Raw genomic sequence first — 65944 nt, forward strand, 5'->3', positions numbered from 1 at the left:
TGTAGGAGGGCAGCCAGCCGCACGCGGGCACTCGTTCTCTGAGCAGGTGAAGGAGCGCTCGTTGAGAGCACCTGCACGTCCCGGCCAGCTTGTCCAGGAGCCGCCCGCGCCCGCTGGGCTCTGAGCCGTAGGCCTGTTTGAAGCGGTCTTCCGTGTAGATGCTCCTGTACACGGCCACAGAAGCGCTCATGATGTCCCTGAACAGTCTCTGATAAGTGACAGTTCACCACACCAGCTGTAGGACAGATGCAGCACATTTTGTCCTGACCTCAAAATCCATTTTCCTGTCGCACGGCGCTCAGCCAATGACATGGCTCAAAGCTCTTCTTCAAGAAGTTTTTTTTTTTTTTTTTTTCAAAATCCTTTTCGGACCACGTAATGGTGTGCTGCTGTCCAGCGCGCTTTTTAGGGATGGATGACCGCAATAATCCTCTGGGTCCTAAAGCTAAAAGAAATTTGGCAGGATATTAACAAAAAAATATACATTTGTGCCAGTTCACTTTTTCTTCATTAATAACTAGGGTTTGCTCACAGTTATGACACATTAAGTTATCATTATTATTATTATTATTATTATTATATCGTCCAAATTATGATCAATTAAATCATGATTGCAATATATAATCCATATTTCACCCATATTGGCTTCTCTTCATTGGCTCCCTGTTAATTCCAGAATAGAATTTAAAATTCTTCTTCTTACTTATAAGGTTTTGAATAATCAGATCCCATCTTATCTTAGGGACCTCGTAGTACCATATCACCCCAATAGAGCGCTTCGCTCTCAGACTGCAGGCTTACTTGTAGTTCCTAGGGTTTGTAAGAGTAGAATGGGAGGCAGAGCCTTCAGCTTTCAGGCTCCTCTCCTGTGGAACCAGCTCCCAATTCAGATCAGGGATACAGACACCCTCTCTACTTTTAAGATTAAGCTTAAAACTTTCCTTTTTAGTTAGGGTTGGCTCAGATGACCCTGAACCATCCCTTAGTTATGCTGGTACAGACTTAGACTGCTGGGGGGTTCCCATGATGCACTGAGTGTTTCTTTTTATTCACCTCTTTTTGCTCTGCATGCACCACTCTGCATTTAATCATTAGTGATTGATCTCTGCTCTCTTCCACAGCATGTCTTTTTCCTGGTTCTCTCCCTCAGCCCCAACCAGTCCCAGCAGAAGACTGCCCCTCCCTGAGCCTGGTTCTGCTGGAGGTTTCTTCCTGTTAAAAGGGAGTTTTCCTTCCCACTGTCACCAAGTGCTTGCTCATAGGGGGTCGTTTTGACTGTTGGGGTTTTTCTGTAATTATTGTATGGCTTTTGCCTTACAATATAAAGCGCCTTGGGGTGATTGTTTGTTGTGATTTGGCGCTATATAAATAAAATTGATTTGATTTGATCTTAAAACAATAAGCGTATCATCTTGTAATGCATCAAATTGAAACGATTATATGAGGATGAACACAATAAAATTGGATCAAGTTTGATACACCATATTAATCAATCATCTATGTTGTTTTGCCAATATAATATTGGTCCATAGACATGTCTTCCACCTGCTGGATAGTTGGTGGATGCTGGATTGATGATGGATTAGGAGCAGGTGTGGCTGTCAGTGAGAGAAGTGGGCTATTTTTGCACAGAATGTATGAAATCAGAGTAATAAACTGTTACTTTCTGACTGTTTCACAGCAGTTACTTTCTAAAACTCAGACACCACTGTGGTGCCTCCATGCAAACCCTGCACAAAGGATTTTGTATGAATTTACATAAACACTTCTTCATTTGTTGTCTATCCCAATATGGGTGTGGTTTCAAAATATCTTAAATTGAGCTTGTTTGTCAATTTATTTTATTTCCAAAGCCACTGTTTATTTTGAGGTAATTTTGGACAGTTATGAGATGCTAGGTTATAAGATACTAAATCATGATTACAGATATAAGCATCCGGTGCATCCAGAAAGTATTCACAGTGCTTCACTTTTTCCACATTTTATGTTACAGCCTTATTCCAAAATGGATTAAATTATTTTTTGCCCTCAAACGTCTATACACAATACCCCATAATGACAATGTGAAAAAGTTTTTTTTTTTTTTTGCAAATTTATTAAAAATAAAAAAAATCTAAGAAATCACATATACATAAGTATTCACAGCCTTTGCCATGAAGCTCAAAATTGAGCTCAGGTGCATCCTGCTTCCACTGATCAACCTTGAGATGTTTCTACAGCATCATTGGAGTCCACCTGGGGTAAATTCAGTTGATTGGACATGATTTGGAAAGGCACATACCAGTCTAAATATAAGTTCCCACAGTTGACATTGCATGTCAGAGCACAAACCAAACATGAAGTCAAAGGAATGGTCTGTAATAGGCCAATATCAAATCTATTATTTTGTTCTAAGATTCTTGACAAAGTAGCTCACAGCAGCTCATTGACCACCTTACTGAGAATAATCTCTTTGAGCCACTGCAGCCTGCATTTAGAATGCATCATTCCACAGAGAGCTCTCACTAAAGTGGTAAATGATCTGTTGCTTGCAGTGAATTCAGACACCACTACAGTTCTGTTACTGTTAGATTTTAGTGCTGCATTTTATATAATGGACCATTGTGTTCTACTTGATAGGCTGGAGAATCATTTTGGGATCACTGGGAATGTCTTTGCATGGTTGACATTTTATACCTAACCAGTCGCTCTCATTGTGTTCTATACATCAACACTACCTCTAACCTTGGTGACATGAAATGCAGGGTTCCACTTGGATCTGTCTTAGTCCCCCCGCTTTTCTCCTTTTATATAGTACCCCTTGGGCACATACTGCAGGATTATGGAATTACACTCAGTTCTACAATTTGATAACTGCTGGTAATCTCGTAGACATAAAGTCTTCAGAGGATTGCCTTGTGTCAGTGAAAAGTTGGATGCCCAGCAATTTCTTACTTTTAAACTCGGACAAGACCGAAATAATGGTCCTTGGTCCAGCAAGACATTGTCATCAGTTTGACCAGCTAATGCTTAATCTAGGCTCGTGTGTCATACATCACACTGACAAAGTGAGAAAAATTGGGGTGATTTTTGATCCCTTGCTGTCCTTTGACTGACACATTAGAGATATCACGAGGACTGGTTGCTTCCACCTGCGAAAAATAACGAAGATTTGTATCATCCTGTCTTTGGCTGATGCAGATTCTCTGATCCATGCATTTGTCTCTTCTAGACTAGATTACTACAATGTTCTATTCTCTGATCTACCATAGTCCTGCAGTAGGGGTCTCCAATTGGTTCAAAATCTTGTTGCCAGCAGAACCACCTCTACAGAAACATTTCTGCTGCTTTGAAGGTCCCATTGAGCACAGTGGCACTGGCTTCCATCATCCATAAATGGAAGACGCTCTGATCCATCAGGACTCTTCCTAGAGCTGACTGCCTGTCTAAACTGAGTGATCAGGGGAGAAGGGCCTTAGTCAGGGAGGTGACCAAGAACCCGATGGTCACTCTGTCAGAGCTCCAGCATTCCTCTGTGGTGAGAGGAGAACCTTCCAGAAGGACAACCATCTCTGCAGCAATCCACCAATCAGACCTGTATGGTAGAGTGGCCAGATGGAAGCCACTCCTTAGTAAAAGGCACATGGCAGCCCCGTCTGGAGTTTGCAAAGAGGCACTCGAAGGACTGTCAGACCATGAGAAACAAAATTTTCTGTGACGTCCTTTCAGCTTTGGGGGGCGCCACCCCATGAACCACCCTAATTACAGGCCTCTTAACCCCCTGCCACTTTAAGCATTTTTTAAATGTAGATGTAAATTAACATTAAAAGTTTTCTGCTAGTTGACAGTAGGGCTCTACAATATGGCCAAATTATTGTATCTCAATATTGTCATATAAATATGATATACGATATGACTATGATTTGACGCAAAGTGCAGCAACAGAGAAAATTAAACATTCTTAAACAAAACAGTAATAATACACACCGATTTTGCACTCATCATACTGTGCCCTCCAAAAGTATTGGAACACTTGGAATTTCACACATTTTAATTTGTTTATGCCATTTAAAATACAAGAAAAACCAAAAAATAAAGAACAAAAATCTCTAAAATTATCTTCCTCAAACTCAAACTGAAAGCAAATCTCTAAAACTTGATAAAACCTGTAAATAATAATCAGTTTTATTGGCAGTTTTCTTTAGACAAGTCAGGGGATGTAAACATGATAAGTGATAAGAATGATACATGATTAGAATGGTGACAAAGGTCAGTTTCAGTTTGTACTGGGGTCAAAAGTTAAAGCTGCTCCATTAATTTTGCTCCAGTTGTATTTGTGCTGAATTTAATGCTTATATCACCATTTGAAGGATTGTTTCAGTTATCTGCTGCACTAATAAGCCAACATGAAGCAGCTGCTTTCTGTTAGGTTAAACGTGTATATAAGGCAACCTGAATTAAAGGAAAAATGCTGCTTTTAACAACCTGGACCTCATTTCTGGCATAAAATACGGTCGTTTACTCACCAATATAAGTTTGGCGTCATTAGAAGTCCATAGTTCAAACGACGTGTTCAGTTCAAATCTGGAGCAAACATTTTTCTTTTTCTAAGGTGGATTAGAACTTTTTGTGGTACACAGCACAAACTACTAGACAGGAGGAACCTAGCAGTCAGTGTGACTCACTGATTTGAAAATGCAGCTCTTTCAACCAGACGTATGGTGCTGTGACATGTCAATCATCTGTGTCCAATCAGATTTTAGGAGAGTCCACTGAAACCCCGGCCTCCACTCTAGCTCCACCCATGTCAGGAAGTGTTTGACATTTGAACATTTCCTGTTTTACTGTGGACTTGAATTTTGGTACTTCCTGTTTAGGATGCCCTGTACCATGAGTGAGTTTCGGGCCGCTGCGCGACGCTTCACTCATCTAAATTATAATAAGTATGTAGAACACAAATTCATAAATAATCAGGTGGCATCAGGGTCACTTTGAGTGACAGTAGAGCCCTGAGCCAGGTGAGCTGTGCACTGAATGCATCTTCTGTTCTTTCTCTGCATTTTATTCCAAATATCTGTAATAATATGACTTGTTTTGCGAATAAAGATCATTTATGTATTTTTTTAAAGAAATTCTTCAAATCAGTAGTTTCAAAAAACTCCTTTATTCATGTGGATGTACTGTTTTGGTATGAGAAACGGGTTTACCAAAGTCTTTGGGTCACAAAAGTAGTGTAAGAAAGTTCTTCCAGCTTCTCCCTTTGGGGTCACCACAACAGATCCAAGATGGATCTGCATGTTAATTTGGTAGACGTTTTAACCCAGATGCCTTTCCTGCCACAACTACACATAACAGAGATTTGGCAGGAGTGGCCTTGAACCAGGAACCTTCTGCTTTGGAAACAAGCACACTAATGGCTTGGTTACCACACTGCTGTTAAATGGAGTCTGTAGTTTTATAGAATAGATGGATGTGATACTGTTTCATAATTATTGGATCCTAATTCTTCAGTGCAAGGTACAAAGTCATAATTTTGAGATACTAAGTGATACTTTTGAGATGCTATATCAGTATGAAACAAATTCTGATAATTATGAGTATATTGAAGTCATGAGACCCTCAAAGATGATTACAAGATAAGCAAAATTACCACTCACAATTATGATATTCTAAATCCTAATTACGTATAAGATACAGTTATGATTATTTTTATATAACCTTTATATAACCAGATCAAGTCTCAGTGCAATTCAAAATCTGTTTTACAAGCGAGACCTGGCCAGGAAAGCAATATTTTGAGAATAGAATCATAGGATGATTTATGAAAATGGAGAGCATAGGCAAAAAGGAGCCCCCAGTACTAGGAGGATATACTCCATTCCAGACAGAAGCAGGAGAGCAGCTGTGAACATAGGTGCCTGTGGGGAGTCTGTGCCTGTTGATGGACTGATGGATCCATCCATCCGTCCATCTGTCTGTCCATCTTCTGTCCGTCCATCCACCCATCCACCATTAGAGATCCTTCCAGGATTGTGACATGCATGATCTATGTGGGATCTGCTGAGATCTGGAACATTCCTATGGGGTAAGGCATCGTCATGTGGACGAAAACCTGGGAATGTCCTATTTAATGACAGATCTGGCATCAGTGCACATATTGACTCACCAGTTATTTTACGGAACTCTACTCTTCACCTCTTGGTTGTTATTTGAGCCATGGGTTGTTGCAACCATAGGAAAATATGCATATGGTTGCTTAGCAGCAACAGTTCTATCTTTGCATGTTTGTCCATTCTTTGTTGCGCTTTTGTTTTACTGTTTGGTTTCATTAGTATTGAAAAAGCAGATGGTCACCCCACTGAGACTGGTCTGCTTGATTTTGTCAAAAAACAGCTGAGGGAGTTTTTCCTGGCCAATGTTGCCAACGTGCTTGCTCAGGGGATAACTTGTTGTGCCTTGGATCAGCTTTTGTTTTGATTTGGCACCATATTGATTACATTTGAATTGAAAGTTCAGCGTCAAGTCTCAAGAGACAGTCTCAAGAGACAATGGCACACAACCAATAATGCGTAATACAAAAACCAGAGTGCCAAAATCAGATGCAGAACACAGAACCAATGCAATAGGGAAGAGATTGGCGCAATCCAGTGATTGCTGAGTTTCTTAAAGAGAAGTACAGAGGCTCTTTGGCAAAGTTGCAAGGTGTAGTACAAACAACATTCACAGATGGATCACACAAGACAGAATAAAAGGTCAGTGTGTCAGAGACAGACCATGTCGACACTACCCAGCTGAGCTCAAGAAACAATCTGGTTTAAACAAGATGGTGGATACATGCAGGCTAGCAGATAATTGTGCAGATTGGAGACGACTTGTATCGCCCATAAGGCATTGTTCATAAGGTGTGCAACAACGATGAGACATTTTCTCATAATGAAGAGATGCTAAGCTATAATTATGAATTGTGCCATATCACACACTAATCTGTAAAAATGATGACTTATATTGTTACAGCCACTGTGTAAATCATATGTTTTACGAAAGTTCCACTTAATAATTAAGTTAAAACACTGGTGTAGAAATTGTATTTATGTCTACTGGAAGAATCGGACGTCTTTACCTTTATGTGCTACTTCCAGAGGGCTACACAGGAGGTAGGAACTTTGAGGAGCTACAGTTCACTCATGCAATATTTTTCACTGGGATCCACATAAAAAGATCAAAGTCAGATTGTCACTGCAGTGAAGTGTAACCTCAAACTCAGTCAGCAAGGAGTTCATTTCCGAAAAGGATGGATGTCTGTAATAGGCGGGTGTTTAAGTGGAGTAGCCAGAAGGAAAGAGTCTGGTACCTGTGAGACTCCTATGAAATTCAATCACACATGACAGTCTGGTTCATGGATCAAACCTTGACTCTGATCAGAGATTGTGTGTGCAGAGTGAGATCTTCTTTGTCAGACAGGAGTGGATACAAGGGAGCTTTGGATAAATACAAGATTAAACAGATAAAACTAACCCAGCATTGACTGGCTGATCTTCAAAGCTTCACACAAAAATTAACAGCAAAAAGAGAGTCGCCTTTGAAGTGCGTCCTCGGTATGACCCATGTAAGTACAAAGGTACTACAGAACTGTACTACAGTATGACTGAATCAGAAAGTCTGATGCTTTTGCTGAGTACAGAACAAAGAAAATGGGGACTCCATCTCTGGCATAATCCCAGTTCAAGACTCTGAAGGGAAGTCCCACAGCCAGCGGTGCTACGTGATAAAATGCATGCAGTACTCTCTTTTCTGTTGTTGCACAGACCAACACCCAGACCTAACATGAATGGACCTAGACCAATGAACTTATACCGGATGTGGTTCTTGAGACATGACTTATCTTCAATGAAATATGGCCCACCTTTTCCTTTCAGCACCCAAAACATCACGTCAGTGAGATCCCTGGCACCCATGTTTTATTCAGTCACATAATTCACCACAACCTGCCTCAAAATGTGTGTGTATTGTAAATCCACAAACATTCGGTCACATCGAACTGATATGTGTGACTGTGTGCTCGCTTGCACATTTCCAAAGCCAACACAACCATGCAGATTACAAAATGGACTTCATAACAGATTGGGCAAGGCCTGGGTTAACAAAGACCAATCTGGTGTTATGGCTCAAAAGGGTGCCAGGGGAAATCCGGCTACTGCTGGGCGAAGAACAAGAAGAAGAGACAGATGGAGAGAAGAAAATCTAGAAGAGTGGAAGTGAGAGTCTGGACTTTACATGTTAGTTGTATAAGTGGTAAAGGGAGAGAGCTGGGTGGTATGATGGAGGAGAGAAAGATAGATATACTGTGTGTGCAAGAGACCAAGTGGAAGGCAAGCAAGGCCAGGAACATCAGAGGTGGGTTCAAGTTGTATAGTGGTGAGGATAGGAAGAAAAACAGTGTTGGGGTCACCTTAAAGGAAGAGTATGTTAAGAGTGTGTTGGCGGATAAGCGAGTGTCTGACAGAATGATGAGTGTGAAGTTGAAAAATAACAGGGTGATGAGGAATATCATCAGTGCATGTGCCCCACAGGTAGGGTGTGAGACGAAGGATAAAGAAGATTTCTGTAGCGAGTTAGATGAGGTGGTGGAGAGTGTGCCTAATCATGAAAGAGTGGTGATTGAAGTGGACTTCAATGGGCATGTTGGAAAATGGAAAAGAGGTGATGAGGAAGTAATGGGTAGACATGGTATCAAGGAAAGGAATGTGGAAGGGCAAATGGTAGGAGATTTTGTAAAAAGCATGGAAATGGCTGTGGTGAACACCTACTTTAAGAAACGGGAGGAGCACAGAGTGATATATAAGAGTATGAGAAGGGGCATGCAGGTAGACTACGCTCTTTGTAGGAGATGCAACCTAATAGAAACTGGAGACTGTAAGGTGGTGGCAGGAGAGAGTGTAGCCAGACAGCATCGGATGGTGGTTTGTAGGATGACTTTAGAGGTGAAGAAGAGAAAGAGAGTAAGAGCTTCACCAAGGATCAGATGGTGGAAGCTCTTACTCTCTTTGGAAAAGTACTACAGATGTGGTAAGGGAGACAGCTCGGAAGGTACTGGGTGTCTGGGCATTGGAAGGAACACAAATAGAGTTGGTTGTGGAACAAAGATGTTCGGGAAAGCATAAGGAGAAAGAGTTTGGTGAAAAAAATTGGGATAGTCAGAGGGTTAAAGAAAGACAGGAGTACAGGGAGATGTGGTGTAAGGTAAAAACAGGAGTGGCAAAAACTAAGAAAAAAGCATATAGCGAGCTGTAAATGAAGTTAAACACTAAGGAAGCAGAAAAACAACTTGTACCAATTGGCCAGACAATGGGACTGACCTGGAAAGGATGTGCAGCAGGTTAAGCCTGGTTCACACGACAGGATTTTAAAATTATCTTTAGGTTTCCAAAACCTGAGAGACCACACATGTAAAGATAAAAAATCATAGCTCTAACAGGTTTGGTCGTACAGTGTGTGGTGTTCAGCCACACGGTAAGGACAACAACACCACACACGAACAGATTTCACACACGAACATTTACAGTTCAGACAGGAAATCTCGCAAAATCTCTCGAGATTAAACGTGACTTCGGAGGTACTTTGTGGACTATTTAAAACAGAGGGAAAAATGACACAAAAAGAAAAAGAAAAGGTGTTCTTTAAAGGGGTGGATACAGCGTGACAACCGGACTTTCTCCGTACGTCCATCACCTCGCTTTCTGATTGGCTGCACGTCACATTCAGCAGGCTGTGTGCTCGTTTGTGGTCGGAGGACACAACACACGCTGCGATATCGGGCCAAAAAAATCCAACGTTGAATATACCCGATTTGCGATTGGAGCGCTCCTGACGCCCTTCCGAGCAGATCAGAGCGCTCTGAACACACCACACATGGCAGGAATATCTGATAAGATTATCTTTGACGTCATCACGATTGTCGGGGCGTCCTTAAGATTGTCAGAAAGGGAAGATCGGGTCTGATACCGGCCTAATTATCCTGCCGTGTGAACCAGGCTTTAGGGTGGTAAAGGATGCAGATGATGATTTAAGCCTGGTTCACACGACAGGATTTTAAAATTATCTGTAGGTTTCCAAAACCTGAGAGACCACACACGTGAAGATAAAAAATCATGGATCTAACAGGTTTGGTCATAGAGTGTGTGGTGTGCAACCACACAGTAAGGACAACACCACCACACACGAACAGATTTCACGCACGAACATTTACAGTTCAGACAGGAAATCTCGCAAAATCTCTCGAGATTAAACGTGACTTCAGAGTAAACAAACGGAGGTACTTTGTGGACTATTTACAACAGAGGGAAAAAAAACGATACAAAAAGAAAAGGTGCTCTTTAAAGGAGTGGAGACAGCGCGACCACTGGACTTTCTGGTAAGTCAGAACAGCTGTTTTGATTTTATTTTCCGCTCTGTACGTCTGTCACCTCGCTTTCTGATTGGCTGCACGTCACATTCAGCAGGCTGCGTGCTCGTTTGTGGTCGGAGGACACAACACACGCTGCGATATCAGGCCAAAAAAATCCAACATGTTGAATATCCCCGATTTGTGATCAGAGCGCTCCTGACGCCCTTCCGAGCAGATCAGAGCGCTCTGAACACACCACACACGGCAAGAATATCTGATAAGATTATCTTTAGAGTCATCATGATTGTCGGGGCGTCCTTAAGATTGTCGGAAGGGGAAGATCGGGTCCGATATCGGCCTAATTATCCTGCCGTGTGAACCCGGCCTTACTGAGAAGAGTGTGCAGAGGAGAGTGTGTTGTGAAGGTAGAAGGAATATTTTGAGGAGTTGATGAATGAAGAAAATTAGACAGAAAAGGTTGGATAATGTGGCGAGAATAATTCAAGACGTAAATGGGATAAGTAAGGATGAAGTGAGGGCAGCAATGAAGACGATGAAGAGTGGAAAGGCAGTTGGTCCAAATGACATTCCAGTGGTGGCACTGAAATGCTTTGGAGAGATGGCAGTGGAGTTTCTAATCAGACTGAATAATAAAATCTTGGAGAGTGGGAGGATGCCTGAGAAGTGGAGAAGTGTAGTGGTTTCAAGAACAAGGGTGATGTGTAGAACTGCAGTAACTACAGAGGCATTAAGCTGATCAGCCACAGCATGAAGTTATGGGAAAGAGTAGTAGAAGTTGCACTAAGAAGATTTGTGAGCAGCAATATGGTTTCATGCTGAGAAAGGGCACGGTGATGCAATGTTTGCCCTGAGAGTGCTGATGGAGAAATATAGAGAAGGCCAGAAGGAGTTACAGTGAGGAAAATAAGTATTTGAACACCCTGCAATTTTGCAAGTTCTCCCACTTAGAAATCATGGAGGGGTCTGAAATTTTCATCTTAGGTGCATGTCCACTGTGAGAGACATAATCTAAAAAAAAAAATCCGGAAATCACAATGTATGATTTTTTTTAATAATTTATTTGTATGTTACTGCTGCAAATAAGTATTTGAACACCTACCAACCAGCAAGAATTCTGGCTCACACAGACCTGTTAATTTTTCTTTAAGAAGCCCTCTTATTCTGCACTCTTTACCTGTATTAATTGCACCTGTTTGAACTTGTTACCTGTATAAAAGACACCTGTTCACACACTCAATCAATCACACTCCAACCTGTCCACCATAGCCAAGACCAAAGAGCTGTCTAAGGACACCAGGCACAAAACTGTAGACCTGCACAAGGCTGGGATGGTCTACAGGACAACAGGCAAGCAGCTTGGTAGAAGACAACAACTGTTATGATTATTTATTAGAAAGTGGAAGAAACACACGATAACTGTCAATCTCCCTCGGGCTGGGATTCCATGCAAGATCTCACTTTGTGGGGTAAGGATGATTCTGAGAAAGCTCAGAACTACACAGGAGGACCTGGTCAATGACCTGAAGAGAGCTGGGACCACAGTCACAAAGATTACATTAGTAACGCATGATGCTGTCATGGTTTAAAATCCATGTAAGGGCAGTAAGGTCCCCCTGCTCAAGCCAGCACATGTCCAGGCCCGTTTGAAGTTCACCAGTGACCATCTGGATGATCCAGAGGAGGCATGGGAGAAGGTCATGTGGTCAGATGAGACCAGAATAGAGCTTTTTGGAATCAACTCCACTTACCATGTTTAGAGGATGAGAACAACCCCAAGAAAACCATCCCAACCATGAAGCATGGGGGTGGAAACATCATACTCTGGGGGTGCTCTTCTGCAAAGGGGACAGGACGACTGCACCGTATTGAAGGGAGGATGGATGGGGTCATCTATTGTGAGATTTTGGCAAACAACCTCCTTCCCTCAGTAAGAGCATTGAAGATGGGTCATGGCTGGGTCTTCCAGCATGACAATGACTCCAAACACACAGCCAGGGCAACTAAGGAGGGGCTCCGTAAGAAGCATTTCAAGGTCCTGGAGTGGCCTGGCCAGTCTCCAGACCTGAACTCAATAGAAAATCTTTGGAGGGAGCTGAAACTCCAAACCTGAAAGATCTAGAGAAGATCTGTATGGAGGAGTGGACCAAAATCCCTGCTGCAGTGTGTGCAAACCTGGTGAAAAACTACAGGAAACGTTTGACCTCTGTAATTGCAAACAAAGGCTACTGTACCAAATATTAACATTGATTTTCACAGGTGTTCAAATACTTATTTGCAGCAGCAACATACAAATAAATTATTAAAAAATCATACATTGTGATTTCTGGATTTTTTTTTTTTTTTTTTTTTTTTTAAGATTATGTCTCACAGTGGACAGGCACCTAAGATGAAAATTTCAGACCCCTCCATGATTTCTAAGTGGGAGAACTTGCAAAATCACAGGGTGTTCAAATACTTATTTTCCTCACTGTACATTGTGTGTTTGTGGATGTAGAGAAAGCTCATGAAAGGGTGCCAAGAGAAGAGTTGTGGTATTGTATGAGGAGGTCTGGAGTGGCAGGGAAGTGTGTGAGGGCAGTGCAGGGACAGTGTGACAGTGAGATGCGCAGTAGGAATGGCACTTATGCAAGGGGGAGTTGGGATTACATCAAGGATCTCCTCAGAGTCCTTTCTTGTTCATAGTGGTGATGGACATTTTGAAGGATGAGATCAGACAGGAGTTTTCATGGACTATGGTGTGTTTAGTTGACACTGTGATCTGTAGTGTGAGTAGAGAACAGGTTGAGACTAGCCTAGAGACATGGAGATATGCTTTGGAGAGAAGGGGAATGAAAGTCAGTAGGAGGAAATCTGATTACGTGTGTGAATGAAAAGGAATGGTGGTTAAGGTAGATGAGTTGAAATACTTGAGGTCAAAGTAATGCAGTGTATGGCAGAGAGGTGAAGTAAAGAGTGCAGACAGTGTGGCGTGGGTGCAGAAATGTGACATGAGTGGTTTATGACTGAAGAATATCTGCAAGAGTGAAGGGAAAGGTTTACAAGACAGCCGTGAGACCAGATATGTTGTTTGGCTTAGAGAGAATGACAGGAGGCAGAGGTGAAAATGTTGTGATTCTCTCTGGGAGTGATGAGGATGGACAAAAGCAGGAATAAACATATCAGATTGAGAGGACAGGTAGAACTGTTTGGGGACAAAGTTGGAGAGATCACACTAAGATGGTTTGGATGTGTGCAGAGGAGGGACCCAGGGTATATAGGGAGAAGGATGCTAAGGATGGAGCCACTAGGCAGCAGGAGAAGAGGGAGGCCACAGAGGTGGTTTATGGATGTGCTGAGGGAGGACATGCAGGTGGTTGGTGTGACAGAGGAAGATACAGAGGACAGGGTGAGATGGAAGCAATTGATCTGCTGTGGAGACCCCTAACGGGAGCAACCGAAGGAAGAACAAGAAGAATGAAAGATAAGTCATGAAAAGGTAAGCGAAAAATAACATAGTTATTGTTTTAATTTATTTATTATTTTCAAAGTCTATTAATGTCCTTTTTGTTCACATACCAGAAGGACCTTCCTGATCACCACCGTATACAGAAGAGCGAGGTTGTTTTTGGGTTTCCAAATTTCAAATTACCTCCTTTTGTTACTCATCCTCCGACAGCTTGACCTCACTGATAGCCACCAAAGATTGCTTTGGAAAACCAAAAAGAAAAAAACAAATGAATATGAAGTGTACTCTCTGATTTTCTTTCTATATGTTAGGATTCATCACTTTTGTGTCTCAGAAAGTTGCTACAGGGCTGGCCACACAGGCAGACCTTTCGAATTATCCCATCTCCCAAAAGTAGTCATCGAGGTGCTGTGGCACATTGCTGTCATTTAGGTGACAGCAATGTGGCCAAGGGCATCCCATTGGTCTTTTCCAGTTACAGGAAACGTTGGCACCTCCACTTTGCAAAGTGTCGCGGCTCGTCTTTAGTCTTCTCAGGATGTCGTCTTTTAGATAACACAAACTAATTGCAAGTGATATGCTAGAAAATGACACAACACTTTAGAATAATTCAGCCTTAAGCAAGATAAAATGCACAGAGTTTTTAAGTTTATTTAAGCCTTCGACACAAAGCTTAGACAAACTGAGTCCTCTAGAGAGACTGAATATGACAACCGCGCTCGTCTATTTATTGGAGACCCGCGGGCATCGCTCCTCCTTCGACTTTTTTATTTATTTCATTCCCAAGACATGGTTTTCTATTGGAAGCGTCCTCTAGTGAACCCTAAGCAGGTGTTAGGCCATTATTTCAATGTGACAAATGTTCCCATTAAAACATGAAGGATTTACAACTGATTTTTTTAAAAGACCTTCAGCCACAGGTGCAGCTGGCCTGAGGCCCCCTCCGCACGTGGCCTCAGCCACACGTGCAGCTGGCCTGAGGCCCCCGCACGTGGCCTGCGGGAAAGCACCTAAAAGGCCTTGGAAAGCCCCTGACAGACTAAATGACTAATAGAGCCCTTTTTTGGGGTTGAACACCTGCTAGTTCAACCAGAGGACATACAGTTCGGATCAGGACACTTGATAGTTCATCACAGTTCAAATATGGACCTAAAAATTCTTCTACAGTCCCTCCTCTGGGACTCGAAAGAGTCCCATTACATCAACTATACTCTTGGGTTGTTTACTGACAAGACATCCTCATTTGTGCATTGCAATAAAAAAGAAAAAACACATCACTCGAGTTACTGATAACTCTGGTGCGGATATGAATATCAGTGATACTTCACACGGTAAATATATTGCAGTGCAGGTGAACCTACATACTAAGGCACAAGGTGAGCAATTAGCTGGATTATATCAACACAAGGTGACATTCAAACATTGAGTTTTGGTGTAATTCAAGGCACTTAAAATGGCCACATAAAACAAGTTACATCAACCTCTTAATCATGGCAAAGTAAAGGCTTCACATTGACATCAGTGCAACCAATCATCTTCTGGCATCTATTGACTCACTCAACCAGAGGCTCCAACCCATTATACTTGGTTCTACATATTATTTTGTTAAAGCGTCACACATTTATTATTTAAATGCATCAAATAACCCCTACGTTACCACTATTTAGTCAACCAATCAAGAAACTATTCTAAGGTTAGCGCAGCTATGTCTAGTTAAATGATAAACACAATAAATGGTTTCCCTTCATGTCCGTCCTTAAGTCATTTGCCTTAGTCAATCATATAATGGTTTTCATTATAGGCCATTTCTCAACATTCTCCACTTTGTTTTTCTTCTTTTTCAGCTTGTTTTCTAATGCCCTTTTTGGCCAGACGCCAAATTTAGGCGATGCATGTCTCTTGAGGCATGCTATAATTTAAGAAAAAGGGGTCCCTATGGTGCATTTTTACTACTAAATCTACAAACACGCCGTGTAAGGGTCCCCTTTTTATAACTTTGCAATGTGATATCTATGTGTATGCATTTAGCTTTATCTGTGTTACGCAGATGATGGTAAGGACAGACATTTACCCAACTTTCGTTACTAACATATATCCTTCTTTGTTTTTAGTTACACTCAGATTTCTGAAACCAGTCCGCAATTCAAACTCAAGAACCAAGATCATAGTCCGTGTTCAGTGCCATTACGTCAGTCCGCGCTCCTCAGCATTTACTCAGCATCTGAAGTTTTGGGAGAAGTTGGGGAACATGGGGAGGTTGGCCTTTCAGGGGTAGTGGGGGAAGGATCAGGAATTCTGGCTTTCAGACAGTCGTGCAGTTCTCTGATGGATCTTTCCAGCTCCTTGTGCTGCTTGGCCAGGTTGTACAGGGCCCCCAGAGAATTCTTGCCCACATTCAGGGTGGTGGTGGCCAGCCCTAGCTGTTCCCTTTCCATATGCTCCATCATGCAGGCTAGCATGTCCATACTAGACTGAAGACCACACAGTTGAGTATGGAGGCCCTCCTGAGCACAAGAGATGTTGGCATTGTCACGGTGTATCCTGAACAGGTATGCAGCTGTCTGACTTAGTTGTGGCATGATTTCCTCAAATAGCTCATGGGGAATGTGATTTGTGAGGGGCAGGAGCTGCTCCAAGGTTTTTGGAACAGACTCTTGTGGAAGACGAAGCTCTCGAACCAAGATTGCCATGTCCTGTGGGGTGACCATGACCAGATTAAGGTTGTGCAGTCCAGGGGACAGGAAGTACAAGGGGGAAGGCATTTCATGTGTGGGGGGAGTATTGTTGATGTCGCACAGGCAAGTGGTTGGGACACTCTGGGCATTTAGCAGCCTGTACAAAGCTCCCCTCTGTCCTGGTGGGTGAGTTCACTAAGGTCCACCCCTGCTGATCCTCCTCCAGAGGTACTGGGCTGATCAGAATGTCTCTCCTGCCTTGGGGGTGGAAAGCTGGGGACAGGTCCTAGCAGTGAATTGGGTCTAGGATGCACTCGGGCAGTTGCTGCATATGGCCGACCTTGGCTGTCTCCCCTGGAGGGTATCGTTGCCACTGGCACATGTGACTGTCTCCATGGCATCTGCGGAAGGGGTGTGTTCCTGAGTCCAAAGGGTCCTTCAGGTGATGGTGGAGTCCTCGGGCCGACTCTTGCTGCAGGCAGATTCTGTGAAGCCGTCATCGTCAGGTGCTGGAACGATGAAGATCCTTCTGTTGCCAACTGGTTTAGCTGCTGGATGGAAGGCGGCTGTGGCGACCAATCATGTCTCGACCATCCCTCCTGTATATCCTCTTCTCCAAACAGTTCTGAGAGTCCAATCAGACTTGATAGAGGCAGATCAGGCATAGGTCCCTGATCAGGGGAGTCTGGTCTCTCAGCCATACTCCTGTGTCCTAGTAATATACATATACGTTCATTATTACAGCTCCATGTCATTCTTTCAGATATTGTCTATCCTATCCCTCATTTTTGTGGGTGCATGTGTGTGAATGTAAATGTGCGTGCATGTCTTCTTCCTCGTCTACAATATCACCAAGCACGGTCCATCCCAGTCCTCCCTATCTGGGGTGTACGCCACAATATTAGGGAGCTGGGGGCTGTCGGGGAGGATAATTGGTATTTCATCCATTTCCATATATTCTGGTTCTCTGTCTGTTTCGTTTGTGCTTTCTTCTAGGGCTCGGATGGCTAGCAGTGGGAGCTGTCCTACTGTGGATGAAATCAATTTATTGACCAGAAATTTTATCAAGGGAATACCACAACATATTACCAGCAAGACCGCCACCCCTGTTAGTGCCAAGATTACACCTATCTGGTACAACCAGTCTTTCCATGATATCCACCCTCTCCTTAGAGTCCCAAACAGTGAAAACAGTGGGCCAATATTCATTCCATTCCCTACAATGTATCCAGAATCGTCAGTTTAATTTCTCCCTCCTATGGAGTTACTTAACAGTTCCTGTTGCATCTCCTCAAGTGTGATTAAGAGCTCTGTCAAATTTCCGTCTTCCCCTGTACGCATGGGAATAGCTGTGCAACATTCGGTGGCTTTGATCATAATACAAACTCCTTGTTCATCAGCCATCATCATCTCAATAGCTAATCTATTTTGCATTGTCATTAGCGAGGTGGCGTGCAGTTGTTCGGTTAAGGCTCCTACTGCTGCCAATGTCCAGTTCAGGTATCTTTGTTGATTATACCACAAGTAATTAATCCACTGCACCTCCTGGAACCTAGAACGGATTTTTGGAGTAACCCCGAACAGAGCCAATGCCCATCCCCATTTATCCGCATCTTCATCTGCTTTAACTCTGCTACTGTCTATGGCTTCTAACTGTCGGGGTATCCCTTCTGGTATCCCGTTTCTTACTGTGATGTTGTAGTCTGTTTTAAACGTCATTATTCCTCTTTTCTTACGAAGTTTCTGTGGCATGGGTTGTATTGAATTTGGCATTTCAATTACTGTTATAGCTCCTGTGAGCATCACAGGAGCACAAAGGCCCTTCCAATTAGGGGACAGCGATGACAGGAGTTTCCTTCTTTGTCCGCATATCCAAAAGATGTCAGCTAAGGGTACCGTTCCCTTAGCTAAATTTGGAGTAGATACCCATGAAGCATGGGTGAGATTCAGTCCAATTACCGACCCCCCTGTGGCCGGTACTATTTGTTCACACTGTATGCCTGCTGCTGGCAGGGTGTGACAGACGGTAATGTTCCATGCTGTTTTAGCCGGTTTGTATTCTTGCTGCTTTTGCATACACTGTATGTGGTGTTTTGGCTGGGTCGTCCCTACCTGCCAATCGCTTATGTATTGTGCTACTAAGCCTTTAGCTATACAGAATGGGTGTATCATCCCTTTCTCTATTTTAATCATAGGTGGAACGGTTCCTTCTGTACTTAGGGGCACTGGACAAAGTTTACTGTCGGCAGCATATTTTTCATCACCTACTGCCATTTTCATAACACATTGTGTATAGCATTCTGCTTGGTCTGAGTTATGTTGGGGACTCCTATAACAGTTGTTGATATCAGGTAGGGGTTTAGCCTGAGGTATCACACCTTTCCGGTGACAGGCTATGCAAGGCTTTTCACTGATCTGCCTAGCCGAAAATTTCAACCATTGGTAAAATAAATTGGTCTTCAACCCTTGTGTGCGGGCTAGGTCTGTACTGGGATCCCATCTCCCTAAGTGACTGCTTGTTTCTAGGCTTCTAATTGTCCTCTTTTTCCTTGGTTTGATTTTTACCCATTTTGTGGCTTCATGTACTGTAACAGTTACGTCTTGCTTGGTTTCCCTGCATCCTCTTTTATCACAAATTACCTCTATGTTGAGTGTTCCCTCCTCTTCACATTTGATGCTAATGGCTTCGCCTAATATGTAATCCCCCAGCTTTCCCTGTATTCCTATGTTCTTGTAGGCTTTTGATTTAATGTATACCAAATTATATGTTTTTCCTGTGCTTAGAATGCCTTGTTTAGCTGCTATTGCGGCCATGGCCACGGCACAGTCCGTTGTATGTTTTGGATGTCTATTTTCTCCCATACTGACCACCAGTAGTATTGTCAATCCCTTGAATAATTCCTTAATCATTGCTCTGATGACTGTTGAGATGTGCTACTAGATGTGCTACTAAGTGAGCCGTCACTAGATGAGCTGTCACTAGGGATGTGTGGTGTATCTGTGCTTTGTCTGGGTTGTACTTCCTGCGGTTCTTCTGTCGGTAAATCTACTGAGTTGCTGTCCGAGTCTGATGTCTCCTGTGGCCTGTCTATCTGTCGGTCTGTATTTCTGTCTGTCTGTTGGCCTGCGTCTCCAGTTGTCTCTGAGTCTGCATCTGAGTCTGTCGCTGCTCTATCTGGCAGGGATCCACTACTCTCTGAAGCTGTGCGTCGTCTTTGTTCAATCAGTCTCTGTGAGCGCCTTGGCCAGTGTTCGCCTGGCTGCAGGGAGGCGTGGCCTTCCCTCGGTGCTTCTTCTGGCTGCAGGGAGGCGTGGCCGTCCCTCGGTGCTGCTGTAGGGTCTCTGGCTTCTCCTGCTTCCCCCCTTGGCCCGGCGGCTCTGCCAAGACGAGCTTGCCGAGGCCGCAGGGGCGCTGGGCCACCAACCCTACAGCAGTGGTTTAAATGAAACCAAGTGTCCTTACCGTCTACTTTGACTGCTGTACGTGAGGCAAGAATAACTTTAAAAGGACCTTCTCGGCGGGGCCTGTCCCACTTCTTTTTGAACACCTTGACGTAAACCAGATCACCAGGCTGGATGCTCTGATTTTCGAGTGGAATCTCTGCTTCTCTGTCTTCTGTAGCACCTTTGACCTGCAAAAAGATAGTTTTGTGTATTTGGGTTAACTGTCTCAGATAATTATGCCATTCGTCTTGTAGCTGCTCCAGCGATGGTCCTTCGTAGGGTCCTCTCAGGTATGGAATAGGCATCGGCCGACCTGTAAGAGCTTCAAATGGTGTCAAATGGGTTAGTCGGTTAGTTTGTGAGCGCATTGACAATAAAGCAAGCGGCAACGCATCCAGCCAGGTTAGTTTGCCATTGCTGTCTGCTATGATTTTTGCTAGTTTGTTCTTTAAAATGCCATTAGCCCGTTCCACCGCCCCATTTGATTGGGGGTGATAAACACACCCAAACTTCTGTTTGATACCCAATTGTTTGAATGTTTCTTGTGTAACCTTGGCTACAAAAGCCCTACCGTTGTCAGATGAGATAGTATCTGGAATGCCAAATCTTGGAAAGACATCTCGGCACAAGAATTTGGCTACCGTTTTATGGTCTTGATTTGCAGAGGCTACTGCCTCAATCCATCGGCTGAATCTGCATATCACTACCAAAACATATCTCATTCGTTTAACTCGATTTTCAGCTCCCATGTCTATGAAATCCATCATAAGATGTCTGAATGGCCCATCAGGGACCGGAATGTGGGCTAAAGGGGCTGTGAATGATTTCCGGACATTGTACTGTGCACATACCTCACACTCATTCAACAAACGGTCCACTGTTGCTGCCATATATGGTGACCACCAGACAGCTTTTAGTTTGTTCATAATTTGGACTCGCGAACAATGATCGGGTCCGTGGGCCCAAATGATTGCATGTCGTAATAAATTGGTGGGTAACACAAAATGTCCATGACTACTGCGCCACAGCTTGTCCGCTGGCCCCTGACTGCGTGTCTCAATAGCGCCTCGTTTAACCCACATTCGTTTTTCTTCTCCACTGGCCCTACTTTGAGCCACTATCAGTGCGTCAAGTGAAACCAGTGGGGCACAATCTTGGATGGTTAGCAGGGGAAACATATTTTCTCCTTGTGCTCCTTTGCGCGCTGCGTCATCTGCTAGGTTGTTACCTTGAGCTATGATGTTATTATTCTTTTGATGACCTGCACATTTAATGATGGCTACCTCAGACGGTAATTGGAGAGCTTGTAACAGTTGGGAAATCGCTTCTCCATGAGTGACAGGGGTGCCATCTGCTCTCAGGAATCCCCTTTGTTTCCAAATGTTTGCATGTACATGACATACGCCATAAGCGTAGGCTGAGTCTGTGTAGATATTAACACGTTGATCTTTAGCTATCTGGCAAGCCATAGTTAAGGCTTTGATTTCTGCCAGTTGGGCTGAACAAGGCTGATCAATTCCTTGGGACTCCAGTAATTCAAAGGTCTCGCCATCCGTGTTTAGTTTAACAATCCCCATACCCGCATGCAATCCCGCGGCATCCCGAAAGCATGAGCCATCCACGAACAGGGTTAGATCTGCATCTATGGCGTGATTATACAAATGTTCTCTGGCTCTCAAAAATTTCTCTGTCTCTGCCACACAGTTATGTGGAGTACCATCTAACGGTGTGGTCAATTTGGTGGCGGGATTCACCGTGTGACAACGTTGTATTGTTATTTCTGGAGCGGACAACACAACTTCATATCCAGTGCGTCTAGCTTGTGTTAAGACAAAACGTTGACTGGTTAGCAGGGCATGTAACTGATGCGACGTGTACAACGTTACTGCATGTCCCATGATTATGGATGATGCTTTTTGAAATGCAAAGGCAGCTGCTGCTAGACCCTGATAGCATGGTGGCAATCCTGTTTCAATGTTGTCAAGCTTTGTACTATAATAGGCCAATGGTTGTTTTCCTTCATTTGTTTCCTGCATTAGTACAGCACAAGCATATCCAGTTTTTTCAGTAACATACAAATGGAAAGGTTTCCCATAATCTGGGTTACCTAACGCGGGAGCAGATTGCATGTCTGTTTTTAGGGCCTCAAAAGCTCCCGTTGCCTGATCTGTCCAGACGAGGAGAGCTGCATTGCTTGTTTGCCCCACTGCTCTAATCATGGCACGCAAAGGTGCAGTTTTTATAGCATAATCACAAATCCACGGCCGACTGTACCCTGCCATCCCAAGGAATGAAAGCATCTGTCCCACTGTTTGGGGTTTGGGAGCCTTGATTATAGCCTCCACTTGGCTTGGGGCTATACATCGCGTGGTCCCACACAACTGTCTTCCCAAGTATTCTACTTGTTGTTTGCAGAACTGCAATTTGTCCTTACTTACTTTATGACCTCCATCTGCCAATGCATGCAATACAATTAATGAATCTTTTTCACACTGTTCTTGAGTCTCTGATGCAATAAGGAGATCATCCATATATTGCACCAATGTACTGGGTATGTCAAGGTGTTGTAAATCTTCAGCCAGGACTTTGTTAAAGATGGCTGGGGACAGGTTCAGTCCCTGAGGTAGCCGTGTATACGTTAGCTGTTGTCCCAGAAATGTGAATGCAAACAAATGTTGTGAGTCTGGGTGCACAGGCACACTGAAATAGGCTGAACACAGATCTATTACTGTGTACCATTCTGCTCCAGCAGGGATGCTTGATAGTATAGTATGCGGATCAGGTACTATAGGTGCATCCATTTCTATTATTGCATTGATAGGACGCAGATCATGTACCAGCCGATACTCTTTGGTATTGTTTTTAGGGATAGGATAGATAGGAGTATTGCATGGGCTTGCAGTTTTTATTAAAACTCCAGCTGCCATTAGTCCCTTGATTACTGGTTTTATGCCTTCAATAGCCTGAGGTTTTAATGGATACTGCCTTTGGTGAGGCAGTTTTGCTCCCGGTTTTACTTTTATTTTTACTGGTAAGGCTGTTTTTACTAGTCCTACATCCGTTTTGCTTTTGGACCACACCACTGGTGGTATTTGCTCTAACAATCTCTCTTGTTGGGCCGATAACACCATCTGTCCCTCTGGTCTAGGATTGAGCTCCACTTTTTGAGCTATAGCCTCATCATTTACTTTTAAATTAATTCGTATAAACTGCTGGTCTTTTGACAGATGTACTTGTGGACTTTCCATGTTTTGCCATTCTTCAACTTCTGAGGCTGTCTTTACCATTGGACCTAGGTCATGGGATTCGTACTTTTCTGAGACTAAAAGGGTCACATGAGGCATGGCATTCGGCACTTGATACCATTGTTGTTCAGCTGAAGTTAGCTTGACAGAAGCTGCGGCCCCTTGGGGGCCTAAATAAATTTCTGTGGTGGTTATGTGAAACAGCCGTTGATTCATCAATGCATCCCAGCAGCATGCATAGTCAGTTTGTTCTTGTTTGGCATCGAACATCAGGGTGACATGTAAAGGTAAACTAGGTGTACATACTGCTTCATAGTGTTGTTCTGCCCAGGGCTTCCATTTTTCCCATTCCAGTTGAAGATTTGAATTTTCTGGTTGTAACTTCAGCCAGTATACCATGGGTTGCACAGGTCGGACCTTATTTTCCATGTCCATAAGCACCATAATGTTGGCGAGTGCTTCGTCAGGAAAGTGTATTTGCAGTCCTTGATGGGTACACACTATCTGGGTTTGTAGCTTACATAAAATGTCTCTTCCCAGCAAATTCACAGGTGTATTTTGTGAGTATAACAGGGGTGCTTCAATTGTTTTTCCTGCAATCGTTACAGGAAGTGGGCGTGTAAAAGGTATTATTTGAGTTTTCCCAGAGAAGCCGATGGTCTTAATTACAGACCCAGAGAGGGGGAGATGAGCGCCCATTTTCCCTATGCAAGAGTATGTTGCCCCTGTATCCACCATGAAAGGGAAATCTCTGTTTTGTATATTAACGGTGACGGTTGGCTCTTCCTTAGGTATCATCGAAATAGCCAATGCCACCATTTCCCCCTCTGTCTTCTCTAGGCCTCCCTATTGCCAATAGGCAGAGGGTCCAACCCAAGGTCGGGCCGGACAATTTCTCATTCGATGTCCAGGTTGTCCAGGTAACACTCATTAGAGGGTTGATCCCCTATTGGGGGTGTTGGTCCCATAGGCGGTCCCGCTTGACTGCTCCTGGGAGCTGAGTTCTGGAATCTGCTTCCAAATGAAGGTTGGCGAGATCCTCTTCGCCACCCTCCTCTTTGACCTTGAAAGTTCCGTGACTCTCCTCTCCACCCATGACTGTAGGTGGGTCCATTTCCGGGTGTGCCAGTGCTATGGTAGTGATAGTGATGCTCCACTGGTGCTGAGACTTCTCCTGTAGGAGTGCTTCCTGCTGCTCCTTGGGGGCTCTGTGTGGCTGTTACCACAGGTGCCTGTATGGTGGCAGCAGTGTTTGCCGTAGGGCCTGTGCTTGCCGACTCAGAAGGAACAGGGGTCATCATTGGTGCCTGGGTCTTTGTTTTTTCTTTCTTGACTTTGGTTAGCTCTCCCAACTGCATCTGCACCAATTTTTTCGTCAGGGATTTTGCTGCATCTTCTTCTTTTTGTTTTTCTTTCTTGTAGATTTCAAGATGGTGACAAATATGCTCAGAGTATAAAGCCCAATTCATTTTTGATAGTCCCACGACTCCATCTAGGGCTTTCTGAACCTCATCTGGTAGAGCCTTTTTTACAGTTATTTTAAACAGGATTTCAGTTGCTGGAGAATGGTTCCATGCATTTCCTGTTTCCTCCGCCCATCTCTTCTGGAATCGGTGCAGGAACTTCTTTGGGCACTCTTCAGGTGTCCACTCCTCATCATCCAATTTAGAGGGATCCAAGACCTCAGGGTACTTTCTTCTCAGTCCTTCCCACATGGAGTTTCTATAGCGATTAAAGGGGACTTCATCATGTTGATTAGTGCCCATCATTTGTGTTAGTCCAACCTTTCCTGCTAATTCTTCAGTGTCATGTTTTCCCATGACATGCATTAGCAAGGCTTTTATGTCACCTAAAGACAAGGTTACCCCTGCAGTACCTTCTTCTAAGGCAGTTATCCATCTCCCAGCTCCTTGGGTGATGTCTGGCAGTCTGTTGGCCAGCCCCACCATGTCTGTCCAGCTCCATGGGGTATACACATGATGACCATTTCTAACCACCAATGGGCATATGAGGTCTTCGTCCTCCTCTTCTTCTGTGCGGGCTCCATACTGTCTTCCAGATCGAGTGCGACTGACTGGTTCCAGGCAGTCCATCCAGTCGGTTATATTCTGTTCTAAAGCCGCTATGTCTTTGGTTACACATTGTTGTCTTTGCCTGAGTCGGGCCTCTTTTGCACTCTCAATGATGATCTCACCAGAAATTTTTCGGGTGGGTGGCTGTATAATGTGATTCCCATGATTGGGCGTCGACTGTTGTAATATTCTTTCCTCGGTGTCCCTATGTCTTTGTATTCTTTCCTTCGCTAGCCGAAGTTGCTCAGCTAGTTCTTCATTATCTCTTCTGGCCAGATCCAGTGTGTCACAGAAGCTCTTGTGCCACTCTTCGGAGCCTCTATAGCCTGTGAAGGTCCAGTCGGCTGACTTATGGTGGGAGGGGACGGTTTTCAGTGGACCTCGATGTGCAGGCGGAGCCTTCAGGTCTCTCTCTTTATCCTCGTCTGCCTCCGTGTCACTGTTATTTGTGGCCCCCCCTGCTGGTCGTGGTGTGCGACCACTTACTTTCGGACTTGGAGACCTTGTATGATCCATTTGACAGACTGAGGACCTGTCTCCTTGTGGCTCTCGAGCTTTTAGTGTCAGTGTGAATTTGCCCTCCACATCCATGCCTTGGTCCTCTTCACGAGTTCCTAATACAAATTGTCCAGCTGTCTTCCCCATATCATGACGTTTATATGGGGGTGGCTCTGCTTCCCAGCTCGGTGCACTGGCTTTAGTCTCTTTGGATCTTTCCTCTGTCATTTTTTTCTCTTTTCTGCTGTAGCCTCTGTGCTTCCTGCTTGAACAAGGCCAAAACTTCTTTTTCTTCAGTGCGTTTTTTGTTGTTTTTTACGTTCTTCTGCTGATCTTTAATTTCTTTTTTCTGTATTTCTACCGCAACTGCTTCACACATCACCGGATCAAATGATCCCACCAAAGGCCATTGCCTGCCCCCATGTGACCTTTTGTGCCACTTTCTCATACATTGGTTGGCCTTAGTGCGTTTTCCTGGATATTTTCTTAGTACTAAGTCTAGCGGGGTACTTTCCCGACCTTGACCTTGAGAGTTACCCATGTAACCCTGACAAACGCTATGTGAGGTGTTTCTATGGTGTTCTGGTAGTCCCTCAGGGGCTGTCCTGATCCAGACCAATAACTTGCTGGCTGTAACACCTGTTTTGTATTTTAAACCCTTAAAAGGATTAAATTTCCAACTGCTATGCCCGTCTTCTTTTTCTTTAACTAAATATGAAAATTTACCTGTTTCCCACCGAACCTTCCTTGGGACCACAGTCAGAGTCAACCTAGGAAACAGTTCTTCACCTGGATCGGTTGGTAGTGTTACTAAATGATTTAATGGTATGCTAAGTTCTTTATTAGGGTCAGCACAAAGCAGCTCCAGCCACGGGGTTAAACCCTGATGCCACAGACGTCTTATCAGCAGCTCCCAATTAATTAGAGGGAATTGTTCTTTCTTTTGCTTCAGATTGATTACCTTAGTAATCTGCCATAATTTCTGATTGATCTCTTGTTCGTCCTGCCAATGTTCTGCTCCTACCCTGTCAAAATAGGTCCTTTCCAGCCAAAAATGTGTCCTGATTCCCTGGGTTTCGATGTCTCCGTCAGTCAAGTAATGTTCTGGGAGTATTATTTCATCATCACTTAAGTCTCCCATCAATGACTGTCCCAAGCATTGATCAGTCTGTCAGCTTTTTCACTATAATCTAAGCTTTATCTCTTTTGATTTATAACCAATTTTATTTATTTAATCCTCTTACAACCCTAACACTTCCTAATGTCTTTGCTCCCGACTTTCTATTTTCCTTCTAATTTTTTTTAACTTTCTGCTTCTAGTCTTTTTCTGCTATATTTGTTTATTAGTTTTCTCTCTTTGAAATAATATCTACCTTCTCTGTATTTACATAGCACTCTTCTCCTGTCTTTTTCTTCACTGTCTCTGTCTCACACTTTCCTCTCTGCCCGTCATGCACCTCCCAAGTCCTCCTGTTGGGTCTAAATACCTCCCCCTCGTACTCTTTCACATTAATCTTGTATGTCAGCCAGCCTGCAAGTTCTCACAGCTTTACACAGATTACTCTCCACTCTCCCACACACCAATCTTCAAAAGCTTTATACACAAAAATTATTAAAAACAACTTTCTATATATCTCTATCTAGACTTCTGCCACTTTTCACTCCGCGGCTTTAAACAACCTTTTTATTCACTTAACACCAATGTGTTCTGTTTAAGCATGTATCTCTTCTTCACGTTAGACAGCTTCTCCGGCGCTGTCAGCAACTTCATATATTACTTTTTTCAAGCCCTCTTTGAGCGTACAATATTTCATTTACTTCTACGCCTTACCGCGCCTCGCGTGCGTATCCTGTGCTTAATATATTATTTTCCACCAGCTCCTTTCTGAGCATACAATATTTCATTTACTTCTACGCCTTACCGCGCCTCGCGTGCGTATCCTGTGCTTATTATATTATTTTCACAAGCTCCTTTCTGAGCATACAATATTTCATTTATTTCTACGCCTTACCGCGCCTCGCGTGCGTATCCTGTGCCTTTCTGCACTTTCTTCTACCTTTTTTCACTTACTGAGCTCCTCGTGAGCTTAATGTGCCTTTGCACTGAAAATATTCTCTTTTTCTTTTCTTATAAAAAAAACTCATATTACTGTGTACTTAATTACTTATTCTTCTCCCACGCCCCACAAGCGTGTATCTGGTGCCTTACTGCACTATTTTCTGCTTCATTAATTCTCATGTATTCTGCACTAACTCTTCATTTATTTTATTTTTTATAGTTTTTCTCTTTTCTTAAAAAATGACGTCCTTTATTGAGCTCTTTTACTTACTATCAGCTGTGCCACTTTGCACTTTTAAATCTCTTTATCACGTACGGTATTTCTACTGCGCCCCCTCAGGCGCTTATCTTGTGCTTTCTCTGCACGTATTCTCTTGTTAAACTCTTTTTTCTCACTTATTTCACTTCAGTCTCTGTTAAACTCTTTAAATAACCTTGTATTACCTTGTATCTATTTGTCAGTATACTCCCCTAAATTAACCCCTACAGCGCATGCTATCAGCCGGCACGTTAGTAACAAATTTCAACACCAATTATTCCCCAAGCATCCAGGTTAGTTCTCCACGCACTCTTTCCGCACCAGAGTTCATGAACATTCCTGAACTTTCACTCACATAGACATTCTTTTTCCCGGGAACACACACACCTTCTGAGCATTTTATCTACAAGGCCTGATAATTTTCAATCTTATCTTTTTTTAGTCTCTTATCAATTTTCTTAGTCCAGGTTCTTTTGGGTAAGAGGCAATTAAAAAATATCACCTGTCAACTTGGGCGGAAATCCCGACTCACTCCTCCAGATCGTGCAGAAATTATAAAAGGTTTCTGCTTACCTTTTAGTCGTGATCACTGTTATTTACGGTCTGGAGGGATGAGCTGGACTGCCCCAGGCTGCCGGAATGCCCCTGGACCCTCCTGAAGCTGGCTCGCCAAGTTCTGTCGCGGCTCGTCTTCTCAGGATGTCGTCTTTTAGATAACACAAACTAATTGCAAGTGATATGCTAGAAAATGACACAACACTTTAGAATAATTCAGCCTTAAGCAAGATAAAATGCACAGAGTTTTTAAGTTTATTTAAGCCTTCGACACAAAGCTTAGACAAACTGAGTCCTCTAGAGAGACTGAATATGACAACCGCGCTCGTCTATTTATTGGAGACCCGCGGGCATCGCTCCTCCTTCGACTTTTTTATTTATTTCATTCCCAAGACATGGTTTTCTATTGGAAGCGTCCTCTTGGCCTCTCTTCATTGGCTTCCTGTTAATTCTAGAATAGAATTTAAAATTCTTCTTCTTACTTATAAGGTTTTGAATAATCAGGTCCCATCTTATCTTAGGGACCTCGTAGTACCATATTACCCCAATAGAGCGCTTCGCTCTCAGACTGCAGGCTTACTTGTAGTTCCTAGGGTTTGTAAGAGTAGAATGGGAGGCAGAGCCTTCAGCTTTCAGGCTCCTCTCCTGTGGAACCAGCTCCCAATTCAGATCAGGGAGACAGACACCCTCTCTACTTTTAAGATTAGGCTTAAAACTTTCCTTTTTGCTAAAGCTTATAGTTAGGGCTGGATCAGGTGACCCTGAACCATCCCTTAGTTATGCTGCTATAGACGTAGACTGCTGGGGGGTTCCCATGATGCACTGTTTCTTTTTCTTTTTGCTCTGTATGCACCACTCTGCATTTAATCATTAGTGATCGATCTCTGCTCCCCTCCACAGCATGTCTTTTTCCTGGTTCTCTCCCTCAGCCCCAACCAGTCCCAGCAGAAGACTGCCCCTCCCTGAGCCTGGTTCTGCTGGAGGTTTCTTCCTGTTAAAAGGGAGTTTTTCCTTCCCACTGTAGCCAAGTGCTTGCTCACAGGGGGTCGTTTTGACCGTTGGGGTTTTACATAATTATTGTATGGCCTTGCCTTACAATATAAAGCGCCTTGGGGCAACTGTTTGTTGTGATTTGGCGCTATATAAAAAAAATTGATTGATTGATTGATTGATAGTGAACCCTAAGCAGGTGTTAGGCCATTATTTCAATGTGACAAATGCTCCCATTAAAACATGAAGGATTTACAACTGATTTTTTTAAAAGACCTTCAGCCACAGGTGCAGCTGGCCTGAGGCCCCCTCCGCACGTGGCCTCAGCCACACGTGCAGCTGGCCTGAGGCCCCCGCACGTGGCCTGCGGGAAAGCACCTAAAAGGCCTTGGAAAGCCCCTGACAGACTAAATGACTAATAGAGCCCTTTTTTTGGGTTGAACACCTGCTAGTTCAACCAGAGGACATACAGTTCGGATCAGGACACTTGATAGTTCATCACAGTTCAAATATGGACCTAAAAATTCTTCTACAAAAGTCACTATGCCCAACAAATACGCAGGGATCCTGTGAAGACACAGGATGTCCTGCAAACTAGCCTGAGCAGCAGCAGCAAAATATGGATGTTCTTGGAGAGGGAAAGGACTTCCATATCCCTTCCTGCACAAGCTGCCTCAGGTTAGGACCTGCAAGTAACCAGATTATGATGAGAGGACCAATGGGCTCTAGCAAATATCAAGTTAATTTCTTCATATTAATCTTCACATTAACACGCTGGATCAGAAAAACATGTTTTCCAGTCAAACTATGAATCCATCAGTAAAATGCACAGAGAAGTTCAAAAATATGATTTAAAAGTGTATTGAAGCTTTCTGTCATTTAGCATCAATTAACTTTAACTAATCAGCAAGAATTTGGGAAGATATGAAGACATGAAAGACAACATGGGCCAGTATAAACAAAGTAACATCAAATAGTCAAAAAAGAAAAACCTACCACATCCTTATTTTTTCCTGAGGCATTTTCAACATTTTTAAATGTTGGTGATTCAGAAACAAGTCAAATCTTTTTACACTCATTCTCGTAGAAAGATTAAGTTGCAAACTGTGCACACTAATAATGAGGGTTCATGACAACAAAGAAAGTATGATGTTTGAGGTGAAAATGTCAGGATAAACATCATAGATGCTCAAACAACTTTTTATGCCACAATCAGTCTAAGCTAAAAAAAAAAAAAAAAAATTCAGTTGGTTTTTATGTTGTGATATTTTTGTTCAGTTGACTTTAGGTGAGAATTATAGAAATATTTAAGGTACAAAAATAAACTTTGCAATTTGACCTTTGCAAAAATGGCACTGAGCATGATTCATTGCTGCACTACAAAGTGTGTGTTCATAAATGTTTTCTCACCTCAATCAAGGTGCTGTTACTCTTTAATGTAGCAGTTTTCACTTTTCATACCAAGGTTTTTTTTTGTCATTGGTGTTTAAAGGTAATGGGCCAGTGACTCCTTTGCTGCAAAATAAATGGGTCATTTTGAAAATTTAATGGCTATTTAAAACAACCATACGAGGTCTATTAGAAAAGTATCCGACCTTATTATTTTATTCAAAAACCATATGGATTTGAATCACGTGTGATTACATCAGACATGCTTGAACCCTCGTGGGCATGCGAGAGTTTTTTCACGCCTGTCGGACGGTCCACGGCGCCTGACGGCGATCTGCGCTTCGAGGCGGCAGCGTCTCGCCGTTTCAAGTTGAAAACTTCCACATTTCAGGCTCTGTTGACGCAGTAAGTCGTCAGAGAACAGAGAACTTTCAGAAGAAGTCGGCATGAGGAGTTTATTTGGACATTCCATTGTTAACGGTCATTTTGTAATGAAAGAACGTGCGGGCAGAGTCGCATGTCGGGCTGGACCCGACCGCGGGGGGTCGCGGCAGGAAAAACACCTCCGTTGGAAATCTTAACGGGCAAGTTCGAACATGCCCAAGCTGTTAAACAATTTCTCAGTTACTCACTTGTTGAAAGCCATTAAAAGCCGCCTGAATTCTACAAATGGCTTTCAACACGGAGGTGTTTTTCCTGTCGCAGCGCACACAGATTTGCTGAGTCGTCACGGAAACGACTCGCCGAATTTGCGCGTACGTCTTTCATTAAAAAAATGTCCTTAAACAGTGGAATGTCCGCATAAATTCCTCATACCGGCCTCTTCTGAATCTTCTCTGTTCTCTCACGATGTCCTGGGTGAATTAAGCCTTAAATTAGGATGTTTTCAGCTCGAAACAGGCCGACGACATCGCCTGGAAGCGCTGCAGGACGTCCCGCTCCGTGGGAAGTCCTTACACCGACAGAAACACCCCATAATCTCTCATCAGCCGTTAAACTTTTCACAGAAAACCAGCTTAATTTCTCGAATAGTGTCCACTGGGATATTCCTCACAGGTCCAGAAAAAATTTTGATAAAGCAACGCGCTCCGTCTCGAGCAGCGTGTGAAACAAAGGAATTCAGCCGAGAGGGCGGGACCACATCTCACTCAAGGCCTGCCCACAGGGAAATGACGTCACCGACACGCGTGAAAAAACTCACGCATGCGCACGAGGGTTCAAGCATGATTGGTGTTATCGCACGTCATTCAAATCCATGTAGTTAAAAAATAAAAATAAAAGGGTCGGTTTATTATCTAAGAGACCTCGTATATATCCTTTTTACTAAGGAGTGACTTCTGTCTGGCCACTCTACCATATGGCCTGACTGGTGGATTACTGCAGAGATGGTTGTCCTTCTGGAAGGTTCTTCTCTCTCCACAGAGGAATGCTGATGCTCTGAGTGATCATTAGGTTCTTGGTCACTTCCTTGACCAGGACCCTTCTCCTCTGATCGCTCAGTTTAGATGGGCAGCCAGCTCTAGGAAGAGTCCTGATGGATCCAAATGTCTTTTTAAATGTCATTTACAGATGATGGAGGCCACTGTGCTCATTGTGACCTTCAAAGCAGCAGAAATGTTTCTGTACCCTCCCCCAGATTTGTGTGTCGAGACAGTCCGTCTCAGAGGTCTACAGACAATTCCTTTGGCTTCATGCTTGATTTGTGCTCTGACATGCACTGTCAACTGTAGGACCTTATATGTAGACAAGTGTGTGTTTTTCCAAATCATGTCCAATCAACTGACTTTACTGGACTCCAATTAAGCTAGAAACATCTCAAGGATGATCAGCGGAAACAGGATGCACCTGAGGTGAATTTTGAGCTTCGTGGCAAAGGCTGTGAATTACTCATGTATATGTGATTTCTTAGGGTTTTTTTGTTTGTTTGTTTTTTATTTTTAATAATTTTACAAAAGGGTGATTCTTTAACTACGGGCACTATTGGCCTTGTAAATGTAATTTCCACCACACCATTGCCTTACAATATAAAGTGCCTTGGGGCAACTGTTTGTTGTGATTTGGCGCTATATACATGTGCTCTGATGTCACTGTTTATCTCCATAGAAACTGCCCAAACAATCTTGCATACAAACTGTTTAAAGGGACATTACAGTGTTGTGGTGGAAATTACGGCAATAGTGTGGGACAACTACATTTTGTTTAAAAAAATCACAACAGTTGTATGACATTGAATACCCCAATTATGTTTTGATTATTTTACTGATATTTTATTCAGAGATATTTTAAAACATTAGAAAAAACGTTTCTTTACCATTCATTTTTATCATTGAAGCTCAAAAGTCTGGGTGTGGGACAAGCACAAAATGGCAATATTTGCATATAATGATGCTGAGAAAAGGTGAAAAAGTCATCATAGACTACTAGAACAAATTTCTTAACACACTTTCATTGTAAAGATAACTATAAAAGTGTGAAATTTCCCCTTTTTTCTGTTTTTCATACAATATGATCAAAGGGCATAATAAGTGCCCGTAGTCTAAGAATCATCCAAAAATCTCAGAAAATAAATTTTCACATTGTCATTATTGGTGTTGAATTGTGAGGAAAAAATGAATTTCACTCATTTTGGAATAAAACTGTAACATAGCAAAATATGGAAAAGGTGAAACACTGTGACTACTTTCCGGATGCACTGTATATCATGATATTTCATGGTATTTTCTTAATTAGAGTAAGCGGGGACAGAAAATGAATAAATGAATGACAATATGAAAATGGTACCATTCATAACACTCACCTGTGGCCAAAGCTTGCTAGACTTCCATAAAGAATTTGTGTTTGGAGGAGATGAGTGTTTCTGTCATTTAAAATCCTCAGCGGGAGCACCCAAAAGAAAAAAAAAAAGCTGCATACCTTAAAAGGACCAGAAGTCCATGGTGTGCGCACATGAAGCTGTCACAGCAGAACCACAGAGCACCAGATGGTTTATGGACAGGAAAACAAAGAAATGAACAAATAAAAATATAAAGCGTGACCTGCTACATGTGCCCACAGTATATAAGCCATTCTCATGATCTGGTTTGATTCATTTCTGCACACAAGTTACACAATTAGATAATCTGTTCAGTGCATAAGGCCTTGGTATTAATTTTTCTGCATTGTAGGCATCTCTCTGAGCAAATAAAAGCTATACTGTGCTAAATAAATATATTTTTGTGATATTATCCACTTAAACACCCAATAATAATTCACTCTGTTACTTTGCACTCAGTGTGTGTACTCAGCACAAACAAATCAAATGTAGAATCTAATTATGAAAATTGTATCTTGTGCACACAAAGTAAGCGTGTAGAGCAGTGTGAGTCATGGCTTCTACAAAATATATATTTTGTCAGTGTGGACATCTGTGTGGAATGAAGATGGGGCCAATTTGTACCTCCTGCCTCCTCTTTGTATAGAAGGAAGGTGCAGGGAGCGGAATGCACACCAGCACACATTACTTCATGGTTCTGTAAACTTTTCAACACATTGATATGTTTATGACAGGGCCGTGTATAGGAATGTGAAAGGGGGGGGTTCAAATCCTTCAGTTGGGGGTCCAGTGGGCCACAGGGCCCCCGGTGGGGTCGAGGGGCAACGCCCTTGTGGGGGGCTCAGGGGGGCGAAGCCCCCCGAAGCAGAAGCTTTTTGAGGAGGGGTAAAAAGCTACATAAATTTCATTTGAAACCCAAAATGTATCATTTTAGGAAATACATTTTTATATACAAATAGTCCTTGCTTGGGATTGGATCAGTTGCCATAAGAACCACCCAGGAAGAACCAAGATAACATTAATGTAAACTTTATACCTGCCTGTTGGTTGCGAATGATGCAACCGACAGGCGTGAAAAAACTCACGCATGCGCACGAAGGTTCAAGCTTGGCTGATGCAAGAGCACATGATTCAAATCCATATAGTTTTTGCAAAAAATAAAAAGGTCGGATAGTTTTCTAACAGACCTCGTATTTAGCGATATTAATATTCGCGTTTACATTATGAATATGTACGTATATGTACGTTATGTATTAAAATAGCGGTATTTAATTTGGCGACCTTGTTTAACTCGAGAAATTCGCATAATAAATCCCACGCGAATATTTGCACCTTTACAGTATTTGCAACAGGAAGGAGAAGCTCCCTTTATTTCTCAGCTTATACATACAAACGTGTTTTTAGAAACCTGACAAGTGTAATTGTGTGTCTGCATGGGTATTTATAAGCCTACTAATCTGTTTGATATCAGAGGAGGATAGGGACCAGGGAGCAAAAATTCTCAACCCCCATGGGAAAAGTTTATCTAGCAGTTTCCCCTTTCATCACTTAAGGGATTACTCTGGCAGAGGAAATTGAAACTTGAGGGTGTGTGATAATAGCTGTGTAACAGTTAGTGCTTGTTGCTTATTATCAATGAAAAGAAAATACATAACGTTGATATTCAGATCAGAAAAAAATCAGCAGAAAAAAATCAGCAGAATTCTCGGGGGGAGGGGGGGTTCGGTTGAACCCCCTGAACCCACTCTATATACGGGCATGTATGATATTGCATTATCACATTGTATCATCATGTATTTTATGGTCACCTTAACCTTTCTCCCTCATACCATATAGTCTGAAATCTGCCTGCATGCAGCAGCCAGCCTGCTGTCAGTGGCCACCTTTTCCCATAAATGGATGTTAGTCAGGTCAGGTCTCAGATAGCCATCTGAACATAAATCTCCCTGTTTCTGACAAGATGGACTGTTCTATCAAAGACTGGAGAATAGAAATAATAGGAACAATTACACAAAATGAGAAACCGAGACAGTCCTCAGACAGGTAGGGAAGACTCAATATGTTTGCTTTTCCCATTCAGAAAAGCCATTGAATGAGGAAAAATAACAGGTGATCAATTCACATGCAGCACATTGCCACTACTATCTATAGCACCTACAGTAGATTAAAATAATCATTAAAAAAGGTATGATGATGAACTTTAGTGCACACTCAATTATTTACAATGCAGTTTACAAATGATAAAGCCTACATATTATTATAGGTGCATGTGCATGAACAAAAATATTTTAATTATTAAAAGATGCAAGTCATGTGATACTGGCTGCCTCTTACTTTATTTTTCTTTGCCTCTTCTTCATCCAAGTTGCTGGACAGAGGCAAGGTCCTGGCGCCTCCTGTCTGACCTTATGGTTGTGAGACTTGTGACATGTACCATTGAGTTGAGTCCATTCTGCAGTCCTTGCACAATCATGAAATCGGGTAGAACGTTGCAGTTTGCAGAAGAGCCACACAGCTACACAGCTGCCACCAGGTCCACCAAGAATAGAAGATGCTCAAATACCCCACAGGCCCCACGCAAACACCTCACAGAGCACCCGATGACCAACCAGCACCCGTGTAATGAATGGGGCTGTGTGCCATGATTTTTATGAATAAAGTTCATTTTACAAAGTGCTGCACAAAATAAATTCATTGTAATGATAAAGCGCTGTTATAAAGCACAAAATAAGTTCCTTGTCTGCTGATGTTCACCGGGTTTGTCAGAAAGTTTTATGCATGTTCAAATCTGAGCAGAGGTCAGGCAGAGAGATTTGTCTTCCACTTTTTTTTGGCTGTTCATTCTGGGCTTCTGAAAGCTCCGGTGTCAATTCATCACAAGAGGACATGCAGCTCGGCTCCCACCGAAAGCAAGCGTAAGTCACAGACATCAAACAAGTAAGCTGTGCCACGATTAGTGTTATGATGACAACCTGTAGCAGTAAGTAACGAAAAAAATTGTCACCATGGAAGACAAAATGAACTGAATATTAAATGAATCCTTTTTCCATATTTCTGTACTGTGCAATGTGGATTCAGTTTTGATTATGCGTATGCCCCCCCCCCCCCCCCCATGTTGACAGCACCTGCATAAAATACCTTTTTTACATTTTAATATGTAAGTAGATACATTACGTTTATGTAGATTTACCACAGTTTTGTCTTTTTTCCAGGAATTGTATAATCCAGAGTTTGACCAGAGCTCCTTGTGGAGCTCTGTAAGTCAAAAGAATAAGAGTGAGTTTTCTGAATGGGACAGCGGTCACGTGACTTTTTCAGTCCCTGCAATGGTTTTTAAAAAAACTGTTCACATTTTTCATGGCTCAGTTGTTTTCCAGCAATAAAAAGTCCAGAGAAAGGTGTTAATTATCCAATGATGTCTTTTTCTGCAGATTTAATTGACACCACCTGTGTGTGACGAAAAACGCACGTACACGCATGCGCACAAGATAAATCCAAATCCATTTAATATTTAGCTCTCTCTCTCTCTCTGTGCACATGAACAGTGAGGAAATATGACGTCATGCTTTTAGACCACAGCAAGGCACTCAAAATCCAGCATATATGTCAAAAAACTGTCAGCTCTCCATGGAAATGTGACATCATCTGTAGCGTACAAACGCCACAGGAGACAACAACATGTCACATGGGTCACTGAAGTGTTTATACAGAAAGGATCAGGCACATTTTAAGATGCACAACAGATGCACAACTGCAACTGTTTGGTGAGACAAACCCTTATATTGTTAAAGAACATCAACTACGACATTTTGGTCATGTTTCACAATTCTATGGGCATGATCCAGCATGCATGTGTCTCAGTGTTGAAGACTCCAGCAGCCGGAGAAGGTCAAAGAGACAACCATTTTTCACGTGGCTGTAGCATGTATATAGTTACTCTCATGAGGTGAGAATGGATAGGTTATTTTCCTGGGTGGTTGCTATCCAGAAAACCAGAGCGGTTCCATGGTGTGGTAGATGTGGCGTCGTTTGGCATTAGCACATACTTCTAAACCTCACGTGACCTTCACCACATCAGGGCCCAGTTTCATGAAGCAGTCTGATCTTTTACTCTCTTAAATTTACTTAGTCAACTAAGGTTAGTTGACCAACATTAGCATCTAATCTCTGTTTCACATAGATGGCTAAACTTGTAGATTAGGCGCCTCATCTTGGTTGACGATTTTCACGGACATAAGCGGCCTTGCGAGTGCCATTGCCAAGAAATGCCTCCAATGCGAGAGGTTTTACAACCATGGCTGAGTCTGTCACACCATAGGAGAGCATTACTCCTCCTCATTTGGTGGTTGATGGCTGGAGCTATCATGTCCACACTGAAGAGTATTGTAGGCGGACGGAAGCGGTATCGCTGTTGAATGTTGGCACTCGTAAATCAAAAACATAATTATGTAGGGTCTGCTCCTTTCTCTGCCCCTGACCAAGGCAGAGTCTACATCTGGAGTTGGTCCCCGGGCACCGGACTATGGCTGCCCACTGCTCCTAGTGGTTGGATTATGTCTAACTGTAATTAGGATGGGTTAAATGCAGAGGACAAGTTTTGTAGTATGTATGTATACATGTGCAATGACAATAAAGTTTCTATTCTTGTTGGGAAAGTGTAGTGACACGGACCCACAACAGGGGGCGTAAATGAACGGACAATAGAGGGAGTTAAATTAGAACACTTTACTGTTGTGAATGTCACAACCACACACAGCAGATTACAGAATGAATACAAGTCAATTAATGAAGGTGTCGTGTGGGCAGGCTCGACGATAGGAGACGCCCGTCTGGAGATGAACCGGAACCACACGATTTCCACTGCCACCGAACCCGAAGGATACTGGAGCCGCCAAGTCCCGAAGTCCCCAGGTGGCCACCGTCTCAGCGTGTCGGATCTGGTACTGCTGGCGGAAAACAAAGACAGTCAAGTGTGGGTGTGTGTACACCCCGTAACAATAATGGTGGGAATTCCACCTCCACCTTTAACACACACTCGTGCAGCATCTGTTTAACCACTTATCTGACGAGACGAAGGACGAAACAGTCGCGACCCACGCCGGTCTTCTGGTTGACAGCTGCAACACAATAGCTCTGGAAATCACTGAATGCTGGCAGAGAATATTACCTCTCACAGAAGTCGATATCTCGGCGATGTGGTGAGATGAGGTGTCATCCTGCTTTTATCCTGGGTGAAATGCAGATGATCGGTGACAGCTGTCATAGTTGATGAGTGACAGCTGTCACCTCGGCTGTTCCTGTAGGCGGCAGCGCCCTCTCGTGCCTGAAGCCCGCACTTCAGGCAGGGCGCCCTCTGGTGGTGGGCCAGCAGTACCTCCTCTTCTGGCGGCCCACACAACAATTCTATTCTATTCTAAACATCTCCAATGGATTATTCCATTCCCAGAACACCTGCTCCCACTGCAAGGCTCACCATCCTTCTTGCTCCATCAAGTGGTGTTATATGATAGCTGCCACTGTTGAGGTAAGACACCGATGTTTTGTTGACTAAAATAAGATTGGCCTCCTCTGTAGCAGCCTAAAAACTTTAATGCAAAATTTTAGGCCACTAAGCGCTTTGTGCAATGACTAATGTTAAAATATTAGTCGACTAAGTGAGTTTTTTGAACTCCCCCTTTCACATTCCTATATACGGCCCTGAGCTGCAATGTGGTGATGATAGTGGACTTCAGGAGGAACTCACCATAACCCCCCCCCCAGCAACACTGTGTCTACTGTGGACATTTTCTGGTTCGTGGGATCCACCATCTCCTGGATCTGAAGTGAACCTCCCACATAGACTCCATCAGGAAAAAGGCACAGCAGAGGATGTGCTTCCTCAGACAGCTCAGGAAGTTCAACCTGCTCCAGGAAATGCTCATCATCTTTTACACAACCAGCATCCAGCCCGTCCTGTGCATCTATATCTCTGTTTGGTTTCCCTCTGCCTCCAAACATGATAGGCACAGACTTCATTGAACTGTCAAGTCTGCAGAAAAAATCATGAGAGCCAACCTGCCCTCCATCCAGGGCTTATACCTGTCCAGGACTAGGAAGTGAGTTGGTAACATCTCTGCCGACCCTTCACACCCTGGACACACACTGTTTAAATTCATTCCCTGTGGCTGACTTTACAGAGCTCTGTACGTCAAAACAACCAGACACAGGAGCAGTTTCTTTCCACAGGCCATCACTGATGAACAATTTAACCTGCCAAAAAACTCATTAATTCAAACAACTCATGTACATTTATTTTATTTACACATTTTTATTGTGAATTATTTTGTGTTTAGTGTATATTTATACATGCTCATACAGAGAAAGTACAGTTCAAACCGAAGTCAAATTCCTTGTATTCTTGTTGATACTTGGCAAATAAAGGCTATTCTGGTTCTGATTCTGATTCTTTTGATTAGATAGAGTGACCAGACGTCCTCTTTTTCCCGGACATGTCCTACTTTTGAGACCTAAAAAAATGTCCGGGGGGGAATTTCAAAATCGTCCGGGATTTTGTTCAACTGCCTCAAACATAATACAATGGTCCCTAGCTAAAATGCGGTTCACCTTTCGCGGCCTCGCAGTTTCGCAGATTTTTTTAGTCCAATTTTGCCTGCCTTTTTTTTTTTTTTACAGTGCATTGTGTTCTGCGTCCTCATCAAGCAGCCGGTCTCAGCACTGTGAAGGGAGAGCACGCGCATTGTGTTCTGCGTGTGTCTGTTTATTAGTGCCATGATAACACCATGGTGGCGCACGTTTAGGCATGAGATTGGTCCAAACCTCCAGCCCTCCCACACCTGGTCCCTTCAAAGTGTGGGTTTTCAATTCACAGATTCACAGCAGCATTTAAAGATGTCCCTTCTTTTTTTTTAAACGCAGTCCAAAAATAGACACTCCATCAAAGTCCCGCAGTTGTGCGCTGTGCGCCAGGCTGCTGTCCACCTGTGCACCAGACCAGCTAGACCCGAACCACGGGTTCCTGGAGAGCCGTCTCTGTGCTCTTTCTAAGTGGCTTCCTTTCCATCCGTGGCTTGCTGGCTTTATTTTTTCCCTGGCTTTAAACAGTCATTTTTACAACGTGATTCCACTTTCAACTTTGTGTTGCGGAGGAATTCCACGCGTCGCAGCGGTGCCGCATGGCGCAAAGCAACGCCGTGATGAAGCCTCACGGGACATGTTCTGGCATGTCCAGGCACATCCACAATTTCTCGGATAATCACTCGAAAAACCACCGACAGCTGTCTGAACGCCATCTCAATGCCGTCCTGTGAGACCAAAACGGAGGTGTTCCTTTGTCTCGCTCCATCAGCAAATCGGTCGTGACGCGCGAAGCCTCCGCTCGGCTTTCCATGACAAAATCTCTTGTTAAAAGTGAAATCTGCCGGAAAATGACTGATGTCCAGCTCTTGTGATAACCAGAGCACGGCGTGCCAAGCATCCTTAAAGCCATCCTTAAAGCTGTAGTAACAGTCCTTATTCTCTGTGAAGCCCGTAAAATTTTCACCGAAAGCCAGATAAATTTTTCTAATGGTTTCCAGCTGCCAGTCTCTAACAGTTTCTGAAAAAATTCTGATGGAAAAAAAGCCCAAATCATACTGCCAATTCCTGACAATAAAAATCCGCCGAGGGGGCTGGACCACTCCTCACTCAAAGCCTGCTCACAGGCGAATGATGCAACCGACAGGCGTGGAAAAACTCACGCATGCGCACGAGGGTTCAAGCTTGTCTGACGCAATCACACGTGATTCAAATCCATGTGGTTTTTGAAAAAAATAATAAGGTCGGATACTTTTCTAATAGACCTCTCAGTTTTTGCAAAAAATAAAAAGGTCAGATAGTTTTCTAACAGACCTCCATAGCAGCCTCTAGTGAGCCACGACCGACCTGTCATTACAGCCTGGAATGGCTCGCATCAGCCACACTAAGTCACTTAAGAATCTTCTCGCCCAGAAGAAAAAAGAGCGCCAACAACTACCCATAACTGTGTTTTTCACTTGGAAAAAGACACCTGCAGCGAGGAGTGACTCAGTGGAAAAAGGCATGACAGCGCAGCGGCACCACAACGAAGAGGCGCGATCAGACAGAGGAACTGTGAAATACTGGTCAGTCACTATTAATAATTTCTTATGTGTCAAACCTCGTAGGTTGATCGTTAAAATTAAATTCGTTAGTTCTAAAAGACATAGTGTACATATGTTGTTTTGTGTTAATCAGGCCAATAAATGCAATTGTTATACAGACACCATGTCATTTGTGTCATAACATACACCGATACACCGATGAATTCCCCCCCCCCAAAAAATGTGTCCTACTTTTCGGAAACACAAATCTGGTCACCCTAGATTAGACCGCTTCATGAAACTGGGCCCAGGCTAAATTACAAATAATGTGGGTCATACACATGGCTTTTTGTTTATGCACACCATTTATAAATGAGCCCCTGTCTTTTTGATGGTCTGTGGTGTAATCACTGTTTGCTATAGCATCAATCAATCAATCAATCAACTTTTTTCTTGTATAGCGCCAAATCACAACAAACAGTTGCCCCAAGGCGCTCCACATTGCAAGGCAAGGCCATACAATAATTATGAAACACAGTCTACGTCTAAAGCAACATAACCAAGGGATGGTCCAGGGTCACCCGATCCAGCCCTAACTATAAGCCTTAGCGAAAAGGAAAGTTTTAAGCCTAATCTTAAAAGTAGAGAGGGTATCTGTCTCCCTGATCTGAATTGGGAGCTGGTTCCACAGGAGAGGAGCCTGAAAGCTGAAGGCTCTGCCTCCCATTCTACTCTTACAAACCCTAGGAACTACAAGTAAGCCCGCAGTCTGAGAGCGAAGCGCTCTAATGGGGTAATATGGTACTACGAGGTCCCTAAGATAAGATGGGACCTGATTATTCAAAACCTTATAAGTAAGAAGAAGAATTTTAAATTCTATTCTAGCATTAACAGGAAGCCAATGAAGGGAGGCCAACACGGGTGAGATATGCTCTCTCCTGCTAGTCCCCGTCAGTACTCTAGCTGCAGCATTCTGAACCAACTGAAGGCTTTTTAGGGAACTTTTAGGACAACCTGATAATAATGAATTACAATAGTCCAGCCTAGAGGAAATAAATGCATGAATTAGTTTTTCAGCATCACTCTGAGACAAGACCTTTCTGATTTTAGAGATATTGCGTAAATGCAAAAAGGCAGTCCTACATATTTGTTTAATATGCGCTTTGAATGACATATCCTGATCAAAAATAACTCCAAGATTTCTCACAGTATTACTAGAGATCAGGGAAATGCCATCCAGAGTAACGATCTGGTTAGACACCATGCTTCTAAGATTTGTGGGGCCAAGTACAATAACTTCAGTTTTATCTGAGTTTAAAAGCAGGAAATTAGAGGTCATCCATGTCTTTATGTCTGTAAGACAATCCTGCAGTTTAGCTAATTGGTGCGTATCCTCTGGCTTCATGGATAGATAAAGCTGGGTATCATCTGCGTAACAATGAAAATTTAAGCAATACCGTCTAATAATACTGCCCAAGGGAAGCATGTATAAAGTGAATAAAATTGGTCCTAGCACAGAACCTTGTGGAACTCCATAATTAACTTTAGTCTGTGAAGAAGATTCCCCATTTACATGAACAAACTGTAATCTATTAGACAAATATGATTCAAACCACCGCAGCGCAATGCCTTTAATACCTATGACATGCTCTAATCTCTGTAATAAAATTTTATGGTCAACAGTATCAAAAGCAGCACTGAGGTCCAACAGAACAAGCACAGAGATAAGTCCACTGTCCGAAGCCATAAGAAGATCATTTGTAACCTTCACTAATGCTGTTTCTGTACTATGATGAATTCTAAAACCTGACTGAAACTCTTCAAATAGACCATTCCTCTGCAGGTGATCAGTTAGCTGTTTTACAACTACCCTCTCAAGAATCTTTGAGAGAAAAGGAAGGTTGGAGATTGGCCTATAATTAGCTAAGATAGCTGGGTCAAGTGATGGCTTTTTAAGTAATGGTTTAATTACTGCCACCTTAAAGGCCTGTGGTACATAACCAACTAACAAAGATAGATTGATCATATTTAAGATTGAAGCATTAAATAATGGTAGGACTTCCTTGAGCAGCCTGGCAGGAATGGGGTCTAATAAGCATGTTGATGGTTTGGATGAAGTAACTAATGAAAATAACTCAGACAGAACAATCGGAGAGAAAGAGTCTAACCAAATACCGGCATCACTGAAAGCAGCCAAAGATAACGATACATCTTTGGGATGGTTATGAGTAATTTTTTCTCTAATAGTCAAAATTTTGTTAGCAAAGAAAGTCATGAAGTCATTACTAGTTAAAGTTAATGGAATACTCAGCTCAATAGAGCTCTGACTCTTTGTCAGCCTGGCTACAGTGCTGAAAAGAAACCTGGGGTTGTTCTTATTTTCTTCAATTAGTGATGAGTAGAAAGATGTCCTAGCTTCACGAAGGGCTTTCTTATAGAGCAACAAACTCTTTTTCCAGGCTAAGTGAAGATCTTCTAAATTAGTGAGACGCCATTTCCTCTCCAACTTACGGGTTATCTGCTTTAAGCTACGAGTTTGTGAGTTATACCACGGAGTCAGACACTTCTGATTTAAAGCTCTCTTTTCAGAGGAGCTACAGCATCCAAAGTTGTCTTCAATGAGGATGTAAAACTATTGACAAGATACTCTAACTCCCTTACAGAGTTTAGGTAGCTACTCTGCTCTGTGTTGGTATATGACATTAGAGAACATAAAGAAGGAATCATATCCTTAAACCTAGTTACAGCGCTTTCTGAAAGACTTCTAGTGTAATGAAACTTATTCCCCACTGCAGGGTAGTCCATCAGGGTAAATGTAAATGTTATTAAAAAATGATCAGACAAAAGGGAGTTTTCAGGGAATACTGTTAAGTCTTCTATTTCCATACCATAAGTCAGAACAAGATCTAAAATATGATTAAAGTGGTGGGTGGACTCATTTACTTTTTGAGCAAAGCCGATAGAGTCTAATAATAGATTAAATGCAGTGTTGAGGCTGTCATTCTCAGCATCTGTGTGGATGTTAAAATCACCCACTATAATTATCTTATCTGAGCTAAGCACTAAGTCAGACAAAAGGTCTGAAAATTCACAGAGAAACTCACAGTAACGACCAGGTGGACGATAGATAATAACAAATAAAACTGTTTTTTGGGACTTCCAATTTGGATGGACAAGACTAAGAGACAAGCTTTCAAATGAATTAAAGCTCTGTCTGGGTTTTTGATTAATTAATAAGCTGGAATGGAAGATTGCTGCTAATCCTCCGCCCCGGCCCGTGCTACGAGCATTCTGACAGTTAGTGTGACTCGGGGGTGTTGACTCATTTAAACTAACATATTCATCCTGCTGTAACCAAGTTTCTGTTAGGCAGAATAAATCAATACGTTGATCAATTATTATATCATTTACCAACAGGGACTTAGAAGAAAGAGACCTAATGTTTAATAGACCACATTTAACTGTTTAGTCTGTGGTGCAATTGAAGGTGCTATATTATTTTTTCTTTTTGAATTTTTATGCTTAAATAGATTTTTGCTAGTTATTGGTGGTCTGGGAGCAGGCACCGTCTCTACGGGGATGGGGTAATAGGGGGATGGCAGGGGGAGAGAAGCTGCAGAGAGGTGTATAAGACCACAGCTCTGCCTCCTGGTCCCAACGCTAGACAGTCACAGTTTGGAGGATCCCAAAAAATTGGCCAGATTTCTAGAAATGAGAGCTGCTCCCTCTAAAGTGGGATGGATGCCGTCTCTCCTAACAAGACCAGGTTTTCCCCAGAAGCTTTGCCAATTATCAATGAAGCCCACCTCATTTTTTGGACACCACTCAGACAGCCAGCAATTCAAGGAGAACATGCGGCTAAACATGTCACTCCCGGTCTGATTGGGGAGGGGCCCAGAGAAAACAACAGAGTCCGACATTGTTTTTGCAAAGTTACACACCGATTCAATGTTAATTTTAGTGACCTCCGATTGGCGTAACCGAGTGTCATTACTGCCGACGTGAATTACAATCTTACCAAATTTACGCTTAGCCTTAGCCAGCAATTTCAAATGTCCTTCGATGTCGCCTGCTCTGGCCCCCGGAAGACAATTGACAATGGTTGCTGGTGTCGCTAACTTCACATTTCTCAAAACAGAGTCGCCAATAACCAGAGTTTGATCCTCGGCGAGTGTATCGTCGAGTGGGGAAAAACGGTTAGAGATGTGAACGGGTTGACGGTGTACACGGGGCTTCTGTTTAGGGCTACGCTTCCTCCTCACAGTCACCCAGTCAGCCTGCCTTCCCGACTGCACGGGGTCTGCCAGGGGGGAACTAACGGCGGCTAAGCTACCTTGGTCCGCACCGACTACAGGGGCCTGGCTAGCTGTAGAATTTTCCACGGTGCGGAGCCGAGCCTCCAATTCGCCCAGCCTGGCCTCCAAAGCTACGAATAAGCTGCACTTATTACAAGTACGGTTACTGCTAAAAGAGGCCGAGGAATAACTAAACATTTCACACCCAGAGCAGAAAAGTACGGGAGAGACAGGAGAAGCCGCCATGCTAAAACGGCTAAGAGCTAGTAGCTACGCTAAGCTAGCGGATTCCCAAACAGGGAATCCGACACTAGACAGGCTGTGGAGCAGCACAGGCAACACACGACAACAGTGCTAAAATAAAATAAAAATCCACTAGACAGGCTGTGGAGCAGCACAGGTAACGCACAACAACAGTGCTAAAAAATAAAATAAAATAAAAATAAAAATCCACTGGACAGGCTGTGGAGCAGCACAGGCAACGCACGACAACAGTGCTAAAACAAAATAAAAATCCACTGGACAGGCTGTGGAGCAGCACAGGTAACGCACGACAACAGCGCTAAAAAATAAAATAAAAATAAAAATCCACTGGACAGGCTGTGGAGCAGCACAGGTAACGCACGACAACAGTGCTAAATCAAAATCCACTGGACAGGCTGTGGAGCAGCACAGGTAACGCACGACAACAGTGCTAAAACAAAATAAAAATCCACTAGACAGGCTGTGGAGCAGCACAGGTAACGCACAACAACAGTGCTAAAAAATAAAATAAAATAAAAATCCACTGGACAGGCTGTGGAGCAGCACAGGCAACGCACGACAACAGTGCTAAAACAAAATAAAAATCCACTAGACAGGCTGTGGAGCAGCACAGGTAACGCACGACAACAGCGCTAAATAAAAATCCACTGGACAGGCTGTGGAGCAGCACAGGTAACGCACGACAACAGCGCCAAAAAAAAAAATAAAATCAAAATCAAAATCCACTGGACAGGCTGTGGAGCAGCACAGGTAACGCACGACAACAGTGCTAAAAAATAAAATAAAAATCCACTGGACAGGCTGTGGAGCAGCACAGGTAACGCACGACAACAGTGCTAAAAAAAATAAAATAAAAATCAAAATCCACTGGACAGGCTGTGGAGCAGCACAGGTAACGCACGACAACAGTGGTAAAAAATAAAATAAAAATCCACTGGACAGGCTGTGGAACAGCACAGGTAACGCACGACAACAGTGCTAAAAAATAAAATAAAAATCCACTGAACAGGCTGTGGAGCAGCACAGGTAACGCACGACAACAGCGCTAAAAAATAAAATAAAAATCCACTGAACAGGCTGTGGAGCAGCACAGGTAACACATGACAACAGTGCTAAAAAAAAAATAAATAAAAATCCACTGAACAGGCTGTGGAGCAGCACAGGTAACACACGACAACAGTGCTAAAAAATAAAATAAAAATCCACTGAACAGGCTGTGGAGCAGCACAGGTAACACATGACAACAGTGCTAAAAATAAAATAAAAATCCACTGAACAGGCTGTGGAGCAGCACAGGTAACACACGACAACAGTGCTAAAAAAAAAAAAAAAAATCCACTGAACAGGCTGTGGAGCAGCACAGGTAACACACGACAACAGTGCTAAAAAATAAAATAAAAATCCACTGAACAGGCTGTGGAGCAGCACAGGTAACACACGACAACAGTGCTAAAAAATAAAATAAAAATCCACTGAACAGGCTGTGGAGCAGCACAGGTAACACACGACAACAGTGCTAAAAAATAAAATAAAAATCCACTGAACAGGCTGAAAGTAGTGAAAGTATAGCATGAAAGTAATACAGTAACACGTCCTCTGACCAAATGTGCATATACACATGAATATGACAACTGCGTTGGGAGGAAATTGGCAGTGAAATTGTGCTGAGTGCTAATGTGCACTGGCTGTAAGATAGGGCCCTTACATCTGCATTGCAAATGCAGTGGGTGCAGTGTCTTGTCGTATTTTAGAAGTACATGTTGTTACAGCTTGTACTATGTGAAACATCCCAACATCCAGCACTGTGAAGTTACACATTCAGAGTGCTTTTTTAATTTTTGTTTTGCTTTGGCATTAATTTCACTGTCATAAAATGACATGTATCCAGATATTTGTTTTTCATTAGTGTCATATTCTTCGAGAGTCTGTTTCTGTTTCTGGGATGGACAGGAGATGCAATGATATAAGCAACTTCCTTTAAATGCCAGGAATGTGGGCCATTGTGTTGATCAGCTCGAGAGGATTTATGAACATACCCGACGGCACGGTGCGTCTGCTGGCTGTTTAAACAAGATATTAATCAGTGGTAAAAGGAACAATGCACTGAATGGAAAAGGATATGGTGCTTTAACCCCGAACAAAACTAAACCCTTCAACTCCAGAATAACACAGACAGAAATTTAAACAATGAAAATGTGAATATCTCTGAGACAAACAAAGATGTTGTGTCGCCCATTCTAACGTGCACTCAGCTGGCTAAGAAGCAATAACAAAGTGGGTATGAGCACATTTGTGTGCACTCAAAATATGTGACATTATAAGTCCCATTTTGCATACTTTGAATATTTTAAACCTGGCATCACACTACAGAGACAAAAGGTCCAATTTGGCACACAATTCTGTGTGCCGAATAAATAAAATTCATTCATTGATTCATTCATATAATAACCAAACATGACTAAATATTTCATATTTAGTTATATAGTGTATTTTTGCTCAATTACCACAATGACCATAATTTTGTTAGTTTGTTTTGATTTGTTTTTCCACCATGGTATCGCAGGAAAAATATATTGACACTGAATTATCTGAATCAAAACAGCATGGTAACTTTCATCAATGGTGAATACTTAAACTAGTCCATTAAATTTTGGAGGTGATCCAGAGCCCGATCTGGATTCTGGATGAAGCTTCACTTTATATGGGCTTTGAAGGATTACGTCAAAACTACTTCACGGATTCTCACCAAATTTGCACCACAGATACATAAGGCCAGGGAATACTCCACTGAAATTTAGATGCGATCCGGATCTGGATTCTTGTTCAGGATTTCTCTTTATAGGCTTTTAAGGATTATGTCAAAAGTACATGATGGATTCTCACCAAATTTGCACCGCAGATAGATATTAGGGCATGGAAGTCTCCATTAAATTTTGGAGGTGATGCAGATCTAGATTGGCAGACGTCAGAAATCTCTGGTTGCTCTTGTTTCCGTTGTGGTCCATTTAAAAATCAAATGGTAAAATAGAAGTAATAATAAAACAAAAGATTAATACCTGTAATAATAATCTAATCTAATCTAATCTTTATGATCAGACAAATAATGTGGTATATATTTTCAATATGATTGGAGCATTTTTAAATTTTGACCCCCTGTGTAAATCTTCATTGACCCCTACCTGGCTATAGCTACCAGCCTGGGATGTCAATCACACATTTTTGTGTAGGCCATGATACACTGATGCTGGATTGTAAGTATTGTTTAGCCCCCTTAAGTGGTATTTATTTGGGAAAATTGTGTAATGGATCTGATTAATTGATAAATCTTTTGCCAGGTTACCATGTAAAGGCAGGTGTGCTGTCAGTCTTTCTGAATGATAGATTTTCTTTAATTTTTTTTTTTTTTTCAGAAAGAGAAATAATTATTGTTGCTTATGAAGAAATACAAACAGTATGGCACTTTACGGTAAATCTGCATGGAGGAGACAGTTCTCAAAAACTGAGTGACTGTGCAAGAAGGAGAAGAATGAGGAAAGCCACCCAGACAACCCAGAACAAGTTATGGGCTTATGTGGTTGTGATTGGTGAAATTGTGCACAGTGCAAGCTTTGCTTTTTGCATCACTAGTCTTAGCTTCATAGTGGAGTAGAGCAGAGAAGGATTTTCTTTCACCAAATAGAGCAAATCCAGGCTTGCATCTCAGATGTACCTTCTGGCAATTTGTAGCTAAACTTTCAGGTCTTCTTTTTAAGAAAATCCTCCTCTATACCACTTCATCATGAAGATGGATAACTGGTGATACAAAATGCAAAGCTTGCACTGTGCATAATTTCTCTAATCACAGCCACGGGTGACAAACCGAACAGTAAACTAAAAACTAATGTAACTTCTGCCACAATCGTTCTCTTTCTAAAGGTCTCTTTGGGTGACCAAATATTTTTTGTAGCACTTGATACTCCAAAATCTTGGAGGCATCTATCTTATTTTTTCTTACTTGCGGTGCTGTGTGGCAAATGGAACGCATTCACCTTGGGTGTGATGTAACCCCCAGTTAGGACTTCCAAGGTAAATGGAACACAGCATTACTCTCCTGCTCCACTCCACTTGCCTGACCACACACACACACACACACACACACACACACACACACACACACACACACACACACACACACACACACACACACACACACACACACACACACACACACACACACACACACACACACAGACATGCGCACAGACAGAGTCAAGCAGTGTGTAAACCAGCTATGCCATCAGCTGCGCAGTTTAAAATAAATGCTGCAGTGATTATTATAATGCAAAACCTAAACCTTGATGATGACTACAGTTACTGTATCTTATAGTCCCTCCATCATCACTGCATACACATTAGTCACATTGTAAAAATATCTCATCCACCCTGTCTCCTTCATGCCAAGTGTGTATCCTGATCTTACAGGGTCTTTCTATTATTCTCGACCAGGGAAGGGCTCCAGTCATTTTGTGGGCTATAGTTCCTGCTATTGTTCTTTATCTGCTTTATGGGTTGGTTGTCCTAACCCCCTGATGGCATGCTACTTTGGAAATGACCTTATCTATGAGGATGGCTGCTGGCAGCCAAAGCTCTCCTTGTGTCTCTGTCTTCTTACCTCTCCCATCCCTTTCCGTTCTCTGCTCCACTCCATCCATTAGGGCCTGTCCTCTTGTTGTCCCCTGAGTATTTAATTTGTTTCACTTCATGAATAAGGAAGGATTCTTCCTGTCCAATCATGAATTTGTTGTAATTTGTCACTCACACCATACAAAGTTCCTGCAGAAGTTAAGAGAAGAGCTCAAGAATTTGTCTGTTGGTGTTTTGCTTCTCTTTCTCTAATAATTCTTCATTTGTACACTTTACTAATTAACCATGTGTTGAGTTCCCTGTGGGACAGTAGAATCTAATTACTTTATGTCAGCTCTGTGGTGTTTTCCCTTCTCTGATCTCATTTCTAACTCTCAATGAGAGATGCATGCATGCCTCAGGTGCAAGAGAGTATCTCACACATCTGGGACAGTGTTAAGAAGGTGTGGAGATACTGGTTTATTTCAAATGCCATCAGTTTTGCACATTAATTTCAAAAAACATTGCGTGACTCTGTTGTGCATGTGTAGATAAACATCTCCTGACCTCTACCACACCCACGTCCTTTCATCAAGCATCTCTGCTGTGGGTCTGCAAGGCTGATAATATCCACAGACCTCCCGCAGACCAATGATTTTTGATTAGGATTTAGTGGCTTAATGTGTGTGACCCTGTGGAAGTACACAGTAAGCACAACCATGTTAAGATACAGTGCATCCGGAAAGCATTCACAGCACTTCACTTTTTCCACATTTTGTTATGTTACAGCCTTATTCCACAATGGAGTAAATTTATTTTTTTACCTCAAAATTTTACTCACAACATCTCATAAGAAGCTGAAGGTTTTTAGCCATGCTAATGCTCCCCAGAAGCATTTCCTGAAAACAAAGAGTGAAGGACTTAAATGACATGGTGAGATGCTGAAGAGCTTCACTCATTCATGTCCACAACATATACATATTAAGGATTGTCATTATTATAATTAATATTGGATAGTCCGACAGTCTAAACTCTGATTGAAGAGGAACAATGCAGGTTCCGTCCTGGTTGTGGAACAACCCATCAGCTCTTCACTCTCACAAGGATCCTGGAGGGTGCCTGGGAGTATGCCCATCCAGTCTACATGTGTTTTGTGGACTTGGAGAAGGCGTATGATCGGGTACCCCGGGAGATACTGTGAGACGTGCTGCAGGAGTATGGAGTGAGGGGGATCCGTTCTCAGGGCCATCCAGTCTCTGTTCTCACAAAGTGAGAGCTGTGTTCAGGTGCTCGGCAGTAAGTCGGACTTGTTTCCAGTGGCGCCTTGTCACCAATCTTGTTTGTGATATTCATGGACAGGATATCAAGGCACAGTCAGGGGGAGGAGGGTTTCCAGTTTGCTGGGCTCAGGGTCTCATCACTGCTTTATGTAGATGATGTGGTCCTGTTGGCAGTGGTGGGGACAGTGAACCGAAAAGTTAGCTTCAATAACCACTAATCCGCTAACTGACTATCTTTTCAGATAACTTTGAAAACCATTATCAGACTAATTATTTTCCAATACATTTTTGTCCGATAACTTTTAGACAGTTAACGTGGTAAACAAAGCTGAACAGCTACAAACTCTTATAAAATTTTAAATCAGCTGCGCACCTACCTGTTAAATGTTTTGTAGTAGATGTGCAGTTCTACCCTCTGTAAAAAGAGGAGAGCTGCTTCTAGAAGAAACCGCTCTATCCTCTGCAGGCAAAGGAGAACTGGTCACCAAAAAAACAAACATTTTTTTAAACCCCATACTGATATGTGGCCAATATCACCCAAGTCATCCAGAGGCATACATTTTTAACTTATGGTTCAAATTTTAACCAAACTAATTTTGTACAAGTTATTTAAATTAAGTCACGTCTGAAGTTTTATAAAGTGAAAATATCAGATATATGTTTTAGTTTTAAAGTAATGCGCTAATTTTTAAGGTTTTAGTGTGGACATGCTGTGTCCAGGTGCATTATCGGTATAGGATAATCTCAGTACGTTCACGACATGAAAAATACATTTGAGACACTCTGATTAGGTTCCATGGATAACAGCATTAAGGTCAAGTGCCTAAAACTCATGTGAATATATTCTCTGGGTTTATAGACGTTATTGTGTTTGCGTTTATTAAATTCCACACATCTTAAACATAACAGAGTAGCGGCAGATACAGATTATCTGGAATTTTGTTTTGGCAAGTCTCTGCCATCTACTGGCCAGTAGTGTTCATGGCAGAATTCAAACTAAAGCTGGACTGATATTTTCAATCACTGTACTCGGTTCCAGCTCAAACTGTACCACAGAATCACACGGTGTAAAAGTTCAGAGCACACGATTTATGTTCTCACACACATTGTACGTTCAAAAACCACACGTCGGACTCGTGTTTCCAGAAGCAAAATGTAAACAGCTTAATTTACAAAAACTCTCGATGGGAGACATCAAAGTTAAAAAAAAAACTAAACAAACAAACAAACAAAAAAAAAACATTACAAGACAGGTCTGCAGTGTTTGCACAGGCACAGTGCGAGAGGTGGTCATGAGATGTTAAACGCAGCTTGTTACTCCATGTATACTCAACACTCAACAATGCAGGACGCGCGATTAACCTGAAACTCAATGCGATCCAAAAAATTCTTGCACCAATGAAAAATCAACTGAAAAAGGGTCAAAACTCGCACTGGCACCAGTAGATCATGGCAGTGTTCTATTTATTTTGACACCAGTTATATTGGACGGTTATCTAATTACAACTTGGCTTTTTTTTTTTTTTTTTTTTTGAAAATGCCTTTTTTGGCATATTTTACAAAAGCACATTTATCTGTAAACAGCAGGGGGCAGGACACTCAAAGACACAAGTGCTGACTTTGTTTGGGTCTGTGGTTGCCTTTGATGCTTTCAGAAGCGATCGTGGTGTTAAACTCAAAATCAGCTTGTTAGTAGTTGCAAGTGTACTGGAGACAATAGTAGAATTTATCGGTTATCTGATACATTTTTGGGTGGTTTATCGTTTTAACTTTATCAAAGATAACTTTTCAGTTATCTGATTATCTGTTATCAAAGTTAATTTTTTGATTATCTGTGCCCCCCACTGACTGTCGGCTACTGATAAACCAGTTTCGAGTTTAGCGAACACAAACCCCCCCCAAAAAAACAAACAACAAGCCAGAGCATTTGACTTTATACACCCTGCCCACTGCTCCAAAGAAGTGTGATTTACTTTTCACACACAACAACACAGATGGTGTCAGAAGAAATCAAACGCAAGGCACTTTTCACTCATGGTTTCATTTATAAGCAAACCTAATTCCAGACAGTTTATCGACATTAACGGCAACTCTGTCATTTTTTTAACAGCGCATTGTGTTCTGCGTCCTTATCAAGCGGGCTGGTCGTGGCACTGGTCAGCCTCACCGCGATTGCTCTCACTGCCTCCGATGCGCGTACTGAGTCTGCAGGCTCGGTAAACGCAGCAGCGGGCCACTCACACCGTCCTCCTGTCTGCTGTGCGGAGCTGCGCCAGATCTGGCAACAGGTCCAGAGACTACGCTCGCTGTTTTGATGTGGATGTTGACCGCAGCCGCAGAGCTCCGTGGCCACCGAGAGAGGACTTGGATTCTTTGCGGGTCCCGCATCCGTACCTCCGGAGGCAGTGAGCAAAGGGAGAGTTCTGCGTGTCTGTTTATAATCTTCTCGCCCAGAAGAAAAAAGAGAGTGTTTACACAGGAGACAAAAGTGAGAAAATGTTAATGCCTGTTTGAGAAAAGTGTCTAAAGTGTGTAGTGAGGGGTTTTACAGCCTTAAAACATCTATAATTGCAAAAAATAAGCGCTGACTACTTCGTGGATTTCGCTTATCGCGGGTTATTTTTAGAATGTAACAAACGAGGGACCACTGTATTGGGAAATGAGTCTCCTCTCATCACTCCACCCCCCCACCCCACCACCCCCATCAAAATGCACAGAACACTGCCATCTACTGGATGGGATTGTGAATAGCGACCAAGATATTTGTGAATCTCAGTTTTGCGTTCAGAATGTCTCAATATTGTGTAAGTGAACAAGGTGATGAATGCGTGTGATTGGTGATCCACAAATGCTGAATTACACTTCACAAACAGAATTTTTAGTTTTGCAAATGCCGTTTTTTGCAAATGAAAGAAATTACATATTTACAAATACACAATTATTTGTAAAAACTAGCACACAAGTTACAAATCAGAAATTTGGGTTTGTGGATCATAAAACACGTGTACTAATCAAGGACTGTTTGTAGATAACCCCCTGTGCTTTTGCAGGTATTAATGAGACAAATTTAACTCCATAAATAAGTGTCTTTTCTCTTTAAAAAATTAAGATTTGTACATGTACACACTGTCTTTAAAGCAGACACAGTGCTGATCGCTGTTGCAATGCATTATGAGAGTTCGGGGTTTGGGTCATTTTTGAAAATTATTACTGTAGTACATGTTGGTTTAGCAGTGTTGATAGTGTTATGGATTTGTTGTGTTTTGATAGTTCAAGTCGTGTAGTTGGTTTGGTGAAGAGTCATGTTGTGACCATAAGTGAAAAGTACCTTGCGTTTGATCTCTTCTGCCATCGTCTGATTTGTTGTGTGAAAAGTAAATGACATTTTGTTTTTGCAACAGCTGACACCTGCCCTGCCCACACTGGCCTGGCAATGCCTTGGGATCCTCCAGTTGGAGGGGGTCAATGTGGTCTGGGAAAGGGAAGTCTGGTGTCTACTGCTGGAGCTGTTGCCCCTGTGACCCAGTCATGGATAAGCAGTTGAAGATGAGTGAGATTGGTTATTATTAATACAAATAATCACTTGTACAGAGAGTTGTCTTGCATTAACTCATATCACTTACATCAGTCATGAAGAAATACAAGCAGTATGGTAAATCTGTCTAGAGAAGGCAATTCTCCATAACTGAGAAAAACCTGAGGGAAGTTGCCAAGACACCCAGACAACTCTGTAGAAGCTATAGGCTTCTGTGAATGTGACTGCAGCAATTGAGGATTGTGTAAGTTTTATCTCTTGGACCACAAAGAATGACATTCATTCAAGAAAAAGTCTAGGCTTAAGTCTCCTATGTGTTTATTTAAACAAACAAACATGACACATTTTATTTGATGTTGTGTCTACAGTTAGATGACAAACTCCAAGCTGTCTTTAGCCTCAAACAGGATATTTTGTATCTGGTGTGAAACTCCAAATTCTCCACCAATTTGCATAAAATGAACAAATGACATTGACATTTCTGTGTTGACTTACTGTTTGAAGCCTGGCTTGGCGGTGCACTCTGGTCGTGATGTGTCACTTCCTTGCCCATACTGACACATTGTGCGCTCAAGTACACAACAGCGACTCAGCCTTGAACCTGTAGAAGAATTTAATACCTTTTACACGCCCACTTCCTGTAACGATTGCAGGAAAAACAATTGAAGCACCCCTGTTATACTCACAAAATACACCTGTGAATTTGCTGGGAAGAGACATTTTATGTAAGCTACAAACCCAGATAGTGTGTACCCATCAAGGACTGCAAATACACTTTCCCGACGAAGCACTCGCCAACATTATGGTGCTTATGGACATGGAAAACAAGGTCCGACCTGTGCAACCCATGGTATACTGGCTGAAGGTATACTGGCTCCAGAAATAACAATACAACGTTGTCACACGGTGAATCCCGCCACCAAATTGACCACACCGTTAGATGGTACTCCACATAACTGTGTGGCAGAGACAGAGAAATTTTTGAGAGCCAGAGAACATTTGTATAATCACGCCATAGATGCAGATCTAACCCTGTTCGTGGATGGCTCATGCTTTCGGGATGCCGCGAGATTGCATGCGGGTATGGGGATTGTTAAACTAAACACGGATGGCGAGACCTTTGAATTACTGGAGTCCCAAGGAATTGATCAGCCTTGTTCAGCCCAACTGGCAGAGATCAAAGCCTTAACTATGGCTTGCCAGATAGCTAAAGATCAACGTGTTAATATCTACACAGACTCAGCCTACGCTTATGGCGTATGTCATGTACATGCCAACATTTGGAAACAAAGGGGATTCCTGAGAGCAGATGGCACCCCTGTCACTCATGGAGAAGCGATTTCCCAACTGTTACAAGCTCTCCAATTACCGTCTGAGGTAGCCATCATTAAATGTGCAGGTCATCAAAAGAATAATAACATCATAGCTCAAGGTAACAATCTAGCAGATGACGCAGCTCGCAAAGGAGCACAAGGAGAAAATATGTTTCCCCTGCTAACCATCCAAGATTGTGCCCCACTGGTTTCACTTGACGCACTGATAGTGGCTCAAAGTAGGGCCAGTGGAGAAGAAAAACGAATGTGGGTTAAACGAGGCGCTATTGAGACACGCAGTCAGGGGCCAGCGGACAAGCTGTGGCGCAGTAGTCATGGACATTTTGTGTTACCCACCAATTTATTACGACATGCAATCATTTGGGCCCACGGACCCGATCATTGTTCGCAAGTCCAAATTATGAACAAACTAAAAGCTGTCTGGTGGTCACCATATATGGCAGCAACAGTGGACCGTTTGTTGAATGAGTGTGAGGTATGTGCACAGTACAATGTCCGGAAATCATTCACAGCCCCTTTAGCCCACATTCCGGTCCCTGATGGGCCATTCAGACATCTTATGATGGATTTCATAGACATGGGAGCTGAAAATCGAGTTAAACGAATGAGATATGTTTTGGTAGTGATATGCAGATTCAGCCGATGGATTGAGGCAGTAGCCTCTGCAAATCAAGACCATAAAACGGTAGCCAAATTCTTGTGCCGAGATGTCTTTCCAAGATTTGGCATTCCAGATACTATCTCATCTGACAACGGTAGGGCTTTTGTAGCCAAGGTTACACAAGAAACATTCAAACAATTGGGTATCAAACAGAAGTTTGGGTGTGTTTATCACCCTCAATCAAATGGGGCAGTGGAACGGGCTAATGGCATTTTAAAGAACAAACTAGCAAAAATCATAGCAGACAGCAATGGCAAACTAACCTGGCTGGATGCGTTGCCGCTTGCTTTATTGTCAATGCGCTCACAAACTAACCGACTAACCCATTTGACACCATTTGAAGCTCTTACAGGTCGGCCGATGCCTATTCCATACCTGAGAGGACCCTACGAAGGACCATCGCTGGAGCAGCTACAAGACGAATGGCATAATTATCTGAGACAGTTAACCCAAATACACAAAACTATCTTTTTGCAGGTCAAAGGTGCTACAGAAGACAGAGAAGCAGAGATTCCACTCGAAAATCAGAGCATCCAGCCTGGTGATCTGGTTTATGTCAAGGTGTTCAAAAAGAAGTGGGACAGGCCCCGCCGAGAAGGTCCTTTTAAAGTTATTCTTGCCTCACGTACAGCAGTCAAAGTAGACGGTAAGGACACTTGGTTTCATTTAAACCACTGCTGTAGGGTTGGTGGCCAGGCGCCCCTGCGGCCTCGGCAAGCTCGTCTTGGCAGAGCCGCCGGGCCAAGGGGGGAAGCAGGAGAAGCCAGAGACCCTACAGCAGCACCGAGGGACGGCCACGCCTCCCTGCAGCCAGAAGAAGCACCGAGGGAAGGCCACGCCTCCCTGCAGCCAGGCGAACACTGGCCAAGGCGCTCACAGAGACTGATTGAACAAAGACAACGCACAGCTTCAGAGAGTAGTGGATCCCTGCCAGATAGAGCAGCGACAGACTCAGATGCAGACTCAGAAACAACTGGAGACGCAGGCCAACAGACAGACAGAAATACAGACCGACAGATAGACAGGCCACAGGAGACATCAGACTCGGACAGCAACTCAGTAGATTTACCGACAGAAGAACTGCAGGAAGTACAACCCAGACAAAGCACAGATACACCACACATCCCTAGTGACAGCTCATCTAGTGACGGCTCACTTAGTAGCACATCTAGTAGCACATCTCAACAGTCATCAGAGCAATGATTAAGGAATTATTCAAGGGATTGACAATACTACTGGTGGTCAGTATGGGAGAGAATAGACATCCAAAACATACAACGGACTGTGCCGTGGCCATGGCCGCAATAGCAGCTAAACAAGGCATTCTAAACACAGGAAAAACATATAATTTGGTATACATTAAATCAAAAGCCTACAAGAACATAGGAATACAGGGAAAGCTGGGGGATTACATATTAGGCGAAGCCATTAGCATCAAATGTGAAGAGGAGGGAACACTCAACATAGAGGTAATTTGTGATAAAAGAGGATGCAGGGAAACCAAGCAAGACGTAACTGTTACAGTACATGAAGCCACAAAATGGGTAAAAATCAAACCAAGGAAAAAGAGGACAATTAGAAGCCTAGAAACAAGCAGTCACTTAGGGAGATGGGATCCCAGTACAGACCTAGCCCGCACACAAGGGTTGAAGACCAATTTATTTTACCAATGGTTGAAATTTTCGGCTAGGCAGATCAGTGAAAAGCCTTGCATAGCCTGTCACCGGAAAGGTGTGATACCTCAGGCTAAACCCCTACCTGATATCAACAACTGTTATAGGAGTCCCCAACATAACTCAGACCAAGCAGAATGCTATACACAATGTGTTATGAAAATGGCAGTAGGTGATGAAAAATATGCTGCCGACAGTAAACTTTGTCCAGTGCCCCTAAGTACAGAAGGAACCGTTCCACCTATGATTAAAATAGAGAAAGGGATGATACACCCATTCTGTATAGCTAAAGGCTTAGTAGCACAATACATAAGCGATTGGCAGGTAGGGACGACCCAGCCAAAACACCACATACAGTGTATGCAAAAGCAGCAAGAATACAAACCGGCCAAAACAGCATGGAACATTACCGTCTGTCACACCCTGCCAGCAGCAGGCATACAGTGTGAACAAATAGTACCGGCCACAGGGGGGTCTGTAATTGGACTGAATCTCACCCATGCTTCATGGGTATCTACTCCAAATTTAGCTAAGGGAACGGTACCCTTAGCTGACATCTTTTGGATATGCGGACAAAAGAAGGAAACTCCTGTCATCGCTGTCCCCCAATTGGAAGGGCCTTTGTGCTCCTGTGATGCTCACAGGAGCTATAACAGTAATTGAAATGCCAAATTCAATACAACCCATGCCACAGAAACTTCGTAAGAAAAGAGGAATAATGACGTTTAAAACAGACTACAACATCACAGTAAGAAACGGGATACCAGAAGGGATACCCCGACAGTTAGAAGCCATAGACAGTAGCAGAGTTAAAGCAGATGAAGATGCGGATAAATGGGGATGGGCATTGGCTCTGTTCGGGGTTACTCCAAAAATCCGTTCTAGGTTCCAGGAGGTGCAGTGGATTAATTACTTGTGGTATAATCAGCAAAGATACCTGAACTGGACATTGGCAGCAGTAGGAGCCTTAACCGAACAACTGCACGCCACCTCGCTAATGACAATGCAAAATAGATTAGCTATCGAGATGATGATGGCTGATGAACAAGGAGTTTGTATTATGATCAAAGCCACCGAATGTTGCACAGCTATTCCCATGCGTACAGGGGAAGACGGAAATTTGACAGAGCTCTTAATCACACTTGAGGAGATGCAACAGGAACTGTTAAGTAACTCCATAGGAGGGAGAAATGAAACTGACGATTCTGGATACATTGTAGGGAATGGAATGAATATTGGCCCACTGTTTTCACTGTTTGGGACTCTAAGGAGAGGGTGGATATCATGGAAAGACTGGTTGTACCAGATAGGTGTAATCTTGGCACTAACAGGGGTGGCGGTCTTGCTGGTAATATGTTGTGGTATTCCCTTGATAAAATTTCTGGTCAATAAATTGATTTCATCCACAGTAGGACAGCTCCCACTGTTAGCCATCCGAGCCCTAGAAGAAAGCACAAACGAAACAGACAGAGAACCAGAATATATGGAAATGGATGAAATACCAATTATCCTCCCCGACAGCCCCAGCTCCCTAATATTGTGGCGTACACCCCAGATAGGGAGGACTGGGATGGACCGTGCTTGGTGATATTGTAGACGAGGAAGAAGACATGCACGCACATTTACATTCACACACATGCACCCACAAAAATGAGAGATAGGATAGACAATATCTGAAAGAATGACATGGAGCTGTAATAATGAACGTATATGTATATTACTAGGACACAGGAGTATGGCTGAGAGACCAGACTCCCCTGATCAGGGACCTATGCCTGATCTGCCTCTATCAAGTCTGATTGGACTCTCAGAGCTGTTTGGAGAAGAGGATATACAGGAGGGATGGTCGAGACATGATTGGTCGCCACAGCCGCCTTCCATCCAGCAGCTAAACCAGTTGGCAACAGAAGGATCTTCATCGTTCCAGCACCTGGCGATGACGGCTTCACAGAATCTGCCTGCAGCAAGAGTCGGCCCGGGGACTCCACCATCACCTGAAGGACCCTTTGGACTCAGGAACACACCCCTTCCGCAGATGCCATGGAGACAGTCACATGTGCCAGGGGCAACGATACCCTCCAGGGGAGGCAGCCAAGGTCGGCCATATGCAGCAACCGCCCGAGTGCATCCTAGACCCAATTCACTGCTAGGACCTGTCCCCAGCTTTCCACCCCCAAGGCAGGAGAGATATTCTGATCAGCCCAGTACCTCTGGAGGAGGATTAGCAGGGGTAGACCTTAGCCAAACTCACCCACCAGGACAGAGGGGAGCTTTGTACAGGCTACTAAATGCCCAGAGTGTCCCAACCACTTGCCTGTGCGACATCAACAATACTCCCCCCACACACGAAATGCCTTCCCCCTTGTACTTCCTGTCCCCTGGACTGCACAACCTTAATCTGGTCATGGTCACCCCACAGGACATGGCAATCTTGGTTCGAGAGCTTCGTCTTCCACAAGAGTCTGTTCCAAAAACCTTGGAGCAGCTCCTGCCCCTCACAAATCACATTCCCCATGAGCTATTTGAGGAAATCATGCCACAACTAAGTCAGACAGCTGCATACCTGTTCAGGATACACCGTGACAATGCCAACATCTCTTGTGCTCAGGAGGGCCTCCATACTCAACTGTGTGGTCTTCAGTCTAGTATGGACATGCTAGCCTGCATGATGGAGCATATGGAAAGGGAACAGCTAGGGCTGGCCACCACCACCCTGAATGTGGGCAAGAATTCTCTGGGGGCCCTGTACAACCTGGCCAAGCAGCACAAGGAGCTGGAAAGATCCATCAGAGAACTGCACGACTGTCTGAAAGCCAGAATTCCTGATCCTTCCCCCACTACCCCTGAAAGGCCAACCTCCCCATGTTCCCCAACTTCTCCCAAAACTTCAGATGCTGAGTAAATGCTGAGGAGCGCGGACTGACGTAATGGCACTGAACACGGACTATGATCTTGGTTCTTGAGTTTGAATTGCGGACTGGTTTCAGAAATCTGAGTGTAAATAAAACAAAGAAGGATATATGTTAGTAACGAAGGTTGGGTAAATGTCTGTCCTTACCATCATCTGCGTAACACAGATAAAGCTAAATGCATACACATAGATATCACATTGCAAAGTTATAAAAAGGGGACCCTTACACGGCGTGTTTGTAGATTTAGTAGTAAAGATGCACCATAGGGACCCCTTTTTTCTTAAATTATAGCATGCCTCAAGAGACATGCATTGCCTAAATTTGGTGTCTGGCCAAAACGGGCATTAGAAAACAAGCTGAAAAAGAAGAAAAACAAAGTGGAGAATGTTGAGAAATGGCCTATAATGAAAACCATTATATGATTGACTAAGGCAAATGACTTAAGGACGGACATGAAGGGAAACCATTTATTGTGTTTATCATTTAACTAGACATAGCTGCGCTAACCTTAGAATAGTTTCTTGATTGGTTGACTAAATAGTGGTAACGTAGGGGTTATTTGATGCATTTAAATAATAAATGTGTGACGCTTTAACAAAATAATATGTAGAACCAAGTATAATGGGTTGGAGCCTCTGGTTGAGTGAGTCAATAGATGCCAGAAAATGATTGGTTGCACTGATGTCAATGTGAAGCCTTTACTTTGCCATGATTAAGAGGTTGATGTAACTTGTTTTATGTGGCCATTTTAAGTCCTTGAATTACACCAAAACTCAATGTTTGAATGTCACCTTGTGTTGATATAATCCAGCTAATTGCTCACCTTGTGCCTTAGTATGTAGGTTCACCTGCACTGCAATATATTTACCGTGTGAAGTATCACTGATATTCATATCCGCACCAGAGTTATCAGTAACTCGAGTGATGTGTTTTTCTTTTTTATTGCAATGCACAAATGAGGATGTCTTGTCAGTAAACAACCCAAGAGTATAGTTGATGTAATGGGACTCTTTCGAGTCCCAGAGGAGGGACTGTAGAAGAATTTTTAGGTCCATATTTGAACTGTGATGAACTATCAAGTGTCCTGATCCGAACTGTATGTCCTCTGGTTGAACTAGCAGGTGTTCAACCCAAAAAAAGGGCTCTATTAGTCATTTAGTCTGTCAGGGGCTTTCCAAGGCCTTTTAGGTGCTTTCCCGCAGGCCATGTGCGGGGGCCTCAGGCCAGCTGCACGTGTGGCTGAGGCCACGTGCGGAGGGGGCCTCAGGCCAGCTGCACCTGTGGCTGAAGGTCTTTTAAAAAAATCAGTTGTAAATCCTTCATGTTTTAATGGGAGCGTTTGTCACATTGAAATAATGGCCTAACACCTGCTTAGGGTTCACTAGAGGACGCTTCCAATAGAAAACCATGTCTTGGGAATGAAATAAATAAAAAAGTCGAAGGAGGAGCGATGCCCGCGGGTCTCCAATAAATAGACGAGCGCGGTTGTCATATTCAGTCTCTCTAGAGGACTCAGTTTGTCTAAGCTTTGTGTCGAAGGCTTAAATAAACTTAAAAACTCTGTGCATTTTATCTTGCTTAAGGCTGAATTATTCTAAAGTGTTGTGTCCTCTTTCTAGCATATCACTTGCAATTAGTTTGTGTTATCTAAAAGACGACATCCTGAGAAGACCAAAAAGACGAGCCGCGACAAACCACATTGTGAGCCCAGCTACTGCATTGTCTGCCTCACCACAACACTGCTGTCAACACTAAATTCACTTTCATCGGTGCATCAAAGGAGGAACAGAATCTCATATCATTGTCATGCAAAGCATCAGGGCACCCCCCAGGTGCAAATTCCTTCATAATGGAAACTAAAAGATTATACCTGGTTCATAAAATATCCATCTGAACATGATGTGTTGATATCTGTGAATTACAGTGTTGAATGGGTTAGGAAGTGAGACTTTGCATGGATCCACTATAGTGATTTGAGCATTTTACTGTGTACGTGAGACTCTGATGAAGTAGGTCATTGAAAGTAACCAGTGCAGCCAGGCTCACCTCACCCAGAGGCCAGGACAAGTATGCTGTGTTCCCCATCCAAAAAGTTAAATTAACAATTAGACTTTTTGTACACTAAACTGTATTTGAAGGTCATCCTTTTAAAAAATATGTTTAATTGTTTATTTACTTTTGCTTTTAACTGTCGGCAGTTGCTCAGGGTCACCACAGCAGAACCACATTGGGATTTGGCACAAGTTTTACACTGCACACCCTTCCTGACACATCTCCAGTTGTACAAAAGGAAACATATTCAACTCTTGGGGTTCTTAAGCAGTCTCCAAGCCAATCAAGACCTACTATGATTAACTTCTGAGATTTGATGGGATCTGGAGCCTTGTATAATCGCTGCACGCACACAAACCGGGAAGTACAAGATTTGTGTGACAACATTAATGCATACATTGTAAGTAAGGCTCTTTGGCTTCTCCCTTGGTTTCACTCAGGTTTGCCACAGCAGATACAAGGTAATTCTGTATGTTCATTTGCTGCAAGTTTTACACCAAATGTCCTTCCTGACCCAACTTCATGGCCAGGCCCAGTTTGATAAAGCAGTCTAATCTTGTTTAGTTGACTAAACTCACTTAGTTGATTAATCTTTTGACGTTAGTCATTGCACAAAGCACTTAGTTATCTAAAGTTTCACGTTACTCGACTAAAGTTTTTAGCCTGGTTCAGAGGAAGCTAATCTTATTTTAGTTGTCAAAACTTCAGTGTCTTACCTCAAAAATGGCACCTGTGGGACCTTTCAGCAGGTTATTGGCAACACCATCCATGTCTCCAAGTCAACCGTGTGCCAAATTGTGAGGGATGTTAGTTTGGCACTTATGAGCAACAGGTACACACGCAGAGACAGATACAGACACAGCCAGTGAAAACTACCAGAGCAACACTGCATGCCCGTATATGGCACCCATAAGAAACTGTCTTTAAACTAAATGAAAACAACGAAATAGGCATGCTATTCCTGACCACTGTGTCAAAAGACATATAGGCAAGGTAAAGAAACAAACAACCCCACAAATCTCTTTATTAATACCCTAAATGACATTTTTTCTTCTGCGGGAGGGAAGAAGACACAAAATCAATGCATCTCTATTATTGTGTGGGCATAAGTTCTCAGAGTTTTGCAGGGGCGGGGCTTGACATACACATCACGGAAACACACACGTTGCAGTTGCAGCCAACCCAGAAGTAAACAAAACTCTCGTGCATTGGAGGTGTTTCTTGGCAACAGCACTGACAAGGCCGCTACGCCTGTGAAATCAATCAATTCAATCAATTTTATTTATATAGCGCAAAATCACAACAAACAGTTGCCCCAAGGCGCTTTATATTGTAAGGCAAGGCCATACAATAATTACGTAAAAACCCCAACGGTCCATACGACCCCCTGTGAGCAAGCACTTGGCGACAGTG

At 42.9% G+C, this 65944-nt stretch overlaps 1 protein-coding gene and 1 long non-coding RNA gene across 2 annotated transcripts in view; one reads left to right on the top strand and one right to left on the bottom strand.

Annotated features, from left to right (window-relative positions):
- Positions 1-341, bottom strand: part of slc26a10 (solute carrier family 26 member 10) — a 30627-nt gene extending 30286 nt beyond the window's left edge. The window contains exon 1 of the mRNA XM_034172400.1: positions 1-341. This exon is cut by the window's left edge and continues 69 nt beyond it. Coding sequence (XP_034028291.1) covers positions 1-190 — 190 coding nt within the window. The 5' untranslated portion in view covers positions 191-341.
- A 20368-nt stretch (positions 342-20709) lies between these two features.
- On the top strand, positions 20710-40394 carry LOC117511646. The gene is made up of 3 exons (XR_004561016.1): positions 20710-20720; positions 31514-31516; positions 40283-40394. It is a non-coding gene; the product is annotated as an uncharacterized LOC117511646 (long non-coding RNA).
- The last annotated feature ends 25550 nt before the right edge of the window (positions 40395-65944 follow it).

This window comes from Thalassophryne amazonica, chromosome 6 (assembly GCF_902500255.1).
Source record: "Thalassophryne amazonica chromosome 6, fThaAma1.1, whole genome shotgun sequence".
Taxonomy (NCBI): domain Eukaryota; kingdom Metazoa; phylum Chordata; class Actinopteri; order Batrachoidiformes; family Batrachoididae; genus Thalassophryne; species Thalassophryne amazonica.